The sequence below is a fragment of the Euphorbia lathyris genome, chromosome 10 (genome assembly GCF_963576675.1).
Source record: "Euphorbia lathyris chromosome 10, ddEupLath1.1, whole genome shotgun sequence".
In the NCBI taxonomy this organism is placed as follows: Eukaryota; Viridiplantae; Streptophyta; class Magnoliopsida; order Malpighiales; family Euphorbiaceae; genus Euphorbia; species Euphorbia lathyris.
The window spans coordinates 33,246,012-33,318,100 of NC_088919.1; the positions used below are offsets into that span (position 1 = coordinate 33,246,012).

At 33.8% G+C, this 72,089-nt stretch overlaps 6 protein-coding genes across 14 annotated transcripts; 2 read left to right on the forward strand and 4 right to left on the reverse strand.

Moving 5' to 3' along the window:
- Positions 1-3,175: 3,175 nt before the first annotated feature.
- Positions 3,176-5,555, forward strand: LOC136209302 (probable L-type lectin-domain containing receptor kinase S.5). Its single transcript, XM_066000734.1, has one exon. The coding sequence runs from the start codon at positions 3,355-3,357 to the stop codon at positions 5,305-5,307; it is 1,953 nt and encodes a 650-aa protein (XP_065856806.1). The 5' UTR covers positions 3,176-3,354; the 3' UTR covers positions 5,308-5,555.
- A 4,754-nt stretch (positions 5,556-10,309) lies between these two features.
- Positions 10,310-12,550, forward strand: LOC136209137 (probable L-type lectin-domain containing receptor kinase S.5). The gene has a single exon (XM_066000519.1). The coding sequence runs from the start codon at positions 10,458-10,460 to the stop codon at positions 12,420-12,422; it is 1,965 nt and encodes a 654-aa protein (XP_065856591.1). The 5' UTR covers positions 10,310-10,457; the 3' UTR covers positions 12,423-12,550.
- Positions 12,551-21,451: 8,901 nt separating this feature from the next.
- LOC136209376 (metal tolerance protein C2) lies at positions 21,452-25,932 on the reverse strand. Of its 6 annotated transcripts, none has more exons than XR_010677514.1 (10): positions 25,148-25,932; positions 24,951-25,059; positions 24,785-24,824; positions 23,839-23,915; positions 23,601-23,689; positions 23,334-23,403; positions 23,108-23,197; positions 22,896-23,005; positions 21,941-22,030; positions 21,452-21,728 (listed from the first exon to the last, which is right to left on the reverse strand). XR_010677514.1 is itself a non-coding variant. In XM_066000819.1 (10 exons), exons 1-10 carry the CDS (start codon positions 25,581-25,583, stop codon positions 21,627-21,629), a joined length of 1,203 nt encoding a protein of 400 aa, XP_065856891.1. In that variant the 5' UTR covers positions 25,584-25,930; the 3' UTR covers positions 21,452-21,626. The 6 variants fall into 6 exon arrangements, 4 of the variants coding, with proteins under 4 accessions (XP_065856891.1, XP_065856892.1, XP_065856893.1 ...); XR_010677513.1 differs by having other exon boundaries at positions 22,896-23,011; XM_066000819.1 differs by having other exon boundaries at positions 22,896-23,046; positions 23,164-23,202; positions 25,148-25,930.
- Positions 25,933-31,756: 5,824 nt separating this feature from the next.
- LOC136209309 (nudix hydrolase 23, chloroplastic) lies at positions 31,757-37,179 on the reverse strand. 2 transcript variants are annotated; one of them, XM_066000747.1, is made up of 7 exons: positions 36,786-37,171; positions 36,302-36,433; positions 34,022-34,098; positions 33,722-33,857; positions 33,491-33,631; positions 33,359-33,417; positions 31,757-32,175 (listed from the first exon to the last, which is right to left on the reverse strand). In XM_066000747.1, exons 1-7 carry the CDS (start codon positions 37,032-37,034, stop codon positions 32,115-32,117), a joined length of 855 nt encoding a protein of 284 aa, XP_065856819.1. In that variant the 5' UTR covers positions 37,035-37,171; the 3' UTR covers positions 31,757-32,114. The 2 variants fall into 2 exon arrangements, with proteins under 2 accessions (XP_065856819.1, XP_065856820.1); XM_066000748.1 differs by lacking the exon at positions 33,359-33,417 and having other exon boundaries at positions 36,786-37,179.
- Positions 37,180-43,623: 6,444 nt separating this feature from the next.
- Positions 43,624-48,541, reverse strand: LOC136209879 (uncharacterized). Of its 2 annotated transcripts, none has more exons than XM_066001494.1 (6): positions 48,265-48,541; positions 47,862-47,954; positions 45,300-45,432; positions 44,654-44,936; positions 44,227-44,281; positions 43,624-43,878 (listed from the first exon to the last, which is right to left on the reverse strand). In XM_066001494.1, exons 1-6 carry the CDS (start codon positions 48,388-48,390, stop codon positions 43,804-43,806), a joined length of 765 nt encoding a protein of 254 aa, XP_065857566.1. In that variant the 5' UTR covers positions 48,391-48,541; the 3' UTR covers positions 43,624-43,803. The 2 variants fall into 2 exon arrangements, with proteins under 2 accessions (XP_065857566.1, XP_065857565.1); XM_066001493.1 differs by having other exon boundaries at positions 44,654-44,939; positions 48,265-48,536.
- Positions 48,542-53,340: 4,799 nt separating this feature from the next.
- On the reverse strand, positions 53,341-60,031 carry LOC136208868 (uncharacterized). Of its 2 annotated transcripts, none has more exons than XM_066000128.1 (6): positions 59,810-60,031; positions 56,163-56,464; positions 55,523-55,724; positions 54,508-54,576; positions 54,272-54,404; positions 53,341-54,183 (listed from the first exon to the last, which is right to left on the reverse strand). In XM_066000128.1, the coding sequence occupies exons 2-6, from the start codon at positions 56,389-56,391 to the stop codon at positions 53,560-53,562; spliced, it is 1,257 nt and encodes a 418-aa protein (XP_065856200.1). In that variant the 5' UTR covers positions 56,392-56,464; positions 59,810-60,031; the 3' UTR covers positions 53,341-53,559. The 2 variants fall into 2 exon arrangements, with proteins under 2 accessions (XP_065856200.1, XP_065856199.1); XM_066000127.1 differs by having other exon boundaries at positions 56,163-56,536.
- Positions 60,032-72,089: the final 12,058 nt, after the last annotated feature.

Sequence of the window (72,089 nt, forward strand, 5' to 3'; positions counted from 1 at the left end):
TTATACTAAAGTTATACTAAAACTATTAAATTATGCTAAAATTATACTAAATTTATAAAATTATACTAAACTATACTAAAGTTATAAAATTATATTAAAGTTATACTAAAATTATACTAAACTATACTAAAGTTATAAAATTATACTAAACTTATAAAATTATACTAAAAATATTAAATTATACTAAAGTTATACTAAAACTATTAAATAAATTTATACTAAATTTATAAAATTATACTAAACTATACTAAATTTATAAAATTATACTAAACTATACTAAAGTTATAAAATTATACTAAAGTTATGCTAAAATTATACTAAAACTATTAAATTATACTAAATTTATAAAATTATACTACACTATACTAAAGTTATAAAGTTATACTAAAGTTATACTAAAACTATTAAATTATACTAAATTTATAAAATTATACTAAAGTTATAAAATTATACTAAAAAATACATGTACTCGTAAAGCGACCTCCTATGAGCTAGGTCGGCTGTCTAACCGGGGTCGGCTGCTCATCGACATCCTCACCCTCGCGATCACGTGCAGCTGCAGAATGTCGCAGTACATGGGCTACCACATCCAAGTAGTCATCCACAGAATCGCTATCAGGTTCTCTGTCATCAAAATCCGTCGCCCCCTCTGATCCATGAATATCGGGCTGATCCACAATCAGATCCCTCTGCACCTGCTCCGTCGCAGCCCCTCTTCGCCTATGACCAGATATATCAATACCACGCAATCTCGTATGTCGTGGTGTATCATCCTCGTCGTCCATATCTAGACGACGAGCAGATGACGGGATGGATTTCTCCCCTAGTAGGTCGCTCCGTCTACAAAAAATTACACTAAATTAATCTAAAATTGTAACCTATAAATTATAAATTACACTAAATTAATTTAAATGTAAATATAATTTAAAAAAAACACCCTCGGACGTATGAACATCACGTCCGAACCACTGGTCGGGCGTATGAACATCACGTCCGACCTATGGTTCGGGCGTTTGAACATCACGCCCGACCTATGGTGCGGGCATATGGCTATCACGCCCGCATCGCTGGTCGGGCGTGATGTTCTTACGCCGGAACCACAGGTCGGGCGTGATGTTCATACGTCCGACTGCGATTCCGGCGATTTTCAAAAAAGCTCCCACAGATCTCAAATCGAAGCGTAAATCAACAAAATAAAACCGTAAATCTTACCATTTTCGCTTTCCCTTCACGGCCTCTATCACCATCCATGATTTGGTTCAAAAATTGGTCCGGATTTGATCGAAGAGTGTATAGGGTTCTTTAGAGGTTTTGTCTTTTTTCAATTTTTGTGCAAAGGGTAGTTCGGTTAATTCCCGAGGCTAGAGGTAGGAAATTGTGGCTAGGTATAGTAATTCACTAAAAAAACTTCACATTCATTAAAAGAAAAATGGGTTAAGGTGTAAAATACCCCTAACGTTTTGGGTCTGGAGCAATTTTACCACTAACGTTTAAAATAGTGCAATTCTAACCCCTAACGTTGATAAATTGGATCAATTTGAGACACTATTATAAAACACAGATATTTTTTGTTCCTTATTCTGCACCAATTGCATAACAATCCGTTCTAAAAAAAGGATTTCATGTTTTTTATAATTTAATAATAGAATTGGAGATTAATATTTATAAATTCGGTGATTTTTTTGTCTAATTCATACAAAAAGACAATATATTTTTTTACTTTTTTATTTTTTTCACATCCCAACATAAGTTTGTGATTTGTTACTGATAAAATGACGCACGTGTGAAATGTAGATGACAAGATTCGTGACCGAAATGATAGTTTGATGAATTATTTTTCAAATTGACCCAATTTATCAACGTTAGGGTAAAATTGTTCTTGGTTTCCAACGTTAGGGATAAAATTGCTTCTGAACTAAAACGTTTGGGGTATTTTTACACCTTAACCCAAGAAAAATATAAGGAATTACAGTAAAATAAGGTCATATGTTGATAAAAAAAAAAAGAGATTGTCTAAGATGCTCAACCAAACAATTATTACCATAATTTTTGAGCCAATTAAGAACCTCTATAGTTTCCCAAAAGCCTCTTCATCTTTATCCAAATAATTACTAATACAACGATGTGGTTGATTCGAAGAAGATGAAAGATGACAAATGGGATGTCAGGACTCCTACTTTTTCGATCTCTCTAGATTTCCATTAAAACTCGTAAATCGTCATGGTTGATCCAGACACAAATGAATTGTTGCTTGATGTCATCTCAAATGTGATACCAAGGCAAGAGGGGAAAGAGTCTCACATGGCGTGTGCCATTAGCCACACGATGTATGAGCCAAGAGGTGCGTGAAGAAATGTGAGAAAATAACTCAGAGTGTGTGGGATGGTGGATGAGCTCCTAGAACTCGAAATGTAATTCATAGGGTGTGTGGCTATTACTCACACGATGTGTGACCAGTTGGAGAGGGTCTTGAAAGTGTATCGACGAACCTTGGATGGCCGGAGGAATTAGCCACACGGTGTATCACTAAAGGCACACGCCGTGTGACGTGACTTACGTAGCAAGGAGACAATTGTATATAAATATTGGTATATATTTATATATAAATATAGAATATGTTTAATTGGATGTGGTTCGGTTTTTCTACCGTGTTTTTTTTATCTAAACCAAATCGAATATTGAAATATATCTAAAACTATATAAAACTCATGCAAAACTTTACCAAAGTGTAAAAAGAACTGAATTGCATGAATTTGATTTGGTAAAACAGTTTTAATCGAATAATATATAACCCTAATTGAGAGGCTAACAACACATTTTATAAATTCAAAAGTGAATCAATATTTTAGAACAAATGCCATATGCTAGGCTCTAATGTATTAAGAAAAAAAAAATAGGTATTATTGATGGTCAACGAATTAAGCGCGGATTGACAATAATAATTAGATGAATAATGTTGAAAATGTGAACAAAACTGCACCCACCAAGAAATGTCTTCTCCTTTTTCACTTCTAGATAACATGTATAGTTGTTGAAAAGTTTATCATAAAAAAAACATACACTATTAAGGAATTTCTTCCAATAAGTTGTTTATAAAGTTTCAGATTACTATAAAATTGATTATTTTCCCACTTGATTGATTCGGTCTAATTAAGTTGATATAGTAATCGTTAATGTAATAATATTTCTTGTTGATAGATATTGTCAATAAGAAAAGTTCAACTGGGCAACATGCCAAGAAACTACTCCCTTCCATTTTCATCAATTTGATCTTATTTTATTTGAAATTTGTGCCAATAAAAATCTCTTACACCTTGTCATTATTTTTCATATCCTAATAATTTCAGAGGGAATATGTCCATTTCTTCAGCAATCCAAAAATTACTGATCCTGACAGGTTTTCTAAGCATTAGTTTCCCACAAGGAGATTGCTTCTACTTCAACTTCTCAAGCTTCAATGAATCAAATAGAGGTCAAATCCTTTTAAGCTCTGCAGCTTCAACCATAGCATTTGATGCTATCCAAGTCACCTTAGATGTTATGGGACTTCCAATCAATGATTTATCAGGAAGAACTTTGTACAACAAGCCATTCAAACTTTGGGGAAAAGCCCAAAAAGTTGCATCTTTTAATACTACATTTGTGCTCAACATTCAAAACATGTCAAACCCAGGTGGTGAGGGCTTGGCCTTTATCTTAACAGCTGATCCTAATGTTCCACCTAATAGCCATGGTCAATGGCTTGGTATTGTTGATCCTAATTTAAATGGTTCCTCCCAATCCCGGACCGTAGCAATCGAATTCGACACTAGGAAAAGTTTTCCTCAAGATCTTGATGATGACCATGTTGGATTGGATGTAAATAGTGTGTATTCACTTGCTCAGTTTTCGTTAGCTGATCGCGGAGTTAATCTCAATGCGGGCCAAAACAATACTATTCGTGTTCAGTACGACGGTGAAAGAAAAAGGGTGAATGTTTTTGTTAAAGATATGGACGATCCGGTTTTGTCCGAGGACATTGATCTCTCTGTCTATCTTCCACAGGAGGTTTTTGTTGGATTTTCGGCCTCAACTGGCAACGAAACTCAATTAAATTGTGTAAGATCTTGGGAATTTAGTGGTATGGATGTTGATTATGATGATGGTGGTAAGCAGATTTGGGTATGGATTGTTGTTCCTGTGCTAGGAGTGAGCTTGCTCGTTCTGGTCGCGTGTTTTATATGTTTGAAACGGAGAAGAGACATGGAATTATTGGAGGATGCTTATCCGAGCATTGAAGAAGCAATCCGAGGTTCATCAACTGCTCCAAAGAAATTCAAATTGAAGGAACTAAACAAGGCAACCAACTATTTCAGCCCCAAAAACATGCTTGGAAAAGGCGGTTTTGGTACCGTATACAAAGGAGTCATGAAAGGAAACAAAGAGATAGCAGTCAAGAAATTCTCAGAGAAATCAACACAAGGAAAGACTGAATTCATTGCAGAAGTCACCACAATCGGCAACCTCCGCCACAGGAATCTTGTCAAACTAATCGGCTGGTGCTACGAAAGTCACGAATTTCTACTAGTCTACGAATACATGCCCAATGCAAGCTTAGACAGGTTCATATTTATCAATTCAGAAAGTAACGAGGAATCAACAATGGGATGGAAAACAAGGCGTAACGTAGTAATCGGGGCAGCACAGGCCCTGGATTACCTCCACAACGGGTGCGAAGACACAGTGCTTCACCGCGACATCAAATCAAGCAACATAATGTTAGATTCAGAATTTATCCCGAAGCTTGGGGATTTCGGACTTGCACGAACAATGAAAGAAAGCGATCAAACGCACCATTCGACGAAAGAGATAGCAGGAACGCCTGGTTACATGGCACCAGAGAGCATTCTGACAGGAAGATTTACAGTGGAGACGGATGTTTATGCTTTCGGAGTGCTTATTCTGGAAGTTGGGTGTGGAAGAAAACCTAACAAAGTGGATGAGTATAGTTATAGCATAGTAAATTGGGTATGGGATTTTCATAGGAAGGGAAGCATTTTGGATGTAGCAGATAAAAGATTGTGTGGAGAATATGATGATTTAGATATGGAATGTTTTCTAGTTCTGGGATTGGGATGTTGTCATCCTAATCCAAATGATAGACCTTCCATGAAAATGGTGTTGCAGGTATTAAAAGGGGAAGCACCGCCGCCGATTCTACCTAATCAACGGCCTGCTTTTATGTGGCCACCGTTGCCTCCATCTCTTGCACAATTGGATATCTCTGTTGCCCAAATACCTCCGTTTTCAGATATTGCTGGAAGATAAAGAGGATCTTAGCTTTCACCCTTAACTTCGTCTTGTACTGTTTTCCTATTCTTAAGTTTGTAAAAATAATTTCAACAATCTTTTAATTTTGTGTATAAACCTCCAACCAAATTAACTTGGTTTTATTATTGGATAGTTTTATGCAGACCTAGGCATGGGTCGGGTTAGACAGGGCCTGTCGGGTTTTTAATAAAGCCTGACGAGCCCAAGCCCAGCCTGTAAAAAAATTTAGTCGGGATCGGGCTCGGGCCTAAGATATGAATCCCAAGCCCGCCCGTCAAGTCCATCTATATATTAAAAAAATATACAATTAAATTTAAAATAAACAATTAGCTTATATTTCAATTAAAACAATCATAATATATATACATTAATTATAGGAATGGAACCAGTACATTAAATTTTTTTTTTTTTTTAATGAACCAGTAAGTTAATTTTGTTTTTGAATGAACTAGTACATTAATCATAATATACATACATTAATTGTTGCCTACATATTGAGTTTATTTTTTAATGTTTTTGGAGCTTCAGCGAAACCATTTCTTTCTCTCCTGGTTAGAAGCGGCTACTTCAGAGAGTTTATTTTTTAATGTTAGGAAAGAATGTTGGTCATGTAAAATAATATATACGGTTTAAGTAAAATAATTGCATAGGTATAGTTATTACTTATTATCATATTATAAAAGGAAACGTATAAATTTATAAAAATATATTATAACTTATATTTATATAAATAAATAAATATATATATATATATATATATTATATAGTATATCGGGCCGGGTCGGGTCGATATAAAATTCGTAAAGTCCAAACTCGTTCAATTTTTAACGGGCTTATACGGGTTTGGGCCGAACCGAGCCTGACAACATTTTCATGTGTCCAAACCCGACTAAATGGGCCTGAGCTTGGACGGGCCTGATGGGCTCGCTGACCCATACCCAGTCTAGTTTTATGTAGGCTAAATTACAAGTCAAGAAAAACATCACATAAAACATGTCACAAAAAATTCCAAATTTCTCAAACCTATACAACTTTTAGCATACAACTGTACAACACTTTTAGAGAGGGGTTATTATTAAAAAAAAAAAAGGGTTAATTTTTATTAAAATATTCAAAAATTATTATAACAATTAGAAAAACAAAATTAACTCCTATTTTGAAAAAAAATAAAAATAAATCAAGGAACGTATATTTCCCTTTATGAATAACCTTCAATTTCAAATTCATTTTTTAAACTGCATTAAATCATTAACTCGAATTTATTTTTTTTATCACAGTTGATACTCAAATTCATAGAAAAATTAAATTTCCATGTTAAAAACAATTGATTTGAGTGATCACGTATAATTAAACTGTAAGCATATAATGTGCTCCTGATAAAGAAACTTGTCTATATGAACCTCATACACCATTGTGAATTATAGCTCAAAAATTCTGGTAGTTTTAATGGCATTAAGACCAAAACTAATTCTATGATGTTTAGATTTGTGACACACTTCACATACTACATCATCAACTTTACAATTCAGATCAGGCATGTGCAACAATTTACGCGAAGAGACATGACCTAATCTAATGTGCCAAAGCATATCAGGAGATATCATACCAGAAAATGCAACAGATGAGTTGTGAACTGTAGAACAAACTGAAAGTGAAGATGTGGCCATCTCTACCTTAGAGGCCAAGTCCTGTAATACGCATTGTGTAAGAGAAAATTGAATGATCACCTCATTATTTATAAACAGTCTCCCAACAGACGTTAAGTTGTATTTGAAAGTTGGAACAAATAAAACATTCTTCAACAACAATTTTTGAGTAACCAGCACTGATCCAACATGAGTAACAACTTGTTTGGATCCATTAGGCATGAACACCATCCTAGGATGATCAATTTTACACAGTGAAGTGAAAAATGACATTTCATGACACATGTGTGTATTGGCTCCAGAATCAATGATCCACATATTATCAATAGTCAACAATTTATTTGTAGAAGTAAGAGCAAGAAAATGATCATTACCACTACATTTATTGGCAAATGCAGTGAAATCTCCTTCTATCTTCCCTTTGGTGAAGTACCTTTGCATTTCCTTCTGTATAAATTGACTTATTCCTCTTTCAAACATATCCTTATATTCTCCTCCTTCAACATCATAAGGAGACTGTGACATTAAGCCTGCTACAGTTCCTTCCTGAAACAAGTGAGTATGTTAACCTTGTTGCTTCTTTTCATTGTCTTTAAACCAATATGGATAGCGAAGAATTTTGAAGCATTCTTCCTTAATGTGACCTCCACGCTGACAATAAACACATAACTTCTCCTTAGATAAAATTGTCTTCTTTTTCTTGTCATCAAATCGAGCTCCAGATGAGCTAGAGACTGCATTAGCAACTGTTTGGGACATTTCAAATGAAGAATCAAGTTAATCCTTCTATTTTTCAACTCCAAGTATCATTACGAATATTTAGGATAAGGATCACTCAATAGCACTTGATTTCGTACATGTCCATACTCGTCATTTACCCAGCCAATAAGAGCATTAACTGATCTTCATCATAATTTTTTTGAATCGTATGACGAGTTTAACCACAATCACATGTAGATAAAGGACGTATTGTAGTCATTTCGTTCCAAACCTTTCTCTATTTAGTAAAATAAGAGGGAATGGACATATTATCTTGAGTAATTGAGTGAACTTACAATTTCAGATGGAAAAATAGAACTCCATTATTTCCACCAAATCGATTTTCGATTTCCTACCAAAGAGAGTATGTTGATGTCGCATATTGAAATCCTTCTGCATATTCCTTTGAGATTCTGTTGATAATCCATGAAAATATCATACTATCGACCTATTCCCAACGAGGATACTCCTTAGCAGTCATTTCTAGCTCCAGATCTGGTTGCAGTATGTAATCGAGCTTCCATTTCGCTCGTAGAGCTTGAATCATCACATGGCTCCATGAGATGTAATTCCTTCTGTTGAGCAGCATTGTTACTAACACCAGACCTGGATTATCATGATTTCAAACAGATTCGAAAGCATCTGTGTTGTAATATGTAGATTCACCACTTTGAGATGAATTTTGACATTTCTGATTCAGATGTAGATTGATCGGAATCAGATGTGGAATTTGAATGAGACTCCATAGCTTCGGATTTCTCTTGCTCAACATTGTTTCCAGTTTTGCAAAGCTTGTTTGTATGAGATTTTCAACATGAACTTATGGGATTGTTTCTAACCTCGGCTTTGATATCATAAAATCACTGGAGCAATTGTTTACAGAAAGAGAATTGGTGGAAGCTGATATTTCTCATTAAATGGAAAAGAAAACAAGACTGGCTATATGCAGTCACTAGCCGTTACAATAGAAAAGAAGAAAGAGAAACAACGTTGAGCTGAGCTGACAGTGATATAACAAATAAAAACAGAAAATAGAAAATAGGAATAACAAACTATTATTTCTAATAACTTTGACTGAGCAAACGTTAGATCTATGTTTTATTAGAATTCCTAGTAGAGATTAAAATTATCATAAGGCTTAGATCTAATAAGCTTAAATCTAACAATGATTGACCAAATGAATCAATAAGAGTTCATATAAACACAACTGTGTATATATCTAGAAAATAAGGACAAAAGGATGGAGAATATAACAATTACAAATATTAATTTTGATAATTTATTAAACTGTTTATATAATAAATTAAAGTATATATATATTAACTTATTTTTTTAAAAAAAATTGCAATTACAAATCAATTTAATTAACCAGAATAATTGTATGTGAATTGGTCCAACTAGTTACATAACCAGAGGAGATAAGATTTTGAAAACACTCCTAAGAATTACGAAGGTGAGTTCTTTCTAACTTCTAAGTAATGTCTATGTGTACGGACTAGATGCATGGTTAGTTTCCTTCATATCTAAAGCAATCTTTGACACTTCATAAGAAAAAAAAAAAAAAATTATTTTTTTATGAGGAAAAAATATTTATTTCAAAATTGTTTTCGAACATACTGTTAGAGAGTGAAAAAATGATGAGGAATTTTTGTGGGTAGTAATTATTGGGTTAATGTATTGCTATCAATTTTTTGATTAGTGATTTTGGATTATGTTTACTAAGAGGATGTTTGATTGCTTCTTTTCATGCTCATGTTTGCCTTTTCATTTCAATAGGGAGAGTTTAAAAGCTCGTGTTTGTCTTTAACTTTTTATAAAAGTATGGAATCTCTACTTTTTAGAAAAGTAAAAGCAAACAACAAACCATAACAATAAACAAAAAACAGTAGTTAAAACAAATGAGCCCTAAATCAAGATGTACTATTTTCCTACAAATAAAATAATTATCATTCTTCTTAAAAAAATATATATATATAATATAATAATACTTATTTCAATCTATAAAATCAATAGTTGAGATTTAATTATTTATTGAATAAATAATTTATTTATAGAATTTATCAATCAACTCATAACTATTAATTTTATAATTAATGATTTAAATTACAAAACTCAACTTAGGAAAATCTAAATCCATATTTGTTTATCCTTCCCAAATTATTTTTCTCCACTTGTTTGGACAAGTATATATTACATGTTTTTCCCTTTGAATTTTATGAATTAGAAAAATTAAGGTTGAATAATTGGTTTTAGTAGAAAATCAACTCTTGCCAATGTATATTCCTATATTGTGTTGATCACTCAATTTCCATTATAACCTTGAAGTTTCCTTATTAACAATATTGCCTGTTCATTGACTAGAAATTTAATAATATTAAACAAACTCAATTGGAAAAAGAAATATGTTTGTCATGTCATTTATGTATATACTTGTTAGTGACAGTGATCTTTATTAATTTAAAAAGCCGGCAAAATAAAGTATTTTATCCTATGATTATGATTATATTTTATACAGTAAAATCTAATGACATAACCATGGATGATAGTCAACCAGGATAAAATTATCAACAAAGAAAAATTCTAAATGTTGTAAGAACGAAAATGCCACGAAACTTTCTCCCTGGAATTCTTCAAGTAAGCTTTGAACTTTGAGACTTCACCTCTTCCTCCTTCTCCTTTATATAAGGATGATCTAACTTGGCAGATTTCTGAAATTTATCATCGTTTTCCTGTTAGCAAGATATGTTTGTTTCTATTGCAATCAGAATAATATTCCTTATCCTTTCACTGTCACTCCTTTTAGGAGGTCGTCAAGTTCACTGCGTTTACTTCAATTTTTCAAACATCACAGAGTCATATTTTAGGGATCATATTCTCCCCGATCATGATTCCAATTTTGCATTAGGTGCTATCCAAGTAACATATGATGTTACTGGAGCTCCGATAACAAATCTAGTCGGACGGGCTTTGTTCAAGCGTCGATTCAAACTCTGGAAAGACGCCGGCCTCGTCATTGCTTCCTTTAACACATCCTTTGTGCTCAACATCAAAAACACCACAACTCACGGAGGCGAAGGCCTCGCCTTTATATTAACACAGTACACCACCGTTCCTACTTCTAGTCATGGTCAATGGCTGGGGATTGTAAATCAGCAGACAAATGGTTCCTCCAAAGCTCCAATAATCGCAATCGAATTTGATACCAGGAAAAGCTATGAACACGATCTTGACGATAACCATGTTGGTTTGGATATAAACACAGTCTACTCCCGCCGACAAGTCTCCTTAACCTCTTTCGGTGTCGATCTCTCATCCGGTAAAGACGTACAAGTAGCGATTCAATACGATGGCAAAAGCAAAAATTTGAGTCTTTACGTGGGGGAAATGAGGGATCTTGTGTTTACTGAGAATATTGATCTTTCTACCTATCTTCCGGAGAAGGTTTTCGTTGGATTTTCGGCTTCAACCAGCAATGAAACTCAGCTAAACTGTGTGAAAACATGGGAATTCGAGGGCTCGGATATAGATAATGAGAATCTCAAATGGATTCGGGTTTTCGTTCCGGTGATCGGAGTGTTTCTGTTGGTTAGTATTGGGTTTGCAATATACTGGAAAAGGAAAATAGATAGGGAGAAAATGGAGGATGCTTATCCGAGCATTGAAGAAGCAATCCAAGGGTCATCAACGGCTCCGAGGAAGTTCAAATGGAAAGAACTAAACAAGGCAACAGGCAGTTTCAGCCCGAAGAACAAGCTCGGAAAAGGTGGTTTTGGGACAGTTTACAAAGGAGTGATGAGAAACAAAGAGGTTGCTGTTAAGAAATTCTCGGAGAAATCAACACAAGGAAAAACAGAATTCATTGCAGAAGTGACCACAATTGGCAACCTCCACCACCGAAATCTCGTCAAACTAATCGGTTGGTGCTACGAAAAGCGCCAATTCCTACTCGTGTACGAATACCTGCCCAACCGAAGCTTAGACAGGTTCATATTCGTGGACCAAAAATCATCCGAAAGTAGTGAATTATCAACACTTAATTGGGTAACAAGGCAAAATGTAGTACTCGGGGCAGCACATGCCTTGGACTATCTACACAACGGCTGCCAGGACACTGTGCTTCACCGCGACATCAAATCCAGCAACATAATGTTAGATTCGGATTTCAGCGCCAAGCTAGGCGATTTCGGCCTAGCACGAACCATGAAACTAAGCGATCAAACACACCATTCCACGAAAGAGATTGCAGGAACACCCGGATATATGGCTCCGGAGAGCATTCTGACTGGAAGATTTACGGTGGAAACCGATGTTTATGCTTTCGGAGTACTAATCCTTGAAGTTGCCTGTGGAAGGAGGCCCGGAGGTCAGAATCATGAGAATGATTATAATTGTAACATAGTGAATTGGGTATGGGAATTTCACAGGAAAGGAAGTATAGTGAATGCTGCAGATTGTAGATTAAATGGAGAATTTGAAGAATTTGATATGGAATGTGTTCTTGTACTAGGACTTGCTTGTTGTCACCCGAATCCGAATAAGAGGCCGTCTATGAAAAATGTATTGCAGGTTTTGAAAGGAGAAGCGCCGCCGCCGGAAGTACCAACTGAAAGGCCTGCTTTTATGTGGCCGCCGTTGCCTCCTTCTTTTAAGGAACTAGATATCTCTCTCGGACAAATTACTCCATTTTCACAACTCAGTGGGAGATAATTACTCCTGCACCTGTAATTACAATAAGCTCATAATCTGTCTGCAGGGACTTTGTTCATAGCTGCTTGTATATTTATTTATTTATTTTCCGAATATATAATATAGTCATGTATAGTTACCTATTTCTATTTTTGCTTGGCTCGATACATTATTTGCTCCCAACCAAAAAGTTTGATTGGCCCTAAACTTTTAAAGTGTTCCGATAGCCCCCTCAACTTTCATAAAACATTCAGTTAGCCTTCTGAACTTGCACAAAATGTAATCAATTGATCACTCAGTTTTAAAAACTTGTCTTCTCTAATATTAGAACCGTATACTCTGATCTTGGTTGTTTTACTTTTTTTTTAAGACTCGTGCAATACATCTACCTCATTTAACTTGTTTTTTTAAAACTGAGCGATCAATTGATTACATTTTGCGCAAATTCAGAGGGCTAACTGAATGTTTTATGCAAGTTGAGGGGGCTATTGGAACACTTTAAAAGTTTAGGAAGCCAATCAAACTTCTTCGACAAGTTCATGAAGTAAATGATTTATTTCTTTTTAACAGGAGAAACTGATACTATTTTGGACTGATTGTCAAAAAAATTTACCATTTGGTTGCTAAAACATGTTTTACATGCATGCCGAGTTGCTTCTATCCCGTAAATGATTGTTACTACATATCATATATTATTTTTGGGATAACGGTGAAATTTGACTCTAACTGATTTAATATTAGTGTACGAAATGTTTCAAATTTGACTATAACATAATTAATTTTAGTAGTTTGGTATTGAAATTTTGAAAATGACGTTTGAATTGTTATTTAACTACCACATCAAATATTTTAAACAAGTTTTTCAGTTTCATACATTTTTAGTTGAATATATGTAACTATATTAATAACACGGTAAACATTTTAGACATTGATAAAAAAAAAATGATTAAATTATATGTGATAGACTTAATTTTTTTAAATGTTGCAGATTTAATTATTAACATCTTAACATGTTTTTTTATAATTGTATTAGTAACGCTTTAAGGATGTGTTTGTTTTCTACTTTTTCTCTTTATGTTCCTGTTTCATATTGAAAATGAGAGTTTAGTTTAGAGTGTTTTGGTTGAAAGCTATTAGGTATGAAAAAATGTTTTTTTCCAACAGTATGTATTTCCTACTTTTTAAATCTCTTGTTCATATTACTTTTTTTCTCTCATTAATGCACCTACAAAATAATAATATAATTCTTCCCCCTTTATCTCCTCTGAACGTTTTATGAATCCTCTGAACGTTTTTGAAACCCCCTATCTTTTATCTAATGGCATCTCTTGGTTCTTCTATAAACGTTTCTTCTCCTCTTGTTTTTTTTTCTGATTTCATTATTTCGTTCTTCTATTTATATCAATTGCAAGAATTGTTCTTCTTCTCTTGTGTTTTGTAGTTGAAAGATTAGTTCTTGTATCCAAGGTTTGTCTTTTTCTTTTCCCTCCTATTTGAATTTGATTGCATATTGATTTTTTCTAATAAGTTGAATTTGATTGAATTTTGATTTCTTTTTATCAATTGAAAAATTAGTTATTCTATCCAATTGAATTTTGTTAAGCTCTATTTTTTTTTTATTTCTTCTGTCTTATGGTTCTTTTTAATACACATGATTCTTGTTTGCATATTATAGTTCTTATTTAATAACTATGCAATCAAATTATGGTCTCTAAATTCTTAGATTACCTCCATTCTAAAATTGAAGTGAGTTTATTTGTTTCTTCTTATTTCTGTTGTTTAGAAATTGGGTGGGCCTGCCTCTGTTTTGAAATTCAACATTACTGATTTATTTACCATTATCTGTTTGTAAAAAAAAAAAACCCAACATTCTTCCCTTTTTCAAATGCTTAGTCATGTATGAATTAAAATTGATGAGCACATGAACCAGTTACTAGTTTATTTATGTACCAGATTACTGGTACATATCTGGTACGTAAATAAACCAGTATTACTAATTTATGTACCAGTAAAATTGGTATATAAACCAGTAGTTTTTATATATCATACTCGTATATAAACACTACGGGTTTAGATACCAGTATACGAGTTTTAATGTCACTGTTGCAACTTTTGTTGTTATTCTTTTTTTGCAATTTGTTTAACTAAATGTAATTGTTGTTTTTCTAGCATCGTATGCTAATGTTCATGAAGTTGATTTTATGCACTGTTCGAAACGAAGGCCACCTGGACCGCCTAGCCGCTCGAAATCGAGAATCCGCCCCGATTTTCTATGATTAGTCTCTCTATGCGTTTTATTGATTCCTAGGCAATTTTTCAGCCGTTTGGGCTCCGCCTAGGCCGCCTCGACACCGCCTAGGTACCGTCTAAACGACAATGAACAAAAGCATTTTTAGTTGTGAATTTATTTTTTTTGCTTTATTATAATTCACTTTTAAGTTGTTTCAATGATATTGTTGTCGAAATGTTGATGTTTGCACAATTTTAAAAATATATGTTACAAATATACGTGTTTTTCTATATATTATTATTTTTAGATAGTATATTACATATTTTAATTGAATTTATACAATAATTTATTGATTAATAAATAAAAAATACAAAAATACAAATCCGATTGATCCCCGATTAATCTCCGACGAGTCCATGATTAATCCTCGAGGGCCCTGTCCGCCCGACTAGCGCCTGTCGTTTTTTATAACCTTGATTATATATATATATATATATATATATATATATATATATATATATATATATATAAAATAAAGTTTTCATAAATAAAAAATTATTATATTTAACTTTTTGTTATGTAAATTTCAAATTCTTGTATATACTTTGATACAAATCTGATTAATCCCCGATTAATTCCGACTAGTCTCCGATTAATCCTCGAGGGCCCTGTCCGTCCGACTAGCGCCTAGCATTTTTTAGAACCTTGATTTGATGAACAAACAATTTTATCATTTGTCTCTGTCAGAACAATGTGGGATCAACTTATTTTGTGGTTTTTTCTTACTCATGGCAGCACCATCTTCGAATATAGGTATGCTCCTTTTTATTTTTCTTTAATTGTAATCTAATTGAATTGTTTTTTTCTTTCTAACATATACTTGACTACTTTAACTGAATTTGTATCTCTTTCCAATTAATCTATGGATCCTTGCATATATATCTGTTTTTTAATTCATATGTGATAACACGAGTAAAAAAAAATGTTCCAAAAAAATGGAATGATGTAGAATTTAATGTGTTTCTTGAAATATGTGTATGAGGTACTACTCTTGGTAAAAAAACAATAAAAAATGGAGGGGGATGGGGTCTGAAAGGATGCCCATGGGTAGAAAATGAAATGAAAATTGTGGGTCACATGTTTATTAAAGATCAAAAGAGGCATAAATGGGATTCAATGAAAATCCATTGGAAACTATGGAAAGATCTAAAGGAAAAGAGACTGGATTGGGATGGGATCCTATTAAAGGCACAATAGATGCTTCTCATAAGTGGTGGAATGCTAAGATAAATAAGTTGAGTCTAGTAATATTTATTTCAATTATAAAATTTATTATAATTAATTAATTTATGAATAATTGTATTTCCACTTGTAATGTCTAGGAAAATTCAGGTTATGCTCCATTCCGTAAGAAATGAATTGGATAAGATGTTGATAAAAAGAAATATGAAATCTTATTTATGGACACTGTGGCTACAAGTGAAAATGCATATGTGCCATCTTGTGGAATTTTGCCTGGAGGATCCAATTTATGATAATGTGATTAATTTGATGCAATAATGACTTAGAATAAGCTTTTGAAGATCAGTTAAAAGGATGATGAATCCATATTCTATATTAGAAGGTTCGCACATTCAGCTTGGTGATATCAACTTTGAGAATACTTATAGAATTGATACTCAGCAAAACATAGGTAAACAAAAAAGAAAAGTGATATTTGTAGATAGTGCAACAAAGAAAAATAAAGGTTATAAAGAGAAAAAGAAGTCTAGTACTACAGAAGTTACTCATGTTGTTAATTCATTAAATGATAACATTGAAGCAAGTGCTAAAAATAAAATTGTTGCATGGGGTAAAATGTTAGGAGAACGGTCTCCTGATTAACCCCTATTGCCGAGGACGGCGATACCTCGAGTGGGGGAAAGGGGATTGGACCCGTATGGACCCCTCTGTATGGTTATATGCAATATACTTATTGAAGATTCGGACTAACATCATAATGAATAATAGAAGAATAAGATAAAGACTTTGATTAGTCAATGAAGATCCGTAATAATAGGAAGAAATTTTTCGTATTTCAACACTTCGAGAAATTTTCTTTTGAAATTATTAAAGAGGAATGATCTTTCTGGCGGAGCTGGAAAAGTCCTTTATAAGTCAAAGGTTGTAAAATAGGAATGATGGTAGAAATCAAATCAATTTTTCATTTATATCCAGCAGAGGTCAGAGCAAGCTGAGATCAGTTTGTGAATCAAGTAAGCGGTCGACTTGTGCAAAACCTCGATTGCCGTTCGTAGGAAGTCAGCTCGATCAATGAGGACGTTGATCGTCCAAGTGGGGGAGTATGTCATGAGGAAGAGTTTGGCCATAGGCAAATTCAACCCAAGGCATTGGCAAGGTCATCTCAAGCGTCGGGACAAGGCATCAGCGAGAGTTATGACAGGTGGCAATAAGGATCATGCCCGATGGACGGTTAGTGGTGAATGAGACATATCAATGTCCACTGGTTGTGGGCGTCAATTCGGTGTAAGATACACTATAGGGGGGACAAGGTCAACTGGCGTCGGGTCTCCGCCAACCCCTGTGTCGGGACTGGTTTAAGCGATCCACCCTAGTCCACTAGGGACTAGGAGAGTCGAGCATTCGGACTTTGGGAAGGGAGGCGGATGTCTCCGTATGATGGATTCCCTACGAACACTTTGGGTTACCGAGTTGGTCCATAGTGCGGGTCCTTTATAAAGCGAGGTTTAACAATAGGGAGTCCCTCCAGGATGGATTATGGAATACGAACGAATTGACGGGATGCTTGATGTTCTAAGGGGATAGATCCATTCGGTAGGAGTTGGCTGGACGAGATCCCCGAAAATCTCGGTGCCACATGGGGCTTTGACCTGACCCTATGACACGTGACAGTGCGGCCACTCCTCAACTCCATCCCAAATTTTTTAGGTATTTTATGATTATTGTATATATATATTAAATTATGTGTGTTTTAATTTGATCCTAGAAACAGTTGTTGTGTTTAATGAATTATATTCGATATACTAGTTAAACACATTAAACGGTTTTGATAAAATAATTAAACGCGATAATTTATACTTTCTTAAAGTTTATTTAAACATGTAATTAAATTTATATTCGATATATTTTAATTAGATAAATTATTTAAGAATATGAAATTGTTTAAATGCTAATTAAGTTAACTAAATTGCATAAAATTGTTTTATGTAATTAATAATTAATAAAATTCTAAATTTATTTAATTAAGTCTTGCCATGGTTGGTGTTATAGACATTATTAGACCCTTGTGTCATTGTTATAGTGGATTACTAAACCTAGCCACCATTTCCCACCCCTAGTCCCGTGAAAAGACGAAATTGCCCTTTCAACAAATTCACTCATCTTCTCAAATTTTCAAATCCTCTCAAAAACACAAAAAACACAAAACTCTCCAAAATCGAATCCGGACTAATTTGGTAAATAAAAAACATGGGAAATGACTAATGATACATAATTTTGTTCAAAAATATGTTTTATTTACGATTGTTATAAGTAAAATCGAATGATTTTTTAAAAATCAAATTTTCAGTGTCGGGGCATGTGAAGAATATGCCTCTACCACAGGTGGGGCGTATGAACATCACGCCCCACCATAGGTGGAGGCATATGAACAATATGCCTCCACCTATGGTGGGGCGTGATGTTCATACGCTCCACCTGTGGTGGAGGCAGATGAACAATATGCCTCCACCTATGGTGGGGCGTGATGTTCATACGCCCCACCTATGGTGGAGGCATATTCTTCACATGCCTATATGAGAATTTTTTTTTCTAATTTTACATTTTAATTATTATTATTCTAAACAATTATAAATACTATAATTATTCTAACAAATTGTAAATATTATTTTGAGATTAATATTTATAAATTCGGTGAATTTTTTAAATTTTTTACTCTAATTCATACAAAAGACAGTATATTTTTAATATTTTTTCTTATTTCTTTCACATCCCAACATATGTTTGTGATTTGTTACTAATAAAATAACGCATGTGTGAAGTGTAGATGACAAGATTCATGACCGAGAAAATAGTTTGATGAATTATTTTTCAAATTGGCCCAATTTATCAACGTTAGGGGTAAAATTGCTCTTGGCTTCCAACATTAGGGATACTTTTTTTTTCTAATTTTACATTTTAATTATTATTATTCTAAACAATTATAAATACTAAAATTATTCTAACAAATTGTAAATATTATTTGGAGATTAATATTTACAAATTCGGTGAATTTTTTAAATTTTTTACTTTAATTCGTACAAAAGACAGTATATTTTTAATATTTTTTTATTTTTTCACATCCCAACATATGTTTGTGATTTGTTACTGATAAAATAACGCATGTGTGAAGTGTAGATGACAAGATTCATGACTGAGAAAATAGTTTGATGAATTATTTCTCAAATTGACCCAATTTATCAATATTAGGGGTAAAATTGCTCTTGGCTTCCAACATTAGGGATAAAATTGTACCATTTTAGACGTTAGGGGTAAAATTGCTCCTGACCCAAAACGTTAAGGGTATTTTTGCACCTTAACCCTAAAAACAATAAGTTCTAAACAATTCTAAATATTAAAAAATTACAACAAGTCAATTCGTCCGGTTCCATGGAATAATAATAATTAAAATATAAAATTGGAAAAATAAATTCACACGTGAGCATGTGAACAGTCTTTCTTAAATCTATCACACATCGATTCATTGAGGAATGGAACCGGACGAATTGGCTTGTTGTAATTTGTTAATATTTAGAATTCTTTAGAACTTATTGTTTTTAACACATGTTTGATACTTAATGTATATTATTTAATTATAATGTTAATAATTATAATTCAAATTATTATAATGTTAATAATTATAATATTTATAATTTTTTAGAATAATTATAATTTTTTAGAATAATAATAATTAAAATCTAAAATTGAAAAAAAAAAATACCACATGGTGGGGCATGTGAACATCACGCCTCACCACGTGGTGGGGCATGTGAACATCACGCCTCACCACGTGGTGAGGCGTGATAGCCACATGCCTCACCACGTGCTGAGGCGTGATGTTCACATGCCCCACCACGTGGTGAGGCATGTGGCTGTCACGCCTCACCACATGGTGAGGCATGTGATAGCCACACGCCCGTGTTTCGTAGAGAAAAAAAAAATTTCCAAAGACCAAAACTAATAAGGGTAGTTTGGTCATTTCATGGGGCTAGGGGTGGGAAATTGGGGCTGGGTTTAACAACACCCTTGTTATATTGTCTTTTTATATTTCTGAAAAATAGGACGAGCACGTACTACCTATCTACACTCTATTGTATTTCTCTCCTTATCTAATCCTTTCAAACTAGTTGAAGTTATTCTAGTAATATAAAAATTCAAATTGTTGTAAATCTAAAGCGCCAAGGAAGTAAGACGGGCCGGAAAATAAGATATGTAATAGTTAATAGTATATTTTTTATCCTTTCAGACTAGTTGAAGCTATTCTATTAATATAAAAATTCAAATGGTTGTAAATCTAAAGCGCCAAGGAAGTAAGACAGGCCGGAAAATAAGATATGTAATAGTTAGTATATTTTTTATCCCATAGTGTTAGGTGTTCATTCCGTTTCTGGCTCAACGAAATGAATATAGTTAATATGTCCATAATTGTCAATGCTAATTGTTTCGCGTATTATGCATACTTTAATAATTAACAAATCAAGACTAGAATAGATTATGAAACTTTAATATAAATTTGAAATCTCTCAATTTACAAAAGTTAAATCAAATCAGTTTCTTCAAAAAAAAAAAAAAAAGTCATAATCAGTTGCAATCAGTTGTCTCTCTATTATTATAGTTCAACCTGATTTGTCTAGGTGTTTTGGATTGTTGAACCATTCAAGCTCAGGCCCTGGATAGCACTTGAATTATTTTGAAAATTGTTTTCATGAATAATAGATTAACGACTTAAACTAATCTAAAATAATTGGATAAACCACTCATGTTATTTGAAACTGGTAGACAAAACAGTTAGGATTAATACTAAAACGTATTAACACGGTTAGTAATCCAACAACCTAGGAGTCATATACGAGATATGATCAATTACATGAATCTACCTATTAGATGTAATCTATCTATTAGAAGAAGCTAGGTGAAACTTTATTTGTGACTAGTCAAAAGTTAAGTCATCTCCAACCATACTCCATAATCTATTTTTAGAGTAAAAAGTACTCTCCAATAGTACTCTAAAACATTACTCTATTTTTAGAGTAAGACTTTTAATACTCTATATATGAAGTATCAAAATATAATAGAGTAAGGTTTAATGATTGTTTAAAAATAAAACTATCATTTAATATAATAAAAGTTATGTAAAATTAATATAATAATAATAAAATATTATTTGTTAATAGAAATATTATTTTTAAAGTTATAAATAAAGTAGATGGTTGGAGAAATGTTATTGTAGTAACTCTATAATTGAAGATGGACCAGGGAAATATAAAGTTGTTGAAAACCACTTACTAATTTTCTTTTTTTACCCATGGAAATTAATTATTTTATTTTGAATTAAAAATTAATAAAATATATATAGTAATTAAAAAATAATTGAGTTTGTTCACGAAATTTTGGACAGAACATAAAAAAAACTCAAGTTCGGTCGATTAATGTCTCAAACTGATCCGGAACTCAAGCAAAGTCATAGCGAAAATTAACACCTCTACTCTCACCCTCAGGTCTCAAAGAGATCAAATAACAAGAAAAACAAAAGACAAGAACAAAAATGAAACTTAGCAATAAGATGAACATAAATTAAATTTGAAATTTGTTGAACCGGGAATATAAATTAAAAATTCCCCTCTAGCCCTGTCTAACTATAAAATTAAAATGATAAGAGTAAATGTAATAAAAATAAAAATTAACATCAAAATTACAAAATGGTAGCATAGGCCTAGCTAGTTGTAATCAGTCTGCACAATAAGATCATGAACGCCCAAATCATGGTACAGACCGTGCACATACCGTAATATGGGTCTATCATCCATACCTTTCTTCACCTACATGTGTCATAAAGTCATCTAACAGTTATTTTTAAGTTTGAGATCATTTAATTTCGCAAAGTAATAAAGAATAAAGTTCATAGACTTTTACTTCCAATTTTGATGTTTAAGGGCAATACGTAAATAAGTAAGACCAATGTTGAGCGGAAATGCGTGTAATTTAGCCAATATGAAATGCAAGACAAGAAATTTCAAAATCCTATAATTACCTCAAGTTGAAGTGAACCAATGACATGACCAGGCACCAATTCCCAAAAACGTGCTTGAGAAACTTCATGGACATCTTCACGACCAGAAACCTAAGCAAACAATTTTCAAAAGAACGAATTAAACAACTTCATTCACTACACACACTGAGAAATGCTTCTGAAATTCAAAAAGCAACATATTCAAGTTGTTGGAGAATTCCCAGGAACATTGCAAATAGTCTCAGGTATTATCATACACTAATTATATCTTCCATTGCCACATCTTAGGTAATTAGTTAACTATATACAATAGCAAAGCACAGTTGCACACAAATCGGTAAAATGACTAGAAGCTTCAAAAGACACCAATATTTTGACGGATAAATAGATAGCCTTTTCAAACAAGAAATAATTTACAAGAATCACTCCATCATATGTGATTAGATTAGCAAGGAAATCCCTTAAAGTTGAACCACGCGAAAATATAACAAGAACTGGAGACAGACCCACTTAAGGAGAAGAACTATAGTGCCAATTGAAGAAGTGAGCAGCCAGCAACAAGTTTAAATTACCAAAGTATATAAGTAAATATAGTGGCTTTTCAGTGATCTCCAATGCACCCAAATATTATGGTTTTCTACAATTTCTACTTTTTAATCCATGATAAATTTAACAAAAATAAAAAAATCTGGAATAAGAAATTACTTGCACATTCAAATGATAAAAATTAAGGGAATTTACTCAAAAGCAGCAAAAACCCATATAGGAAGTTGCAGAACTAACGGGTTGACTGGAGTTTGGCCAAAATAGACATTACCAAAAGTTTGAAGGGGCAAATGACTTTTTTTTTCAATATTCAGAACACCCTTGAGTTTCTTAATGTCGAGTAGACTTAAATTTCTTCGTGTAAAAATAGTTATACGCAAAATGCACCCATAGAACATGAAACTTAGCACAAGCCTTTCAGGGACCTCACCTGTCTCAGGCATTTGCTCAAAGCTGAAGGTGGAATGCTTGGGGGCGCCATTTGTAGCAAGATGCCAGCTGTAGCTTTGAAAAGTGGCATCACAATCATAAAGCATGCAACTGAGACTAGACCCAAACACAAGACTTCAGCATTGGCAACCCTACAATTAAATGAGACAAACAATAGAACCAGGGAGGTAAATATAGAAGATAAAACGACACCTGAGGGGAGAAGTTATGTGCAATTGTAGTTGAAGATGAAAAGTGAAGCAACATACCCAAGGGACATGAACCAGGATGCCAATATCAAACCTGCACTGAGAAACAACAAGAGTACACCAGCTTAAGGTGGATATATCAAAAGGCAAGCAATTTGGAAAAGGAAAAGCACGCCTAAGAGAAACCGGTGAATTCATTTTCTCTGGCTGTATTGAGTGAGAGAGGGGACCTGCGAATGGAATCAGCAACAACATGCAAGAAAACAGAGTGGTAATTCATGTCTTCTGCTTTTCTGTAGACTGCAAAAAGATACCCATATGAGAAGAAGGGAAGGAAAACTATCAACAAATTCTCACAATCAGAACAAACCCACACAACCATCTAAGAAAGCTCAAAAATATGAAGCATCAGGCGACGGACCTAAAGCATCTGCCAATACTAGCATGCATATTATTTTAACTTTATAAATCTCTAAAAATATCAAAAGAAAACTTACCAAGATTAATCCGAGCATAGTTTCTGAAGAACCAAACACCAATAAGATTTACGAGTAGATCTGTCACTGCTGAAACAATTAAATAATGCCTGCAAGATGATATGACCAACCAAATATATAAAAGAACCATACAAGTTCAGAATATTATGTATCTAGCATGTAATCTCTCATATGCATCTATTAAGTATATATACTTGGAATGGCAATTATGGTCTCAAAGTACATATAAACAGCTTACTTGTGCTCAGATTCTTCTTGGATGAAGGCATGAAGTGCTTCCACAGCTAAGGAAAATGACATGAACAAAAGAAACAGCTGTCTACATGCAGCAAAATAAAAAAGAATCCAGATGTTAGAACGAAAAAAGGCACTATCTAATGTCCTGATATTTTTAAATAAACTAACAGCTGAATGGGAATCAACACATACACAGGCAAAAGCAGTTCTCAATTAAACATGTGCCTTCGTCGCCAGAAGAACAATTAATCAATAAGGAAATCCAAATCAGAATAGAATTTTTTAGTGCAATTGCCCGGAGAATTGAGATATATATATGAAGAGTCATTGCACCAGTAAGAAACTCATTCACAATTAGATCAATAATTTTTTGTAGAAATGGATGCGCATAAAGAGATTACCCAAATGGTGGGCAAAATATAATCATCAAGCAGACAGAAGAATCCCAAGTAAGACCTTTATTCTTTTTCCATACCAATTCTATAATATCAATTTTATTTATGCTGTAGTTCACCAATCTAAGCCAGCATCTAATAATAGTGAATACAAATTTATTTACCTATGGAATTGCAATTTGACATCTAGTAAATAGCAAGATAAATTGTAAGGGCAACATGAATACCTTGATTACGTAGTATAACTAAAAAATAATCTATGTTTCCATAATTCAGTGTAAACTCCAACCTGAGCTAGTCAACCTTGATCCATTCCAGAAACACTCAAGTCAAAGGGATGTGGTTTGTCTCACTAACTTAACAAAACGTCTAGCATGTGAACCTCTCTCAGAAAATTACAGAACTACAGTTTAGAAGTTGTAGTTATTGTACAGATAAAAACAATAAAAGCTAACAGCAAAAGTTCTCCAGATAATTATCATTAGTTCATAATTAACAAGTACAATGAGAGAAGCATGAAAAGTAGACAGGGGAAGCATAATTAATACTTACAGCATTAGTGAAGGCCGCCAAAACTTCAAGCCTTTCATATCTGGTTACAAGAATGTAACAAATTAATGATCACTTAAAATTATGAATTAATTATCGAGATATAATTATGTGCTGATAAAAAACAATATGTGGAGGGCTTCAGCCTGAAAACGAATTCAATACTCACCCATAAGTATACACCCGATCTGGCTTTTTTCGAGAAATAGCCATGGCAAATAACGAAAACGTTAAGAGACCACATCCAAATGTCAAATGAAATGCATCCGATACCAAACCTGAAAAAGAGCCCAAAAAATGTACTGGTGAAAATCAGAGTTCTAAAACACACAATGATACTATCAAACAATGAAATCAACTTCTTACCCGCACGACCCGTAAGTAGTCCAATTCCCAATTCCGCAGTAGAATACGCAACATTGAGCGAAATCATCATCAGAAGCCTCTTCATTTGTTTATTGCCGGACCTTGCAGCATTGAATATCGAAACCAATGAACTCAAAACTGCTAAATTCTTATGCCCTTTCGTGGAGTCTTTGATCTCGTAAAAGCTGTCTTCGAAATCGAATTTATAAATCTCCGGCGGCATATCTATGTTGGAAACGGTGCGCAAAAGCATAGGTCGAGTTGTCTCGTCCGGCACAATAGAAATCGGAGTGTGTGGCTCTCCTGATTGCTGGAATGAAGACTGACGCGAATAAGCGTACCGACGATCTGACGCACCAAATCCGAAATCCCCCGTCCATGGTTGATGTCGATCGGAACCTTGCATATGATTCTTAAATGAGTTGCTATTCTCCATCAGTGGAAAATATTGAATGGAACTCAAGACTTTGATGTCAGAATCAAAACGCTTAATTTGGAAAAGGATTTGAAAGAAAGCCCATGAATTTCAATGTTCAGAAATAGGAAATTTAGATAATAACAGCAATGAAAACTTGTATAATAATATAAAAAAGAAAAAAAAAAAAAAAAGTAAGCTGCAAATTGATGGAGAAGAGATTCAGCGTATCAGGGATTGAAATTGAATATCAAAATTAAGGAAATTGAAAGAAACTGCAAAGTCAAGTAAACAAAGACGACTGGTTCATTGCTGCGTTTAATTCAATGCTTTTGTGCGAAATAGAGAGATATTCTTTTCTTTTTTTCTTTGTAAGCAAAAGGATATTTGTTGCTAGTAATTTATTGGCAAGCTATATAATACAACCCTTGCATTTAGTAAATTTGACAATTTTGGCCTGTTATACTTTAATTTAAAACAATTTAGCCACATACTTTAACTGATTTCAATTTAACAATTCGCTAAGGATTTATTTTTATTTCTTTTAGAAAAAAAAAAGGTCATATCTTCCTTGGATGAAAAAAAAATATATATATATAACCAAAAAAATAAAGAATAAAATCTCATATAATTACAAGATCCACGGAGGGATTGAAACGACTATAAAGAACAAAAAAAAAACACATAAAAGGTATAAAAACACAAAACAACAATAAAACATATATACGTCTCGTAAATCTAAATCTGTAAAAAAACATCTGCAATCCAAATTTCGGTATTTAGGTCATTCTGAATATTCGTATCTGAGTTCTTTCTTTTGTTACAACCGTATAGATTTATTGATCCACGGACAAAATAAACCGCTCCCACTCTTGCTAAATCCGGAAAAAAAATGTATAAACGGTGGAATAATAGAGAGCAGATACAATTCATACGGATAAAGAGATCCGACAAAAATATATGACACAGACTAAAAAGAAAATAATAACAGCAAAAACCACATGAACCTAACCCGGTGGGAGAAGGAAGAAGAAGGAAGACAAACTTCCTTCGTCCTTCTTAAAGTAAATCCACAAAATAAGAAAGTTTTCTGAAATTGATAGATGATGAGACTTTGACAAAAGAAGGAAAGAGAAGAAGAGTAGAAGAGGCGGCGGTATTTTTTCCTTTGAAGTGTCAGAAGGTTTCTTTTTCCCTCACTAAGCTGATAACCCTTCAGATGACGGTTCAAAACTGTCATCGCGAAGAATATAAAACTGTCACGGGGCAAGAGCGCAAAAGTAGAATTTTGGTAAGTACCAGCCAGGCAAAAGGCTAAGCCTGAAGTGGTGGTTTAGCCAAAGGGAGTTACGCTTCCATCGGTAAAAGTACGGGAGAAGGTGTTTTTGTCGCCATCGCCCCGATAAGACGTTAATCCGATTCGGCTAGCGTTTCGGAGAAATAAGTGGCTCACAAGGAATGGAAAGAAACATTTTCTATTTGATCTCGAAGTCGTCATATAGCATTTCTTCTAATCCTGGATGGGGGGATCACTTGTACCGTTCTAAGAAACGAAGTTTCTGTTCGAAGCTCATTCATGAGAGGCAAGTAGGAGCTTTAACCCGTAATTGCTCGCTATCGTTTGATTCCCCTTCAGAGGACGGTTGCATTTCTATCGTTTGAATTAACCTCACATGAATCAGCCTATTGTTACGCTGTGATCTTACACGTATTTCGGTGATGGGTTATTTATTATTCTCGTCACCTATATGACCCTTGAATGACAGTCTACTAAACAAAAATATCAAAAAAAAATTATGGAAAATTAGCGTCTTGGTTACAGTGATGATAGTTTGGATATTGATTTATGTCGATGTAGCGTGTTTCAGATGACATAGGTCTTAATGAATTATGTCAATACATTTTTTTTTCAGATCACAGATTTTATGTATTATTTTTTATATAACATTTTTTTAAGTCAATGTGACTTGCTTTCTTCTTTACTTGGTATTTCAATGAAATTTCTAGGTAATATTCAGATTGACTTAGAAGCCAATTCATATTTTTACCATAATAATGAAACAGACATAATAAATGAATATCAATTTTTATATATCAAAGATTTGAAATTAAATTACAGAAACTAGTCAAGAACAAATAAAAGCAACAACACAAGTTTATTTCAATTTCTAAAACTAGTCAGGAACAAATAAAAGCAACATAAACGATGTGAATTACATAATGAAGGTTAATCTTCATTCCCAAAAAAAAAATCCTCAAATGTCTATCTACAAAATCAATCATTAATTAGGCAAATAATCCATAATTCCAAAGCAAATAAACCTGACATAGTAGTACACATCATTGTTTCAGCTTCCACATATCCTTTCACTTTTCCACCTCTAACCCATTGTAAATAAAACGTTGTTTCTACTTTGAGGTTTGCCATAATCTTAAAAACATTCAGACAAAAGAGCATACCAGCAAATGACTACACTTGAAGTTTTGCAAAGACGGATTTGGTTGGACTTGTGCCAACTCGCTCATGAGTCACTAAGGTGGCTTATCAGCTTTGAAAGTATCTCAGTTAACCTACTTCTGCATATTTTTTCTTACTGCATTTCTTTTTATCAATGGTTGATTCATGTAGGTCCTCTAGATGGACACCTATTAAGATGAGCATTGAGTATTAAAGACCCCAACATTCAAAATCCACATCTACTACCCTCTCGAGTTCCCATTCAGCCCTCCAATAGTAATATCACAAAGCTCATTAAGCATTCAGCAGTAATATTGCATAAAATACCATGTACATATATACACTGATTAACTTATTCATATTCTCAGTTTATCTTTAGGACTAGGATTTACCATCCTAATGTTAGTCCCTAAGGGTTGGTCTCTTTTCCTCGGTTTGTTTCATGCCCTGCTTATCCCACTGTCGCGGTTAGTTCTTATCTATTTATTTGGTCCATCTAAATTCCATATTTCCGTCTAATTTATCTATACATTTGTTAGCTGCTACGACATATATATGACCTGATGATAAAGCCCTACATTGAGGGTCCATATCCAGGACATAAACCAATTGATGAGCAATACAATAGCAATAGGGCAGAATATGATGCAACTGCACAGAGATGGAGGGAAGAGCATACAATGGGGGCATGATGTGCAAGATGGAGAGTACTAAGTAGTTCCACAACTCAAAGATTAAGTTCCCCTTAGTTTTTAAGTGTGTGTTGCCTAACTTTTGTTTCTAACATGTGAATATAGTTTTTTTAGATTTTGTGTAATGCACAACTCAATCCTATTTTGAAATACAAATCTATATACTTCATGATTTGAAGTAAACATTTAATACAAGCCTAATCAGAGCATGTTAATTAGTTCATACATATTCAAGTCATAATAGAACATCAAAGTTACCTTAATGGTAGATATGCTACCTTACAAACAAATAAACAAACTTAATCGGTTCATACCTATTTATTTGTTTTTACTTAATAGAAGAACATAAAAAGTAAGGTAAATATATTCAAGTGAATGAAACATATATAAAAGGTGTCAACTGAAATATTACATGGGCAGCAGATATAAAAAGAAGTGAATGAAACAGATAGAAAATGAAGTGAATGAAACATTACATGGGCAATACATATAAAAGTTGTCAAATATCAATTTGAGAACTAAAAGCATAAAAATGATAACTCATGGATTGTAACAGAATTTAAAATGTTATAAGCTTGACCAATTGTAACATGAATTTAAAATGCGAAATTAGTGTATACTTAATGAGTCAATAAACATCTAAAGTATGCGAGTATCCCTATAACTTTATTGACCATTTACTATATGTTTCATACACATACTGAATTCACATCTAAAGTATAAAAACATGGCTAATGAGTTCATACATATTCAACCAATTAGTGAACATCAACCAATTAGTAACATGAAGCATCTTCTTCGTTTACTACATGCTTCATACACATTTATATTTATACACATAATCACAACCCTTTACAAATATCCCTGCAAATATTATTTTCAAATACAAAGAGACTTGGATCAGTTTATAATCCTTTTACTACATGTTTTATACACATAGTGAATTCACATCTAAAGTATAAGAGCATACATAGAACTTCACTGGCCCTTTACTACATGCTTCATACACGTATTCAATAAACATAAATTGTAAGAGCATGGTCAATCAGTTCATACCTATTCAACATAGAACACCAATCAATTAGTAACAAGAAGCATCTTCTTCGTTTACTACATGCTTCATACACATATATATTCATACAAATACTCACAACCCCTTATAAATATCCCTGCAAATACGTATGTCTATTTGTACTCAATTAACCCTAGCCCCATAATTGAATTTTTCGGCCAGCATAAAGCAACCCCCTTGCTAGCTTTCGTCGAAATCGTTCTTGCTTCGGCTAGCACTGGTTTCACCCTATAGTGTTGGTGACGACATGTGGATTTCTTTAGCCATCTCTAGAACAGACTAAACCTGTAAGTTTCTAATCTTTGTTAGAAAGTGTTTTAAAGATTTGATTCGTGGTAACCTAACACGGTCAAACGGATTCTAGAAAATTTAAACGGTGGCATTCTGCTGCGCTTCGTTTATTTTCCATGATGAATCCCCAACACCAGCAACCACCGACCTTTCTATGAAAACGACATTCGTCTTTCCATGAATGACTTTGAGCTCTAATAGTTCGATTTTATATTGTCGCTTTAGATTTAGTTTAATTCATACCTTACATCTCATATTTCATGACTAATTCTATTAAAAGCTTATAGAAATAAGGCTTATACATCATTTTCTTTCTGAACTTGTCCAAAAAACTTTATTAGCTCCCTGAACTTTCAAAGTGTCTCGATAGCCCCCTCAACTTGCATAAAATGTTCAGTTAGCCCCCTGAACTTAAGTTAAATTCGGAAGATGTATTCTATGCATCTTAGAATGTTATTACATAATTCAAAAATAGATTAAAAATGAAGTTATTACTTGCTCAACTATAAAATTTGTCTTCTCCAATATTAGAACCGCATACTCTGATCTTGGTCGTTTAACTTTTTTTAAGACGCGTGCAATAATTCTTCCACATTTAACTTACTTTTTTGAAAACAGAGTAACAATTGATTACATTTTATGCAAGTTCAATGGGCTAACTGAATATTTTATGCAAGTTGAAAGGGCTATCGGGACACTTTAAAAGTTCAGGGGCCAATCAAGTTTGTTGAACAAGTTCAGGGGCAAATGATCTAAGTGACAATGATGGATATAGCTAGTCCTTACTCCTCAAACCTTTCCAACATCTATTGACTTAAGCATCAGAGCGGGTTCACCGGACTCTGGTGCCTCTCTGACCTCTTATTCTGTTTACAGGTCAAACCACGGAAGATACAACAGGAACTTCGGACACTCAGTAGCAAGTTCGAATACTCGGTTACCAAATATGAATAATTAAAGAATACATATATTTTTTCTCTAAAGAATTGTTAAAGATTAACCAATAAAAAAAACAGTTAACCAATTAATAATTAATGGATTCTAGCAGACTTTTTACTAATACACTCGTTAGAGCATCCACAATGGTTGGTAACAACCATTGTGACTTAGGTGGGGTAAGTAACAAGGTGGAGTAACATGCCATTAGAGAGGATTTATTTTTCAAAACTTTTTGAGGTTAAAGAAATATATTAATTAACAATAGATATCAAAACTGTAATTTGTCAGGACCAAAATCGTAACTTTACAGGACAACAATCATAATTAACCATCTCAATAAAGTAGAAAATTGAAGCAGGGGATAGCGCCTAACGCGCCATATCTGGCGCGTGTACTCCACGCGCCAGATCTGGCGCACCAGAGCTGTCCGTGGACTTCAATTTTCTACATTTTGGATTTTAGGGAGACAGCCATTCTTTGTTACTTAATTCTGTAACAAACATTTTTCTGTAATAACTACCCTAATGGTTAGTAACAACCCCACATAGGATTGTAACAACCAAAAACTCTCCACTAGAGTTGGTCTTAGTTAACTAATCATGAACGCCCCTAAATCACAAGATGCTAAATCCTGAAGGGAGGTCTAACATTCAATTCTTGTGAAGGGCAATTAATTACTCATACTAGTTGCTTATTAGTACACTAAATTAGGGAGTTGGAAACCAGCAGCAAAAACACAAGATCACCAAAACATGGAACAAATTTATAGGTTAAAAGGTTTTCTCTAGTTGAGAGAATAAAAAAAAAAAAAAAAAAAAAAAAAAAGGAAAGGGAATTAGGGTCCTAGCTGTACATTTTGGATGGAACAACCTAGAACTAACACGTTGTTGGCCAATTACAAATGAAACAGCTTAACATGAACTCACATTATTCCAGAATACATTTTGATTTTCTCCTATTCTCAACAACATCAAAATGGAGCTTCATCACCCTCATCATTCACTTCACGATGGAATGTTCCAAAAATAAGCAAATCAATCCCACCTGTAAAACAGGTCATGCCTCTCGCGCTAAATTGCAACATAAGAAGAGACTATCATTCAGGGCTGCAAATGGTAATCAAGAGTATATGCACGGATATCAGAAGGGCTTGTGCCAGGCCTGCCAATCAAACAAGACAAAATTTTAAGATTTCAACATAATGATCAATCAGTTTGCCACGATTAGATGTATTCAAATGAAAATCTTATTACAACATACAAGATAAGTGTAACAGGACTGAGAATCCGCAGAATGAATTCAAACAAAGTTGACATAAGTTATGGCAAAATCTACCTACATTTAAATTTGAAAGCAAACCATACATCTATGTGCCAAGACATTGACCTTAAATCATAGGCTATAGAACACCTATTGGAAAAACATAATACAAACAGTAAAAAAAGGGTAGCCCGGTGCACCACGCGTTCCTGCTAAGCGAGGGTCCGGGGAGGGGTCCCACCACAAGGGTGTACTGGGGCAAGCCTTCCCCTGCCAATTTTTGGCAAGAGGCCGCTCCTAAGACTCGAACCCATGACCTCTCGGTCACACGACAACAACGTTTACCATTGCGCCAAGGCTCGCCCTCTACATAATACAAACAGTAAACAAGAAAAATTGCAGTACTAGTGCCAACTTTAATTCTAGGAGGAAAAAATGTGAGCTGATTGTGCGCAAACTAAATTCTTAAGAAAGAAGCAAGAAAATGCAGTTGTTTTCTCCAATATTCTTTGTTTCTTTCATAATGGGATAAGACTCAAATTTGCCCCAAAGGTTATTCAGATGATCAATTTTGATCAATTTTACCTTTATCGTACAAATCATCCCAATGTTTCTCCCCTTGTAGAACCTCAAATCTGTCAGTAGACAGATAATTTCAGACATGTTTTTGACAGAACTCCTTCCAGAAGTGTAAAATTGAACTCAGGAATATACTATGGGAGCAACAACGTGCCATTTTGTACGACAAGAGAAAAAAATTGATCTTCCTCAATAACGGTAGGGGAAAAATTGGCCCTTATCCCGCTTAATAATCATAGGAAGATCAAAGAATTGGCACCCATCAAATGCGTGTCCTCAAACATCCACCTCTCGCCTCCACACTAGATCATGCACAGACGCCAAGAAAGAAAAAAGATAACTTTGTCAAACCAAACATCAACTGATGGAGTTCACAATAAAGCAGGATGGTGCAACACATATAGCCAATGCTACATGGTTACAAGAAGACATGGTATCACTGACTTCAATACTTCACATGTTTCCAAATTAAGTTTTCCTTTTCACTATATTCATGTTAGAATACCTTTTGTTAATAGTACCATAATGAAATTTCAGTTTTCCAGCCTTAACATCTTCAGCATACTGCAACCATAGGAATAAGAAATGAGTCACAACATAAGAATGTATCTAACATTATGCTTAAACAGGGACTCACCAAATTTAATGTAACCAACATCGAAGAAAATGCCAGAGAATCAAAAGGTATATCATCAAGTGGAAAAAGCCGGCACTCCAATGACTCTGGACCTGGTGAAAACTGGGGCTTCTTCAACTTTGCCAAGAAGATTACGTATGTCTGTTCCAAACAAGCAAATTAAATAAAAATAAAAATAAAAAAAAACTCACATATTCAGCAAAAAATACATGAAAGGAATTTCTTCCTTACTTGGCCAATAAGAGGGATATCCAATTGAGTAAAAGGTGACACCACCTCTACCTCTGCGCATGCTTCCTCCCAGGTTTCCCTGATTGCCCCTTCAGCAGCTGACTCACCAAGTTCCAAGTAACCAGCAGGAAGAGTCCTACCAGAGCCATCCACTTATCTAGGTTATTATAGCCAGAAACCATAAAGTAATAATACCACAAGAGCCTGAAGCATAGGTGTGAGAGTTTTTTTTTGTTTTACAAAAGAACAGAATATGCACTGGTTCTGTTTCAATTAAAAGTCTAATTTGAAAATACATACCAAAGGCCATATGATGGTTCAATATTTCGCTTGCAGAGTAGGACTTTGTTATCATGCTCAATGAGGCATCCCACAACCTATGTGCATCAGTTTGATACAATAACTCAAAATTCCTTGACAAGCAATCATCAGCAAAATGAGACAACAGCATACTGCAGTATCTGAAAATTGTAAAACTCATTGTATGACAGATAAGATTTAGGCATAGGGTATAAGTGCAAGTGAAAACAAAATTACCAAATGTGGCATAGAATGCAATTCCTGTAGTAATGCTCAGCATGCCTCTCCCACACAATCTATTTCTGGCGAACATTTTCTAAGTTTGAACAATGACAATCTAACTCTCTCTTTCTGCCTCTCTCTCTCTCCCACACACACATAGTAGTTGCAGTTCATGAAATTTTAACATCACATCTGGTGTCAGGCCTTAAAACTAAGTTAAAGTAAATGCATTTTCTGTGTCATCCAATTGAGATACCTGCATCTTTAAAACACCACAATGGAATACATAATATCACAACAAAAGCCCCTTTTGCATTCAAAATTATAGCAGTTGAAATTAGTTTTCATATGTGAAGATTAGCGTTCATCATAGATCCAACTGTTTGAAGAGAATATTCAGAGTCAAGTATAATTATTTCAGTTATTTAGAAATATGCAGCTACACATTCAAAAATTATCAAGTTCATGTCTCCTTTCAATCCTAATCATTTTTTCCTGCAATCTCTAACACTATATGATTGAAGGCAAGCTCATTAACATATTTCAATATATATAAGGATTTGAAAATTCCTGATAAGGCCTGAAGATACTTTGATGCTTTTCTCAGTGTTTTGAAAACCGGACCGGACCAGCCGGTTGAACCGGTCGAACCGTGAACCAGTCAAGTGTCCGGTCCGGTTTTAGCTATACAGGTTCAACTATATTAAACCACATCAAACCGGGGTTGAACCGCGAACCGGTGTTGAACCAGTGAACCGGATTGACCCTGGTTTTTTGCCATTTTTTGAAAAACATATTGAATTAAGGAAAAAATTTAAAAATTAGGTAGAGAACAACCTCTTTAATAATTGGTATTAATTAATTTAATTTTAATCTTAATATTGTGTTAAACTATGGGTTTGATTTTAGATGTGTGAATTTTTAATTAATGTGTTAAATTAAGGATTGGTTACCGATGTGTGAATTTTTATATTATCTCTATGAATTTTTAATTTTTAATTAATATGTTAACTTAAGAATTGTTTATTATATGTATGAAATTTTTAATTTTATGTTCAATGAAACATCATTTTATTTTTTATATATATATTTATTTATTTTTTTTATCCGGTTGAACCATTCCGGTTGAACCGGTTGAACCTATTGAACCTTAAACCAGTTGTCTCACCGGTTCAACGTCCGGTCCGGTTTTCAAAACATTGGCTTTTCTCCATAAGCTTGTTGGATTAAGTTAAATACGAGGATGTAATTCCAAAATTGTAGCAGGTAACTTCAAAAGGGCCAGGTATGAAGGATGAGCTTAAGATGAGAAGGCTAGCAGGACACCTTAGAGATCCCAGGAAATGATGGCCTCAAGCTTCGACCAATGTTCTCTTAAACAAACTAAAGAGACCTCCATTAAATACTATCAACAGATCCTTTCTACTCAATCATGTACTAGGACGTGTAACTTCTTTAATGTTTTTCTGCTAATCAAAGGAGAAAAGGATAATGGAAATTAAAATAATCCACAATATCCAGACCCATCATAACTTATGTAACAATGATTTCTGACTGAGCAATGTTTATATTGATAGGAAGTCCTATTCTGGTTGAGCAATGATCATATAAATAGGAATCTTGTCTTTATCATAATATAATATAAATTTATAAACTTCTTGTTGCAGGTATCTTCTTAATACTCCAGATGCATTCTTAGAGCAATCACTTTGAATGTCATCAAACTAAACCGAAGTGGCACTATAGGAGAAAGAGGTAACAACTTACACTTCCTATATCCTCTAATCCCTTCTTCCTTTGCGTCGTCTGACATCTATACTCATACTCAGTGAATCTGATATTTAAGTAGAATGCTTAAGATTAAGGTCAAATTATCATTTATATTGCATTAAATTAAGTGGATCTACTCTAGTAATTAATTTAAGTTGCATTCTAAATAAACCAGGCCTTATAGTGACAAGGAAGTTAAAAATAAACTCATACTGGAAAAAATCTTCCTCAATTATCTCTAGATGCAATCAATGACATAGCGGAAAGCTTCATTAATGATCAAGATACCATTTTAGGGTTTTGGTAGGCAATCTTCCCACAATGGGAGCAAATAGCTCTCTTCTTTTCGTCTCCATCAGGTATTTCGTGCTTCATTGGACCACCACACCACTGACAAAAATTGATCTTGCGAGCATTTCCCTACATACAATGAAATAAAACTCTAGTTGCAAATAATAAAGAAGGCAAAGAACAGGGAAAACAATATAATCATTAAACAAGATAGGAATACATAAAAGGCCATAAAGAGGTAGATATATAGCGAAAGATAATTGAACATGGATAACCATTATAAGCCCCAATTCAATTTCCTCCAAAAATTGACAATTGAAATTATCATTGAGTTGCCATAGAGCTCTGATCATAACAAATAAGGAAAACTTGTCCCTGGTAACGTCGACGAAGTCCGAAAATTTGAAAGAAGAAAGAAATGGATGGAATTGAATGAAAACCCAGAAAAAATGTAAAGAGCCTGAAGAGAGAAGAAACTCACGGCTGACTGAAGTCCAACTGATGAAGAAGAAGCACCATCCATCTTAGAGTTAGAGCGAATAGAGTGAGTAGAAATTGGTCTAGAAGGAGTAGATTTGGAAGTGGAAAAAGGAGAGAGTAGCAGAGGAGGTGCTGCTGAGGGTCGCTTGGAAGTGGAAGATACTAATATAAATCCGTTAGTGGGATGCGATTTCCATCGATAAGCGACGAAGCCAGATGATGAACTCAGAATCTGTATTGCTTTTAGCATTGAAATATTGTTGAATTGAATGAGAGGGTGAGATTTTAATTGAAAATCGGTTAGATGATGATGGTTGCTTTCCAAATAACACAAAGGATCCTGCCGAGTTGACTCGGCACTTCCTTCAGAGTTGGCACGGTTGTTAAATTGTCATTTCTCTTGTGAACGACGTGTCGTCTGTTCTCTTTCTTTCTTTCAAGTAACGGAAGGTGGGAGAGAAGAGAGCCAAATAAAACCATTTGTGATTTGAAGCTACAATAATCTCTGTATATATTTTTAAACAAAGAGTTGAGAGATTAACACAAGGTGAAAGTTAGAGGAGATAACGGAAAGGGAACGAAATGATGGAAATGAGGTTAAAATTTAATCTTGTTTGGGAATTCGAATAAATGTAAGATGAGAGTTACAAAATTATTTTATATTAAAAAAATTATATTGTCCCCATTAACCTCTCATTTTGGAGGTTAAAGGCTAAGATTCTATTTGGCAAATAGTTGTTATCAGTTAAATGTATAGATCATATTTAGTAAATAACTGTTAACTGATTTTACTAGTTGATTGTGTAAACTTGTTTGATAAAACTTATGATTTTACTAGTTGATTGTGTAAACTTGTTTGATAAAACTTAACCGATTGTTAACAGTTGTTTGTGTAAAATGATAAATAATGATATGGTAAAACCTTTATTTGGAGTTAAAGAGTAGTAATTAAGGGTAAAAATGTTATTCAAAAGAGATAGAGCAATAACCTAATTAAAGTAGCCCAAATATCTTTTTTTTTTTGGTTAAACTATCCGGTACTCCGAACCACATTGGCCGACTAATCCGAATTCGGGGCGGGTCCAAGGATTACGGTATTTAAACCCCTCCCAATCGCCGTTGTGGGGGATCGATCCTGAGACCGCCCTACCAAGCGCAGCCCCATACTACCACTGCGCCAACCAACGATTGGTAAAGTAGCCCAAATATCTAATTTTAACTAAAAAAAATCTTTTCCAAACAGTCATAAAATTAATGAGAGTATTAATAACTCCCAACAAAAAGCTTCAAAACAATGTTATACATTCTTCCAAACAAGGGCTTGGGGAGTAAGGCATTTACAATGCTCAAATGGGATGCCTAGGAAACTTTAGGGTTTATCTTCATGTCATAATTTTTTTTGGCCTCCGTCTAACAACTTGTGTATCTTTGAATGCATGAGAACATAGAATTCTCTATTGTAGCGGGCCATGGTTGGAAAGAAGATTTTTGTACATCGAATAACCACCTCTAATTTATATGTGATTTTTATAGGGAAATTGCTGTTTTCGCTGCCAGAACTAATGGTCTGAAAAGAAAAAAGTTTGGACATCTCATGAAAAAATGAATAGGGGGATGAATCGGATCTTTGTGAAATAACAGTAATGGAAAGAAAAAGTAGTAGAAGAACAATGAGTGGTGAAATGAGTAACTAACCTTGACAAAAGAATAAATTTCTTCCTTGTTCAAAATGCAGAATAAAAGGTTGCTTTCACGTTTTTATATTAAATTTTTCGAGCTTTGCCAAATGTGAAGAGGTTTTTATGCCTTTTTCATAGTTGTATTTTTTCTCCGATTATTTGCGGCGATTAGTCGTCAAGCACCGCTGAACAGAAAGGACAACTAATTTCCAGCCCATTAACTTATCCAAATTGGTCATTTTACCCCTCCAACTAATCGAATGTCCTATTTATCCCCTTAATTTCGTAAAAATGGTATTTCTCACCCTCTTAACTTGTCTAAATTGGTCATTTTACCCCCCAACTCATCGAATGTCCTATTTACCCATTTAACTTCATAAAAGTGGTATTTTTCACCTCTTATGATCCTATTTACACTCTTAACTCCATAAAAGTAGTATTTTTTTACCCCTTTATAGTGCAAAATTAATATGACTTATTCAAATGTGTTTGAAAATATAATGCTTCGTCTCAGTCCTATCAGAAAAGACTGGAAATGGGATAAATTGAGCCCGCCGTCAAATAGGAGTCTAGCTCTTTTGTTTAAGCTCTAATGGAGGTGGTAGGCAAGGTTTTGCCCGATGAGTTAAGGGTATGGGAGGTAAGCGATCTTAGCCCACTCCACTCACCCACACTCTTTTTACGCAGACTTTCCTCCCAATTTTTCTTTGGTTTGGTCATAGGTTTCATTGCTATTCTCTTTCTTGAGAAGTCAACTTTCTAGAACACTTACTGTAACCTCCTTAGACTTGGAACTCCTGTGACGCTTAAAAAGATTCCCATTAGCGAATCCCCTTACTTTTATGAAACTGTTAACATTTTCTTTCTTTGTTTTTCTCGATGCTTTGAATAGCTATCCGGATAGCAGAAGTGCAATCATTTGCGAAAGCTCTTTCTTCGCGCTCTTTTGAATCTAAGTTCTATTCTATTCGTCCTCGGGCACTCTTCCAAAAACGATATGATGTCTATATGCTTAACACATGTTTTGAAAGCCAGGAAAAGGTGTTCCGGCTGAAAATGGATCTGAATGCTAACCTTCACTCCAATAGAATAGGTCTAGGTAGAAGCCCATCGGCTATGATGAAGTGCTTTTCTTAACGAGGAGTGAATTAAAAAGAAGGAGATTTCCTGATATTTCTACTCTGTTATGAGATATCCTATGGTTGGTACGGGTCTCATTTGAGAGGAATGAGGCCTAAGCCACGTCTGTTGTGGTCTAAGTCAGTACAGTTGAAAAACAACTTATTAAAATAAAACAACCCCGCTTCCAAGAAAGGTAAGTTCAATCAAGCGGGCATTTAGAAAAACTTGAAGATCTTGATAGAGAGAAGAAGACAAGAGGAATCGGCAGTTTTTTCGTTTCCAAAATTATAATTATTAATTGCAAATATTGATTTGAATTTCCTAAATTGTTATAAACACATTACATGACCCTCTAACATGATATTATCGAACTTTTCGATAATTATTGTTAACATACTAATCTAAAAATGATATAAAACGTTTAAAAACAGTACCATATCTTTTTATATTTTTAAGAGTTATTATTAATATATATGCATAACAAAATTACATGTAACCCGAAAACACGACACGAAATCGACACTAACCCGAACAGGTTAACACGACTTTGACACGAAAGTTTTTGGGTTGGGTTTGGGTTTACTCTTTTGTGACACGAACCCGAAATGACACGACACGAACACGACTCGAACACGATAATTGCCAGGTCTACTATCATGATCTGAGGTAAAATCTTACTTTCACATTAATAAAGCCTATAAATGGGTAAATCGTTTATCTCTCTCGTTATTTATTTCCACTTTCTTACTTTTACTTGTTACTAATTTTGGTATTAGAGTGTATTCTGCAGGCTCATCGAAACGCAAAATAACAAACAAGATGTCAAGTTAGCCATACAGAACTCGTATCAGGCTAAATGTATGATATTTTAGTAAAATAGTACAATAATTAAGACACTTTAATAATTTGTTAGTTCATGTACAAAAACCTTACCTAGCATATGGTAAAATTTAATCCACAGTGGAGCAATTTTGAACCCACGCAATGGTGAAACCAGCCTCCAACTGTTTGAAGTATAAAAAATAAACTAAGTCCATATGGGTTGAGCTAAAAAAAAACAATTTTCCCCTTATCAAACCAAAATGACGATGTTTTGGCTGGATTGAGCCGGACGAAAATTATAGAACTTTCTACTTATGATAATTAAATATAAAATTACAACTAAATCAGATTATTAAATTTAATTCTAAATATGTCATTATTTTTGATATATTTATATTTTTACACTTTAATTTAAAAATTATAAACTCCAATTCATAAATCTCAACGCCTAAACAATATATTCTAGATCCATAATTTATAAACTCCAATTCTTAAAGTAGATTAAAAGTAATGATTTTATTAGTCTGATATAATGAAAAATTAGAATTTGACATAGCTGTAAAATTAGAATTTGAGATAGTTGTAGATAATTTTTCAAATATGAATTTATATATAAATTTCCTAAAAGCATATTGAGCCTTTCATTTGTTGGGGACGCTGATGATTAGGGATGGCAACGGGTAGGGTATCCGCGGGTAGTGCCAATTCCAAACTCTTACCCATTTATTTTTTAATTACCCGTACCCGTCTCATTACTCTAACGGGTATATTTTTGCATCCCATACCCTTCCCATTTAATTTGCGGGTACCCACGGGTACCCTTACCCGTTAAGAATCAATAAATAAAATAAAAAATATTACAAATTTAACAAAGTAGAAATTTAATAAATCATTTATCTAAAAATTGAACAAATTGAACCTTAATCAATAAGAATAAGTAGCTTAATGGTATCACTCAATGATTGAAAAACAAAAGGTTGGGGTTTAAAATCTTAAATATTATATCTAAAAAACAATAATTTTTTTAATATATAAAAGAATTATGACGGGTAACGGGTACCGGGTACCCTGGGGGTATTCCCATACCCGTCCCGTTACTCTAACGGATAATTATTTTGATCTCATACCCTTTTATACAGGGTACGGGTAGTCCCATTAGGGTCCGGTAGTGCCGGGTACCCACGGATACACTACCCGTTACCATCCCTACTGACGATCATCATAATAGAGGGGTAGGCAAGGGCAAAATCATATCATATATGGGTTGTTTCCCAACAGAGTGGTTTCTACATTTTAACGTAACAATCTTTTTTTTATAGATTATGTCATCTGTACCAAAATTGCACAATGTTGAAAACATTTAGGACTAAAAATTTACTACTTTTTACGTTAACATTATACCTATATTTCCAAAATGTTAAGAGCATATTCGGACAAGAGAGTAACTAATACCATACAGGGGCGGAGCCAGAGGGGGCGGGGAGGGTCAGCCGACCCGCCGGAAACCCCCTGGTAGGAGGGTTTCAACCCTGGCTCCGCCAGTAGCCGCCATGGCTAGAGCCCCTCCAGCCATGGCGGCTGAAGAAGAAGATCTTGTATCTTCTTCTTCGTTTGCCTAAATTAGAAGATGGAAAGGGCAGGGGTAATTTTGCCCTTTCCATCTTTTAATTTTTTAACCTAACCAGTACAAAACGACGTCGTTTTGTGCTGGTTAGGTTAAAAAAAATTAAAATATGGAAAGGGCGAAATTGCGACTGCCCTTTCCACCTTTTTTTTTTGTTTGTTTTTAAAGAAATTATAGGGGATACAAAATCAATCTTTCCTATTTAATTTATTATCTTCTTTGCTTTATCTCTCCTTTATCTCGGAAAAGGCAAATAAAATTTTGGTAAATTTCTTAAATTGGTCCAAAGTTTTTTTAAAATTTCAATTGTTCAATCATTTTCAATTTTCCCACAGTTTCTAATTTCAAACATCCAAGTAAGTTTTTTATTTTTTATTTTAATTCTAGGTTTAGTTTTATGATTTCTAAATTAGGGATTGCTAAATTGGGTTTTTTTTTTTTTGTGAGATTTCTAATTTAGAGGATTGTTAATATATTATTTGTTTAAAGATTCGTTAATAATTATAACTAATTTTAGGAGGGTTTAATTTAGGATTTCTAATTTAGGGTATAATTTAGATATTTATATTTACTTTAATTTCAATTATGATTTATTTACTATGTTGGGGATTATTAATATGTTGTTTGCTTAGAGATTTTTTAGTGATTATAATTAAGGGATAAGGTACCAAAATAGGCATATGATTTTTGGGAAGTATCAATTTAGGCTTAACATTTAAAAAAAGGTATCAATGACGTGTCTCATTTCGTTATCGAGACTTAAATTGGTACATTTTTTAAACATTAAGCCTATATTTATACTATTTTGTACGTGGAACCTAAATTGATACTTCCCCAAAAAAATCATAAGCCTTTTTTGGTACCTTATCCCTATAATTACTTTAAGATTTCTTGGGAGTTATAAAAATAACATGGGCCGGTCTAACCCGACTCATAGCATCTAGCCCAACCCGTAACATTTTTTTTTTGTCCACGGTCTAGCCCCTCCGACCTATAGGTTGTTCCTCAAAGTAGGAAAGGAGAGGTAAATTGCACTCCTGATCGCTCAAGTTTGTAGTCAATTTTAAAAAGGTCAATAAACTTCACTTTATTTCAATAGTCATTAAATTTTCATTTTTATTTTAATAAAGTCATTTCACTCGATTAGTGACATGATAACCATATTAAATAAAACGTATTTTTATATATATCGTGATAGTCACATGACAACCGCAGATATGCTATGAGATTAAAAAAAAATACATTTTTTTACTATCACGTGACACTTAAATAAAAAAATATAATTTTAATTTTTTTTACTGTCAAGTTGTTGTCATACCATACACAAGAGTCCATCATTTCCAACGTAATCCTCACATCAATAGTCCAATAATTTTTTCTGTCCAAATGACTGGAATGATTTTATTAAAAAAATAATAATAACTTTATTCAAACAAATTATGTTCAATGATATATGATATTTTTAAAACCCATCCTAAACTTCAATGAGCATCAATGCAGTTTAAGCAAGCCCCTCCTCGGGCGAATTCCTCCTTGGAATGGAGTGAACAAACATAAATTAGCTGTAATTGTATGTTATTGCTATCATCTCATGCTCAGAAACTAGCTGTAATTTATAAATTAGAAATCGTCGTCAAATAATACAATCCAGTCCACAACAAAACAAAAATTGGGATGGTAATGGTGATTATTACATTGTACAACTAATCCACTGAAACTTGTGATTCTAGTATGAATACACTCACATTCTTAGTGAAACCACAAAATAATTACTAATCAGCCGTCAGCTTATCGCATAAAGATTGATACGCAGAACTGCAAAGCTTGAACTTTTCCTCCGCAATTGCCTGATTTAACATTACCATTAAATGCATTCAAACACAAGCTTTAAAATTTTAACCAACTTCTACTACAGATCAATTTGGCAATGAATTACAGACAATTCTGACACGACAAATGATTTCCAGAGACTACCCACTTGATACGGCACCTTTGACACGATTATCATTTGTGTCATTTGTATCATATATAATCATGGGGAATATGAAAATCCATTTTGACACCCCTACATAGGAGGTTTATAGCTTTTCATTTTCCAACTACACTTGATTTTAAATCAGCTTTACTACAAATACATCTTGCTTCAGCTTAGAAAAGTAAAAAAACAACAGCCAGATAAAGGATTGAAAGTATACCTTTGAAGAGCCCTGGTGACGATCTGGATGCCATTTCAGAGCACATGTTCGATATCTGTAAGTAAAATAACACTTGTTAAATGCGAATTTTTCAACCTAAACAATAGCCCAATTCACCAAAATAGTTTAAAGGAACCTTTAAGAGGACGATCAATTTGAGCCAAATCTTCTAATTTTGTCAATTTGTGCATTATCATGACATTTATATCGATTTAGCAATGCACTTATAAATTGAAAGATCATAAATTCTTTTTATTATATTCAAACAAAGATATCTCACTGGAATGAGTTCACTTATGCTATTGCTTTGACCCCAACCCAAGTGTTGAAACAAAAATAGTTGAATCAAAAGGGTTAGTTATTTACACAGGTATTCATTAATAACTGAGATATAAGCCATCAAGAAATAAATCTATCGAAAACTCACGCATTTTTAACATCTTCAAGTTTAAGCGGACCAGAAGCACTCAGCCCAAGAGCAAGCCTATCTGAAGCCGATTCTGATTCAAAATCATCGAATTCCGGTGAAGAATCATAGTCATAGTCAACCTTGAACCTAAAGTTCCTTGCGGAGTAATTAGAGTAGCTAGATGAACTCCTCCTTTGAGGATTCTCTTCGTTTACAAAAGACCAGTAAAATGAACGATTCCCACCAAATGAAGATCGGAGAATCTCCTCAACATCAAAATCATCTTCACAGAACTGGAAACCTTCTGAATAGAAGATGAAAACCATATAAATTTCTAATGTAACTTCAAAAGGAGAAAAAGACAAGCCAAGACTAAAGCATGATACAATACGTTTTAAACCTGATAAAAAAAATAAAGCATGCAATCATCCTATTAAATGCATTCACAAGAGATTCTGCATACAGCTCAGTATGATGCAGTGGACTTATAAACGGTGCATTGCAAAACAAAACACAAACTACCACCATATTTTGCCCCAAACATCAATTTATTATGGTGTTACTGAGCCATAAGCACTGTTCAAACATTTTGGTGTTACACAACCATAGAAGACAGAAATGTTGTATTAAGTGTTGAGGGACATTGATTATTGACCATCCTTACTTTTGCCAGCACTCCAGGTTCCCTGCTGATTACCGCTCCTGTTCCTTCTGGATCCTTTGGAGTACTGCTTTCTGAACCATGAGGTGCCTCGGCTTGAAGATGGGTCCTCTTCATCAAAATTACTTCCCATTTTCTGCAAAGTTGGGAAAATAATGAATGCATAACAAAAAGAACTCTAATGAACAGAATTATTAAAAGATGAAAACATAAAAACATAAAAACACAAGTTTCGAGAGTACAAAAAATTCCGACTCTATAACTCATGGTAACTCCACAGGCAGAGAAGCACCAATCTGAGGTAAACTTAACAAGCCTCACAAAAATCTGCGTATGGCTAACGACGTGAGGAAAAGCACAAGTTCCTGAAGTGTCAAAATTTCCTGTATGCTTGTTGCAGAGATAGTAGTCAAAGATGTAAAACATAAGCCCTCTATAATGTCGTCTAATTGTATAAAGTGTGCCCAAATAGAACTTGACCTACTGCCAGACCTTCAAATAGGATCATTGGCAGATTTCCTGCTTTTATATTCCAATTCAAAGTCTGATCAAGAGAGGAGCTGCTTTGAAACTGGATGCTATGATTTCCTTGATTGCTGTAACTTGTCAGCAGTTCAAGTTTAGAAATACAAAAATTGAATGTCTTGCAAACTGAAAGTCTTAAGAGTGTGTATAATACATTTCAAGCCATTTTTTGTAATTTAAACAATTATGGGACGTGCTTATAGATACCCGATTTCCTAAGATTCCTATTGGTCTAAAGGTTTATAAACTATTGCTTTCTTGCTTTATACATCCTTAACTCAGATCTAAATGGCTATTAAAAATTAAAAACATACTATAGAAGCAATCGGTGCATTAACCTCCAGTCAAGTCGCAAAACATGATAGTTCATGCTCTTTGCTCTTCCGTATCTGATTTCTTCAAGCTTCAACAAAAACTGATCCCTTTCCTTGTGATTTAGCCAAATTTAACTTAGTGACTAAAAAAAGAGAAGATTTAACATTTCGGCATCTTCTTCATTCAGCATATCTTCAAAGGCCAAGTAAGTATTCTTTTCTCTCTTCTTTGCTTTTACACGGTTGATTTTATAGATTCTACTCTACAAGTACAATAAGTTTAAACTCTATTCACTTCCTCTTTTGCTTTCAAAATGGTTAGTATGTAAATTATAAACGTTTAAGTTCAAAATAGAGTTTTTTGTGGTGGGCCATAAAGCACGGGGGATGAAGATCAAAGCCCTTTATGAAAATACATTAAAAAGTTTGAGAAGACAGGAGATGCATAGTAAATCTCAAACAGATTTGCAGTTTTTGTTGTCAAGAAAAGCATATAACTTGTTCTAGGGTGAAAACTCTTTTCTCATCAAGAGCTTTTGATAGGTTCTAGCAATCTATCCAGATCATATCCACCAGCTTAGCACATTCTAGAATTTCAACATCTAGTTTCTACTTTATATGTGAAAAGCTCTAGGAAAAAGAGAACCGTAAACTTTTTCTCTTGAAACCATCTGAATTTTTTTTAGCAATTAAAGACAATGAAGGACTTGAAGATATACTACTAAAGTGGTAACCAATGAGACTTCAAATCTTTTCATCTTAAAAGAAATCTTCAATCCAAGCTTTTGGAAGCCCTAATTCCTACCCCATATATTTCTTTAGAAGTCTAATGAGTTAACTTGGGTGCATCAAAAGGAAAGGACCCTTTTTTGATTGAAGCTTGAAGAAAATTTGGACTTTGGAAATGTGTCGACCCTTAATGAACCGATTAAGAGACCAATCAATGTGTCGCTTAAATTTCAAAATGTCTCATACAAAGTCTAAGAATTTCAATTCCGAAATGTTTTGAGAACTTTAGGAACTCTTCAAAAATCGAAGTGTGTGTGTTTCATAGATGATTTCCTTATTGTATATCATACCCCACCTACCACCTCATTATCTTTACAAAATTCTCATTAAAATTGCAAAAGGCAGCTAACACCAAACCAAAGACCCTGTTCGACATGTAAAAAACTTCTAAGTCATAACAATAGGTATATATGGTATGGAAAATGAATGAGAAATAAGCCAAAGACATGGTGGAATGGAAACATATAGTCTACACTTTGACTTCCTTTCCATTATTTGTTTTCAGATAAGAACCATATATTAGACACCCAATCCAATTAATTTCCACTCAATACAAAGTCCAAGGCCAAAATATTACCTTTGTACAAAATACAAATATTGGTAATTTAAACATGAGGCATTCTTAAGAAACATAGCCATGCAACTCAACCCTCAAAAGTCGCCAACATGCATTGTAGATTTCTACATAATTGAAATTGTGAACTGAAAATTGCAAGTAGAGTAGACAGAACATATCTTTGTAGTGAAAGGATCATTCACCATAGTTATATATGCCCTGGTGCAAATATGCATCAACTAATTAAAGGAGAAAAAATCCAATGACCATGAAGAAAGCAAACAATTCCATCTAAGTGTTGTGGAGAAGATCAAAATAGCAAGAGCTAATAAGTAAAGAAATAAAATATCAAAAGTATATGAGAAGAATATCATTTCAAACCTGGAAGAGATAGTCTGTATAAGCATAAACATTTCGTAACAATGATTCCTTCCCCTGTTGTTTCCTTGACCTCCGAGAACCACCACTATATCTCTACAACCAAATAATTTCAATCAGCAACAAGAAGAAAAACATTAGTATATTAAGCACACAAAATTAATGCAATAAAGGTCAGAAACAAATATGTCAACTAGAACAAATTAACATTCAATTTCCTATCATAAATTAAAAGTTCTAATTCCAAAATCGATCAGCATTATTCAGTATTTCCGAAACATACTTCTCACATCCCATTAGAAGAGAAGAGGGGGCAAGAGAAAGAGAAGGGTCCAATACCCAAAAAGATGAAAAGAGCTATAACAGAATATTTGACAAAAAGAAGATTTGAGAAATAGAGACTAACACAATTCCAAAAATTGCGCCTTTTGCGTTCAAGGACCGGAGTAGAATGAAAAAGTGCAGCACGCAGCTGAAAACAATTGCTTTGAATTTGGGGACTAAAAATGGCAGCTTTGGCGCCGCTATTCATTGTGTCTGATTCTACAATACAATTCAGAATTGCCTTCACAAAAAAAATCGCGTCTTGAAGAAGGGCCGAAAAACGAAACTAGTTTGCCCGAAGAATCGAATCGAATCGACTCGACTCGATAACTCTCTTCTGGTTAAATTAAGGGTAAATTTCCTGCGCGGCGCCGAAATTTAGCAATACCTCCCAATTTTTTTCCCTTTTTAAACTTGATTTTGTGATCTTAAATTATTTACAATTTATATTCATATAAATTAAATATAAAAATACCTTCAATACAAAATTTCTAAATTTTTTCTGAAAATATTATTAAAAACATGGTGTGCACACTCTTACTATAATCGAAATTCTTATATTTTAATTTATTATCAAATTTCTAATTAAAGTAAAACCTCTATATAGGAATACTCTATATAAGAATAACCTCTATTTTGTTATAAAAAAATTCGGTCCCAACTTCGGCCAGTTATAAATAGGAATAACCTCCCAAACGTTATTTGCTATACACTTTTCAAGTCCCACCTTTAGAAATTATGCCTCTATATAGTAATAATTATATATATATATATATTAAGAATTCAAAATAAATTGTTAAATATTAAAAAAAACTATTGGAATTATTTATGAGTTGGAAATACAAACTACAACTTGAAATTATAAATATTTAATATGTTCATTGATGTTTACATTTTCCCCATAAAACTCTTCCAATTATCTACATATATTAAAAACCTAAACTCTAAATTAAAATTCTAAATATTTAATTTGTTCCATTAATGTCTATTGTTATACATTATATATAAATCATGCATGCCTATGATAATCTTAACCAATTTCAAGTGGTATTATGTATTGAGAAATTTTATTATACCAAACTCTATTTAGTAATAACTTCTCAATTGTTATACAAATAGTCCGGTCTCAAGTGTATTCCTATATAGAGGTTTTACTGTAGTATGCGCAGAATATAAAAATAATAATAATAACATGATAAATCTTCAATATTTTATAGGAAATTTACAAACTTAAGTAAAAATATTGACACCAGTAATTTTTAATAATTTAAATTTTAAACAAATTTTATTAAAAAAAATACTATTTTATATTATTGGTGGTTTTAATCTAGTTAATGACGGATCAAATTTACTGATTATATTGTCTAAATTTAAGTTTTAATTTAGTTACTCATTGACCAGTTGATTTTTCCCCTATTATATTATATTACATTTATATTAGTTTTTTTTATAACTTGTATAAATTTAAGTATTTTGGGATAAGTTCATCTTAAAGTTTATATGGAAATGTAATGTAAACAATTAAGGTCCCGTTTGGTACGCCGTAATGAGCGTCGTAATGGAACGCCCATTACGATGGAGGCTCCTTACTATGTTTGGATGGGTCATATTATTTTTATCGTAATGGAATCACAAATACATCACTCAACTTTTAATAGAGATAAGATACAAATGTAATCTTATATTTATTGGAGGAGAACGAACAATTCAATCTTAAGCTTAATTTTACTAGACTGTACAATTTTAAGTCTATTTAACAGAAGATGGGGTTTTTCATTAATAAGAGATGTGAAATTTCAAATTTTATTGGGTGGTCAAAATGCTAGAAATTGGAGTTTGATCAAATATGAATTGCACGTGAAACAAATTCATCTTCATCTTCTTCTTTATAAAATTCATCTTCTATTAATAACGCTTGAAATTGCACCTGATACGATTGAATCTAGGTGATAGTGCTCTAACAACGGTTGGAATCCTTTATACTCTTGAGGTAAGACGGAAAAGGATCAAGCTGGGGTCCTTGACTAGTGACGTCACTCTAATGCTTAAGTTAGCAGAGTTTAGGAAGGTGAACACTAAGAAATTGAGTAATAATTGCAATAAATATGTGTATATATCTTTGACTCTGACATCACGTTCTATTTATAGGATGTCAGTGGCAACTCCGGTAGTCGGTTTAAATGTGCGCCCTAGCTCTTTTTGAGGTCAAATGTCGACTCATGAATGACAAATATAATTTAGGCAGTTTGTAATATGTCCAAACTATAATCCTAAATTCTAAGCATGAATCAATTAATGGTCCTCTCTAAAGTGGATTTAGGAAGAATCTTAGTGGTCTTTGTGTCCTAATGGTTATTTACTCTAATAGAGTCTTATCCCAAAACTCTCATTGCTTCATACAAACTTCTTTGCTTGAGATAAAGACACGTGCTCTTTTGATATATTCATATGATATCAAATGTCTTCCTCCAGTTTCAAAAGATCTTTAGGGCTTCGATGATTATTGAATAAAAATGTAATTTTATAGTTATTGGAGGATAATGAACAATACAATATTAAACCTAACATAGTTAGCAGAAGATGAGTTTTTTCATTAGTAAAAAATGTGAAATATCAAATTTTATCGGGTGTACAAAATGTTGGAGGTTGGAGTGCGATCAAATATGAAATTACACATGGAAAAAATTTCATCTTATATTAATAACACTTGAAATTGCGCATGATACAATTGAATCTAAGTGATAGTGCTCTAACAATGGGTGGAATCCTTTATACTACTGAGGTAAGACAGAAAATGATCAAAGTGGGGCCGGTGACTAGCGACCTCAATTTGATGCTTAAGTTAGCAGAGTTTAGAAAGGTGATCACTAAATAATTGATTAAGAATTGCAATAGACGTGTGCATGTATTTTTTATTGTGACGTCGTGTTCTGTTTATAGAGTGTTAGGGGCAGTTCTGGTAGTCCGTTTAAATATGTGCCTTGGCTCCTTTTGAGGACAGATGTCAACTCAAGAATGGTAGATGCAATTTAGGCAGTTTGTAACATTGCCATACTATGATCTTAAATTCTAAAAGTGAATCAAGGATCCTGCTCAGGAGTGAATTCAGAAATAATTTTGGTGGTCCACGAGTCCTGGTGTTTATTCACTATAATAGGGTATGGTCCTAAAGCTCTCGTTGCTTCATGCAAGCTTCTTTGCTTCATATAAAGACATGCACTTTTGATATATTCGTATGATATCATATGTCCCTTTTCCCTCCAATGTCAAAAGCTCTTTAGGGCTTCGATTATTATTAATAAATTCTTTAGGGCTTTGATTATTGTTGATTCGGCCTTTTGAAGCTCTTTAAAAGGGTTCGGTACATTGTCCACGCTGAACTTTAAGAGCTCCTAGTCATATGATGTGGTGCTCCTTGTGTCGTGCTTGATTCTCCCATTTTCTTAGTAGGTGAAGTATCTTGTCATGCTCCTCTAGAATGACATCACCCCAATGATGCGTACAGTTACATTTTATAGGTGTAATTCTCATCGTGTTATATCCACAAGAATAGCGTTACGAGTCAACGGACACACTACTTAGGCTTTGTTCTTTATCACTGAAAAAAACTGAACTGAACTGAACTGAATGCTACTGAACTGAACTGAACTGAACTGAATACTGAACTGAACTGAATTTAACTGAATGCTACTGAACTTAACTGAATGATACCGAACTTAACCGAATTTAATCGAACGTAACAATAATGATGATATTAGACTTTAAAATAATTTAATGATAATATTGGACATTAATAAGCTTATAATAATAATAATATTTCTACCAAAAAAAAATATCAATAATAAATAAACATATTATTAAAGATTAAACTAAATTAAATATCAAATAAAATCTAGGCTTAATAATATTTCAGATATGTTTAATGTAGATCGTAAAGACGCCATGTTAGCAGTGCGGAATGATATCGCGCAACAGATTTGGCAATCATGTCTAGCCGAGAATGAAGTGGGAGCGGGGGATGAATTGAGAGTGGAGAATGAACTTGACGATGATGATGAAGTTAACGAAGATGATTAAAAACAATTAAAATGTAGTTGAGCCAGTTAATTTTTTAGAGCATTGTAATGTAAACGTATTAATATAATATTTATTTACTTTTCGCAAAATTTGCAAATAAGTTGCACCAAATAATTATAATTATAATAAATAATGATAATATATATAATGACAAAGCATAAATTATATATAAATATAATTGTAATGAAAATAGATAAATTAATATATAATAAATTATAATAATTATAATAAATTGCTGAAATTATAAATAAATAATGATAATAATAATAAATTATATATAAATAATTATAATATATAATAATTATAATAAATAATGATAAATTATTGAATACTGAAACTGAATACTGAACTGAACTGAACTGATTACTACTGAACTGAACTGATTGTTACTGAAATTAAGTAATAAAGAACAGGGTCTTAGAAGTAAATAGGCTGGAAAAGAAATTGTGAGTTTCAAGAAGCGTCGTCACCCTGAATCTCTACTGAAGACAACATTTCACCATCCCTCCATCTAAATCTATAAAAAGGGGACCAAGACAACACATTTTCCTCTTCGTGTCTCTTTTCACTTCTTCTCGATTCTCATTTTTTCCGTCTTCCAGAAATCTATAAGTTTATTTCTTCTCGATAAAGAGATCGATTTTTTATTACGTAGATCTACTTATTTGGACAGAATAGGAATTAAAATGGTACATTTAATTTGACATTTGCCAATATATGAATGGAATGTGTTTGTTGTTAATGTATCATGAACTGAATTAATATGCCGTTCGCGAGCAAAGCTCGATAACAAACTCGTGAACAACTCATGAAACAGCTCATGAACAAAATGTTGAATTCAAATTCGAACTCGACAAATTTCTAACAAATCAAGCCTATCATCATCGATTCAGCTGTAAGCTGATGGTTCAAGGTAAACTTTTTTTTCAATTTAATCGTGTGTTTTTTCTTATGATTTTTCTTTCAATTCAATTAGCTAATAGAAAGAGATAAGAGATTCAACCGAAACTGAATTGAAATCAAATTAGAGATATTTTATCAGAAAATTATGATTATTTTTTATAAAAAAAAAAAAAAAAAAAAAAAAAAAAAAGATAAATGATAAATTGAGAAGCCTGTGTTGTGGGGACAAAAGATTGATCTATACTATAGACTAAAAAATATGGTAACTAACCTTTTAAGGATTCTTAGAAAAAAATATTTTAAACAAATGCAGATCAACAAAAATGTATTTGTATAAAATGCATCAAAATGCCATTACCAATTCTCTAAAGAGTCTTGTTCAAAACCATGACTCAAATCATTCCCAAATTTCCCCTTCTTCTAACTCCTCCTGCGTAAAAGTTATTTCCCCAGAATTACAAAAATCCTTACCTCCTACTTCCTCTTCCTTGGACAACTCACCTTCCAAATGAAGAAAGTCCCCCGGATTTACTTGTCCAATGAGATCCGAGTACGCGTCTATGAAACCTTGATCAAAATCAAACTCCATATCCTCAAAAATGCTTGTTCCTATGCTCTTAGAGTTGTTACCTAAATTATCATCAGCTTCCAACTTCGCCAACAAACAGCCATCAGTCGAACCATCCAATGTTTTACCAGATGTTTCACAATGTACGATTTCTTGCAGCGGACGCAAAGTCTCCTTCTGCTTGAGATCATAAACCTGTTGATCTGAAGAGCCATTATTATCTTCAATTTCCTCCTCCCTGAATGCAACTCCTTCCAGGATTGCATTGTCCTTAACTGGACTTTTTGTTTCGGGTCTATGTGAGACGGGGCGCAAGACTTTGACTACTTCAAAATTTTGACCATGTGAAGGGAGAAAAACGTGAATTACAGGGTACTCCAATATAACTACACTGGCTAACTGTTGCCTCAATGGAGCCTTTATGTCAAGTTCACAGAATGGTGACTTTGGCCCCTGCAACAATAGAATCCTCACAAAATAAGTATTCAAATCATATAAATTGATGGAATCTCAGGATTAGTATTACTATATGATACCATACCTTTGGACATTCACGGATAAAAAGCTTTAGAGATTCTAGATGCTCATCACAAAATTCCTTTAATTGATGATTCCATGGTCCAGGTTTTAGGTGCTTTTCAATTACAGAGCAGAGATTAGTATCTTCATGCACACTGCAGCAACAATTAAAACTTCAGTTCTGCTATTGCCAGATGACCTAGCTATAAATAACCTCGAAATTGAAGTACATACTATCAAGACATAAGAACAGCTTACCCATGATCATGCAAGACGACATCTGTCATGTGAAATCGCCACTCAATTGTCCAATATATAGATTTCTTGCTAAAACAAATATGGGCAAAGATATGAGTATATATTGGAATACTAATATAATTCAACCAAACTTTACAGGTGAGAGTATACAAGCACAAAGGTATGATCAACTAAAATTAAATGGAAATAACGAAGAATCTCCAAATGAAAATTCAAGTTCTGGTAGGACATAGCTGTGAAAGGCGCAAGCTCAGGAGCGTGCCTGAGTAACACAAGGTGCATAAAAACAAAATAGCATATAAAATTATAAATAACAACACTTAACATTTCTAAAATGACAGAAATAGTCAAATAACAACAAGTTTAATCATAAAATGCATGAGATAAATTCTAATTAACTACCAAGACAGAATTATAATTCATAATAAAATTTAAATCTAAACTAAAGATCAAAGTTAACTTCAACTAAACACTAAGTTATTAACTAATAGAATAATAACTACTTCTCCTCAAGCAAGACTAGTAAAGTCTTTTAGTTTTTATAGTCCCTATGCATCATCAAAGTCGTCGTCATCATCTTTTTCTTTCTTTTTCTAATTTAATTTGAGCCCTAAATCCTAAAGATTTCCTACGGCGGTGATTAGAAGCTGGAAAAAACCCTCAAAAACCCTCAAAACCCCTACAACAGCGCCTAGGTGTGCCCCTGGCTGACATCGCCCGCCTCACACCTGTGGAGGTGCTAACCTCTGTGCCTTGCGTCAGGGCGCCTTTGACAACTATGTGGTAGGATAAGTTGTTAATGCTAGAGAAAGCTACAATGAAAATCCTGAAGCAGCACACCACTAAGTTAAAATAAGATGTCAACCAAAAGAAAACACATGTCAAACACGAGAAACAAGAAAATCTACTGAAATTTTAATATACAATGGAGTCCTCCAAAACCAGATTTTACATATTGAAGCTAAATTTATATGCCACTATTTAGAAGGACAACATTTAAATAATGGATACAAACCGTTGGTTGTATTGTGTTTGATTCATCTGTCGCTTTGACATTCCAGGTGGAAGAAGAAGAAGCTTCGTTTTCCGCTTTCCAGCAGCATTCCTAAGTACATGAAGGTCTTTTGGTAACCTATATTGAGGATACGCACGCAATTTCCCTCTCATTCTTTGAGCAGATTCAGCAACCCTCTTTATTTCTTCAAGTAAATTATAATCTGTTCCCCAACATATTGCAAATCCAATCAAAATCTAAACAGAAACTTCACAAAGCGCAATAGATACCAGAACTGCACAGAAGCAGCATTTGAAAAATTACTAGAGGAAAAATATGCTTTCTAGGTTTAGAATTTTTTTCCCCTGAAAATTCTATCAAAACAAACTAAACAGGAAACTTTCAGTAAAATTCCCCAAACCAAACATTATCAACCCCAATTCTTTCAAAAAATCTATTGGACTAGCATCCAACAATAACGGAATGAGAAAAGGAACTCTACTGTATTAGTAAGGATTTATTTTTACAATTACAATACAATTTTACTGATCATTGACACCCACAAAAAAAAAAAAAAAAACATAAATTGCAGTAAGAAAATGAAAGAAAAAACTAAGCATAACGAAAGGAAAGTTGGGAAGAGTGGTAAAAAAGAAAGTACCAGATACGAGGAGATTATCATTGAAGTGAGAAAGGGGGACAAACTGGGTCTTATTCCGGTTGCCGGAACAGCCAGTTCGGTGCTTGTGCGCTTTGACACAGGGGAGACTGCAGGAACGAAGAGAGCAACCAGGGCATTTGTATTTTGACGGGTGGTTCTTGCACTCTTCGCACACCCCAGGTTTTGGTGAAGATTGATCCTTAAGCTGCTCACTATCTTGCGCTTCCATTAGAGAGGAAGAGTGACGGAACAGAAAGTGTGGGTAGTGGAAGCTTCAGTTTTCTTTCTGCTGCTTTAATGGGCTGTGTTTCCAAATTCAGACTCAAGTGGGCTTTAATATCAATTACTTCCAATTTCTATTCAATCATTACGGCCTTTAAACAAAAAATAGCAGAAAATAATTATAAAAAACAGCAAAATTAGCCGATTTAGAAAAAAAAAAATGAAAGTATGTAAATAACTTATTATTTTCTGAATTTATGGATATTATACTAGTAAAAATTCAATAAAATAAAAGACAAATGCAGAAAAATATTCAACATCAATTCAATGACTTCAAATTATCTTCATTTTGAATTTCTGACATACCATTTCATCTCAGAAACTCAGCATTAGATCAAGTCTCAACTCTCAAAAAAGCAATAATTAATAATCAGAAAACAACCAATAAAGAAATAATAACTAGAAACCCTAATAACAAATAACAAATATATTAGGAACTATGGGATTGACAAATTGGGTTTAATCCTGAATTTATATGATGAGGAATAAGAAATTATAAAACAAGAAAAAGAACTATTATCCGTACAGTCTTGAGTAGAAACATCACACACACACAAAAAAAAAAAAAAAAAAAAAAAAAAAAAAAAATCCAGATGTCCTGTTTATTGAATTAGGAAAACTATAAGGCCTACAAAGCATTTTGATGCCCACTTTTTACATAATTTACATAAGGAAACTTGTATATACTTTAGGTAATCAGTTAGTGCAGTAAGAAACTGATAGCTGAATCAACACTACACAGACACACACAATCACTCAAATTGGGAATCCATTGATATGTAAAGATAAAAGATAAAATGGATTGAACATAAATCACTCGATGGCAGAGCCTACAACACACTTATATTCGCATAACTAACTTTCAGTAACTAATTACTCTTTTGTCCTGTAGTATCCTTGTGTAAACTTTCCACACACTGGGCCTTTCCTGAATAGGATTTAAGATATTGGCCCTAACAGCCCGTTCTCCATCAGAAACAGATAAGCATTTTTAGATCATCAATCAGAACAAAAACAGATATCAATTCATGCAATAATTTATATCACATCATTTTATCATGTTCATTAGCAACAAATCATCATCGCATATCTAATGCTTAAAAAAGTTATAGAATACATATCTTACAGAGAACATTAGCAGCATGTTCAACCCTTAAAAACTCTTCTTATTATGAACAAAGACTTATGTGCATAGACACAGAAACGGGCACCCGAAGCGTTATTCCTAAAACATAACCTTCATAAAATAGACTTCAAACGGAAAATGGACACCCAACACAGAAACGCTACTACCGCAATTCTTCAGTTAATTGGTAAAATTCATTTATAATTATCAACCAGTTTCTTCATTTGGCAGTTTAAGTCTTGTTTTTTCCTTTGGTGTTATGATGAAATTCAGTGAGAAGAGAACAGAGATACTGTGATTCAGAGACAGCATTTTACAAAGAAAACACAAGAATAAAACTATATGAAATTCAGATAATGTAGTGACAAAGAATTAAAAAGAATTGGATAGGCTATCAAATAGTACTTAAAATCCTAATTCAAGAATCACATTAAGAATAATAGCACATAGATCCTATATTTAGAAGTTATTGCTCACTAAACTCCCTTCCCATTTGACTATCAACTTGAGCATACAATATGATAGCACCCATTGGAATCCCACGTTCCCTAACAACAATCCAGCATTATTAAAAGATGTTCATTTGAATTAGTTCAGATTTTCTGTTAATAGAACAGAACCATTCGACTTAGTTCAATTAACAGTAGAACAAGTTATGTAATGAACACTAGTTAATGGCTATTATACATTTCATCAAACAACGGAGGAGTTTCAATTATAAGAAATTCCAAGGATAAAAGCATCATCCAAACTTCTTTGTCATCTCTAGAATCACATCAATCTTTAACAGTAGTTGTCTCAAATTTAAGCATGAAATTTCTTTTCCACTTTTTGGTGTGTAATCCACCTATTTAACGAGTCGAGGTAACATCAATCTTTTGAAAGCAAAGCATGATGTTTCTTTACCACTTTTTGGTGCATAATCCACTTATTATTTGCCACATGAAATGCAATCTGCATTAATTTCCCAAGTGAAAGCGGTATTGATAGAGAAACAAACAACATTATTAAAGGAGGGAGGGGTTGATTGGTCTTCCTTACTTCCTTCTGAAGAAATAATACTGTTCCATGTAAGTAGCATATGATGTGTCAACTTTAGTCCCCCTAACTAGTCCTCTTATTAATTCAATATGTTCATCTCTGTTAGTTCAGTAAGAATGCCAGAAAAGGGATTGACACGGATAAATTTCCCACAACCGCAGAATGGTGTCCTATAAAAGTTAGGTAATGAACACTACCCTAGTTAATGGCTATTGTTCATTTCATTAAATAAAGTGGAATGATGAAATTTTATACAGAGGAGTTTCAGTTATCCAAATTCCTGTTAAGAATAAATGCAATTACGAAAACGAAAAACAAACAAGCACACAAGAATTGTTTACCCAGTTCGCCACTCGATAAGAATGACTACGTCTGCGAGGCACTACCAAGCCAGGATATTTCACTATAAAGAATGAGATTCGGATTACAGAGAAAGAGGTTACATTTATACTCCCAAAACCCTAACCGTCTGAAACCCTAATCGCCCAAAAAATAAATGCAATTGGATCGCTGCAGTTGGGCCCATCGCTTCAGTTGGGCCTATATATATTTGTCTCCGTAAGCCCAACAATTCCAACTTACATATGAGTCAGTCATATATCAACAGACTAACATCAGCAGCATGTCACCCAATATTTCTGTATCTTAACATCATAAACCTTAATGTCAAGGATCACATAGAATTCCAATATGCATCAATTCTAATGACATAGAAGAAATGTTAATAGACCATAACTAGCATAATATGTATATATATAAGAACTTTCATATTCAGAGTACATTATGTCAGAACTAGCATTTATAGACATTCATATCAGTATTTAAGCTAAATACTCATATCGTATATCTTTAACTCAGATAGAATATCAATAAGTATCTATCAGAATTCATCTTAACTTGACCCTTAAATTACAAGATTTATAAAGCAGTTACCATCATAATAGCCAAATTTGTAGAACCCTCTACACACCGATACCATAACAAAGATTAGAAGTAGCAAAAGTAGGCCGCTAAAATTTTCAATAGAACCATCAAGCATTCAAATTGAAGCAAACCCAGTAAACAATAGAAAAAAAAAATCCTTAGACCACAAAGCAAAATCAAAAAAAGAACCACACAGATGAATAAATTACTTAAGTAAATAAAAGGAACATGAAAAGTTGTATTCTTTTTAAAAGTGAAACAAAGAAAAAATTACCTGCAATTGAGAAAGATGAATGAAGAGATAAGAAAGAAGCTTTTACGTCCTTAACGGTGGTGGTGAGCAATGAGATTGTGTTTTCCGTGTTGGCTCTGGATTTCGACGGCGAGAATAAGGAGATATGCTGCGGAGAATTGGAGAAGCTAGAAAGGAAGGATGAGGGCCATGACATGAGGTAGAGCAGAGCGTAATAGAGACCGCTGAGCCTGAGCATATGCATATCACTAGGTTAACTTTTTTAAAACTTCTTTTTTTTTTAAGAAGTTTTTTAAACTTAATTATAGTATAATATATATTTATTATATATTTACATATCAGTTTTTTATCACATAGATCTTAATGATTATGTAGTATTTATTCATTTACCGTTACATCATAACTTATTAGAATCCTAAGGTAGGGATTCAAACCATTGTAAGATTTGAATTTAATAAACTTATATCTAATGGTAAATGATCAAATTCATTGGTCGTTAAAATGAATGTGAATGTGGCTTATTCAAACTCGGTATTGATCATTAATTATTGTATTCATTATTTACACCTTAAAACTAACATTTATATTTTCATATATTCATCTTAAATGTTCAGATAAAAATAAAACACATATAATTTCATACTTTTAATCCTTTTTTCAAAGACACTTTTAACATTTTAAAAGATTGTAAAAAAAATATCAGTAGATTTTTATATTAGAAAATAAAGAATTTTCAATATAATATTAAAATTGGAGGAGCTTAGTTTTTTCGTTATTGATTGAAAAATTATACCGACTAATAGTAGGTAGTGATTTTATTTTATCTATTAGTTTAAATTTTCTTATTTCGTCCGTTTAGAAAAAATTAATTTGACAAAAATTACTTCTTTCACGTCATCAATTTTAACGGTAAAATTAAAAATATCGGCTAACATTAGAAGTGTCATAAAAAAAAATTCATAAAGTCATAAAAAAATTGTTAACATTGAAAACCATATATATTCAAAGTATTAAAATGCAGAACCACTTATTATTATTATTATTATTGTTATTATTATTATTATTAACCCTTCAAACAAACAATTAGAAAGGAGGGTAGAGTTTTTAAGGAGAAAATGATATATGTAAGGCGTTTGGTTCACAAGGGGTAAGGAAAAAGGAATCAAGAAAGGGAAACTAAAGGAAAGGAAAGGAATAACCATTAATTCCCCTATGTGTTTGGATATGTTTAGGAAAGAGAACGGGGTAAAGGGAATCCAATTGCCTAGAGGGTATGGGGTAATGGCTTAACCTAAAGTGGGGTAATGGCTTAACCTAAAGTGGGTAAAGGGAATGGATTTTTTTTGTAAACAAACAAAAACAAAGGGAATGAACCCCTCTCATTCCCATTCCTAAAGACCCCAAACCAAACGCCCCATAAGTATCATGCCAAAAGTAAAACCATATATATATTTACCAATAAAAACTAAAAAACCACTGAGTCTCTATTTGTTTTTTTTTTTTTTATGAAACTATTTTTTAGTTTTTAAGTCTAAATAGAAAATAAAGAATATTTGGTAAAATTTCGAAATAATTACTTTTTAGTAAAAAAATCAATTAAGATGTTGTTTGATAAAACTAAAAATTAAGTGCTGAAAAAATAAGTACTGAATTTTAAGTGTTGAATATTATAAGTGCTGAAAATATTAAGTGATATAATTATTATAAAAATATTAGTTGATAATTTTTAACTTAAAATATTAAGTTAAATATTTTGACTTACCAAAATAAGTGTTTTTTAACTTAATTTATTAATTTAAATGGTAGAAAAATAATTGTTATCAAACGCACTTAAATTAAATAAGTGCTTAATATTATAATTTAAGTCATTAAGTGGCTTATCAAACAAGGTTTTACATCTATTATCTATCAGCAATAGCAAACATGAACATGTAAACCAAATGGACCCTTATTCTGGATAAATTAAAATATTTAATTTAAAATTTAAGTTGAATTTTATTGATTAATATTTTAAAAAATGCTTATTTTTATTTTTATAAAACACTTGCATCATTTAATACTTTCACCATTTATAATATTCAACACTCAAAGTGAACTATTTATATCTTAATACTTATAGCATGTTTGGTTCAGCCGTTAGTTGATAGATGTTGTTTGTTATTGTAGTTAGATATGTTGTAGGTAGTTATTTGTTGTTAAATGATTAATTATTAGTCTTTGGTAAAATTGTGATGAATTGTAATTTAATTAATAAATAAATTATAAAAATAAAAAAGACAAATTTGAAATATAACATGTGGTTTCGTTAATTTATAAATTGCTATCTATGGTTTTTTGTTGCAAAAAGATGATTGAGGTCATCGTCGTTAACAAAACTATGAATTTTTAGGTTGAGACTCTCGGTTTTGATTGTTAATAAACAAATAGAAAATTTCAATAATGATATTATAAACGGCTTTAATTTTTCAACTTTTTAATTGTGAGTCATTTAGGTATATTTTTATTAAGAGGGAGAAAGTACACATTTAGAGAGAGACTCTAAAAATTAGGATTTTAGAAAATCGAAAACACACTTTCATGGTAAATGTAGTACTAAACAAATTTAATTCTTGAAATTTTATAATTTGAGGTTATCAACGGTCAAAACTGACATTATCACTTTAAAAGTTCTTACTTTTGCTAACAAGTTATGTTTAGAATTTGTCAAAAAAAAATATAAGCCAAACTAATAAAAATAATCTAAATAACTAAATAATAATTTTATTAAATGGAACAAAACTTGTTCTTTTGGTAATAATAATGTTATAGAAATAGGAATAATATTAGAGAAGAAATTGTTGAAACACTTTTCCACATGATTTTGATTTAACAAAATTATTTAAGTTAATCCCATGATTAAGACAATTAAATTTAAGTGCTTTGATTTAATTGTACTAATGTGTTTGTTCAATGTTGAGTATATTTATAAATGAGAACAGAAATAAAAAGTAAGACAGAACGAAGTCAGCATGAGCCACAGAAGCTGAGTAAAACACAACTCAGCATCATAGAAGAAAAGTCTTCTTCAGAACAAACGCTTGAAGACGAAGCTGACCGAAGAAGCTGAGTAGAACGTAACTCAACCTCGTCAAAGATAAAGATCGAAGGCAACGTCAATTAAGTCAAGCTCAGTGTTCGACAGGACAGCATCAATGATCCGTTAACTAGAAGACAAAGCCCGACAAAGGTTTGCACCAATTCAAAAGCCTCGGATTTGCGCCAAGAGACCTTTTCGAGACGCATAGATCAACTGGCGTTTTGTAAGAAGACAAACCTGGCACTAGAAGACGAAACCTGGCGCAAGAAGACGAAACTGGCAAGCACGGCCCGACGCACAGTCAACGTCGCTCGACGGCCGTTCGATGACCGCCCGACCGTGTCAGGCGATGTCCGACGACGTCAGGCGGACGCCCAACGGTAGTTGGGCGATCGCCCAACGGTCGTTGGGCGATCGCCCAACGCGAGTTGGGCGTCGCCCAACTGATGTTGGGCGTCCGCCCAACCTGTTTTGGGTGTCGTCCAACTCCCGTCGGGCGACGCCCAAAACTTCTTGGGATCTGTGCTTATAAAAGGCACGGATCCCCATGCATTTGAAGGAGGGAGGGGAGGAATTTTTTGGAGCTTTCTCACTCTAGACATTTTTAGAGAGAGAAAGTTAATTTTTTGGGAGAAAACATTTTTTTTCCTAAAAGTTAAATATTTTACCAAAAACACCGAAAAATCATAATTCGTGGCATCAACCGACTTCAGCCGTCAATACCGATCTTGAGGTATTATCCGAGGACTAGACTCGTTTTATTTTATTTATTTTCTTCATTTATTTATTTTTAGGATGTAGTTTCATTTATTTATTTAGTTATTTATTTATCTCATTTATTTATTTTTCCGTATTTATTTAAAATTCTGTCACGCATTAAATAAACGTTTGGTTTTGTTTTGAAATAAAAAACCTCGTCTTAAGTCCCAATACGAACCGTGATCCCGTTTGAGGGTAGTTCGGGATTAAAACGTTGTATACATATAAATTTTAGAAAAATCCTTTTTAATTAACGTTTTAAAATAAAACATCGTTTAGGGAGGTTCCGTTGTAGACTATGACCCGATTTGGGATAGTTCGGAGGCCCAAAATGATAGAATAGAGTAGATTTAAAGCCTTCTAATGAATCTGGAAAGTATAAGGACTGCTGTTGATATTCTGCCATTTCTGTCACTAACAGCAGATTAGCGACGGATTTTCCGTCGGTAATCTGCTGGATCCGAAAATCCCCTTTTAACCCCCTTTTCTCAACTTTTTGATATTTATACTTGTATACATATGTATTTAATTACGTAATATATTTATAAAAATTATTTTTGAGTCCTATAACTATTAATTACGTATTATGTAGCTATATATTTCATATTTGGAACTTAATTCATTTTGATTTGGTTTTGTAAAGTATTATATTTGTATATATATATAGTTTTTGGCTCATTCAAGTTATATTAGTCATTATTTAGGATGGAAGTTATTTTCTATATACTTATTACTTAAAACTAATTTGAACCAAATGTTATTCTTCACATTTATGAACTTTGTTCATTGTTTTACATGTTTTGAATTAGAATAAGAATGCATTATATTTAGTATTTTTCATTTTCTTTATTATACCATATAGTATCTTTTACTCGTTTTCATCTATAGATATATCCTTATTTTTAGATAAAAATGTATATATATATGTATTTTCACTCTATTTTTTGTATATATGTGTATATTTCAAATGTGTTTGGTTGGATGAATTTGGCCTTGATTTGTTAATTGTTGTGATTATGAAGGTTAAAGAGAGTGAAAATGGGGAAAATAAGCCACAAAAGGTCAATTCAATTGTGTAAATTAAAGGCATTTGAAGACTTTCAAAATGTAAATAAGAGTTTTTGATTTCTTTTTGGTTCCAAGTGGTTTTCTAAAATGTCACGTTTTGAAACCTTAATTCGTTCCAACGATGGATTAAGCGAACCTTGTAATTAAAACCGTTTTCATTGTAAATAATAGAGTTTTAAATCGTTTTCCTAACTAAACAGTTTTGTACAAAATTAATGGACTTGTATGCTTAATCACGTTTTCTCGTTAAAACTTCTCATTTCAACGTTTTCAAACGCTCGAGTCGTTCCAACGGCGATTCAAGTGAACATTATGTAAACTAACGGGGTTTTGAAACGTACCTAAATCGTTCCAACGACGATTAAGGTACGAACCATATAAATAAATTCGTTTTCGGGAGTGAGATTAGCGTAGATGTAATGTATAATATGAAGCATAACTCACACTATAAATAAATCAATTCTTTCTTCTATCCCCCTCTCTCTCCTATACGCTTTAAATTCATGCAAAATGGGTGATTCTTTAATAAAATGGCTTTCAATAACATGCTCAAAACGGTTTTCAAAGCGAGAAAGAAAAGGTTTCAAATGAATTTTAAACTTAAAGAAATATACGATTAGTCCGTTATCGCCTAACACGCTAAGTAGGAGGCCGGTGGTTCATAACCGGGCGATGTCGGGGTGCCTAATAGCCTTTCTCCGGAAAGGAGCTAGCCTTCTCGGCTCGTACCTAAGTTTCCCGAACCCTCACCGGTCTCCCGCAAGGGATCAGTGTTCATTTTCCCATTCGTGGGTGGCGACTCTTCCATACTCCAGGCTCTGGTCCTACCGAGCAGCTTGATTCCGCGATTGGTTGCTTTCGGCGCCAATCACAGCATCTGTCGTCAACGGTGTCCATCCCCCAGTCCGCCCGGGCGAGGCCGCGGCACCTACACCAATGAATGATGCAAGAAGACCATTTGAATTCAACGGATATGTCCGAATTCAAATGATTGAAGCATCAGATTCTACTATAAAAGGACAAGTTCATCACTTGGATCCTTTGCCGATTTAAAAAAAGAAAAAGCAAGTACAGACAGAAAAGAAAATCATCACAAGAGTGAAAATCCAAAAGAGAAGCTGTCTGATTAGAAAAAGCAATTTCTTACACCCAAATCCAATCTCTGTGTAAAAGTCTATAGTGAATTTGTATTCATCTAAAGTGTTCTTCATCTAGAAAGAACAAATTTGTATCAATTGTAAAGATTGAGAGAGTGGTGCTGAGTACTCGGTTTTAGTACTCAGCGGTAGAGAAAATATGAGTGTTCGGTTATAGCGCTCAGTAGGATTGAGTAGACGAATAGAGGACGGTACTCTTGCATACTCAATTGCTTTGTAAACGGTTTGTGCTCTACCTTTAAAGAGCTCAGTAGTGGATTGAAAAAGCCCGGAAGGATTCTGGGGACTGGACGTAGGCGGTGAGGCCGAACCAGGATAAGACTGTTGAGTAATCTCTAACCTTTTCTCTCAATATATATATGCATGTGTTGCTTGCTTAAATTACTCAGGATATAAATTGTATAAGCTGACACTGAGTAATCAGAGTGCCGAGTTGGAAGGTGATCTTAAGTGTTAATTCCCAACTCACAAGTAAAATGGTTCTAGTCAGCCTCTGACTAAAGCTGTCTTACATCTCGCTAAGCCTTGCTGACCAAAACTGAGTATGGTTATTTAAAGAATTAAATTAAGTCAGCATAATTAAGCGAAAAAGTTACATTATTTCCTAACCCCCCCCCCCCCTTGGAACCAATTACATGGGACCAACAAGTGGTATCAGAGCGTAGTAGCTCACTACTCAAAGATAAAACTATCTTGAGTTGATCCCTATAAATGGCTAAGAACAGCACTCATTTCCTTCCAGGAAATCAAACAACACAGATACTCCCTGAGGGATTATCTATTAGTCGGCCTCCCTTGTTCTTCGGGTCAAACTATACATTTTGGAAGAACAGGATGAAAAACTTTATACAAGCAACAAACATGAGTGCATGGCTTGTAATAGTCCAAGGCCCGTTTGTTCCTTATAAAATGGTAAACAATGAGAAAGTTGTTAAAAGTGAAACTGAGTGGTCAGAAGATGACCTTAAGAAATTACAGAATAATGCTTCGGCTATCAATATGCTTCACTGTGCTTTAGATGCTGCAGAGTACACCAAAATTTCAGGTTGTGAGTCAGCACATGAGATATGGAAGAAGCTGGAGGTGACCTATGAAGGCACAAGCAAGGTCAAGGAATCCAAAGTGAACCAACACATGAGACTATACGAGCTGTTCGAGATGAATGAAAATGAAGACATCTCTGAGATGAACTCAAGGTTCACTAATATCATAAATGAGCTTAAAAGACTCGGCAAGAACTTCACAGAAGAAGAGCAGGTGAAGAAAATCTTGAGGAGTCTCCCCAAGAGCTGGTAAGCTAAAAAGACAGTTGTGGAAGAAGCTCAGGACCTGACCACATACAAATATGATGAGCTCATAGGATCTCTACTGACCCACGAGATCTCCATGAAGAATTTTGAAGCTAAGGAAAAGTCAGAGGACAAGAAGCAAAAATCTCTTGTCATGAAAGCTGACTCATCAGATGATGAGGAGATGGCCATGTTCATAAGAAAGATGAAGAAGCTGTTCAGAAAGAATGACAAGAACAGTAAAAGGCCATTCAAAAGAAGCGATAAATACAAAGCTGAGTCCAGCGACAGCAGGTATAAGAAGGACAGCTCGAAGCCTGTCACCTGCTTTGAATGCCATCAAACTAGGCACATTAAATCAAGTTGTCCCACTCTGAAGAAAGAAAAGAAAGGTAGCAGAAAAGCAATAGTGGAAACATGGAGCGATAGTGATGAGTCAACCTCATCAGAAGCTGATGCCACTGAGTCAGCAAACATATGTTTCATGGCTGACGAATCTGCTGACCAATGCCGATCTGAGCAAGCTGACCTGTCAGATGGATATGACCAAGAGGAACACTCCAATGAGGTAACATCACTTCTTCTACTCAGAAATGAAATGGTTAATGCCCTAAGTGATCTCTATACACTGACCAAAAAGTGTAATAAGAAAATAAGAGCACTCAGCAGGCGATGTGATGAGATTGAAGAGGTCAAACTGAGTGACCTCCATTATCTGCTTCAAGACAACACCAGGCAAGATGAAAATCTAAAAATCATGAATCGGTTTGTCTCGGAAGTCCAATCAGACTCTAAGAAGCTGAGAAAGGACATCACATCTATACAGAACCAGCTGAGTACATCGGCTAAGAAAAGGTTCTATCCAAATGCTGAGTATGAAGGTACTGGTCATCATAGACAATACACTCAATAGAACAGTCAGTGTGATCGTTGTGGAAAAAGAGGGCACACTATAAATGTGTGTTGGTATGCTCAGCACCATCGTACTGACCAAAAGAGGAAATACCCTCAAAGGGTAATCTTTTGTGACTATTGTGGTAAAGATGACCATACCATGAATGTATGCCGTCACAAATTAAAATATGATGCATCACCTGTTTATGCTAACCAACGAGGACCCAAAAAGAATTGGGTACCTAAAGATGAATAGTTTAAATTGCAGGTGAGCCTGAGGTGCGCGGAGAAGTCAAAGTTATGGTACATTGACAGCGCATGCTCGAGGCATATGACTGGTGATGAAACTCAATTCATCACACTTGTGCATAAACGAGGTGGAAATGTAAGCTTTGGAGACAATAAAAAGGGTAAGATAGTAGGATCAGGTACTATCGGAGGAAACCTTACTATTGAGTCAGTCTCCTTAGTTAGGGGTCTCAAATATAACCTATTGAGCGTGGCTCAGCTGTGTGACAGTGGTAGAAAGATTGTATTTGATGCCACTAAGTGTCGGATACTCGAGGGAAAAACAAATGAATTGATTTTAATTGCCCCTCGTGTTGACAATGTTTTCATGTTGAGTTTAGAAAAGAAGTTTTCGAAAAACATATGCTTAGTGTCAAAGGAAGATAATTCCTGGCTATGGCATAGGAGACTTGGTCATGTAAGCATGGACCTCCTTGCCAAATTAGCAAGAAAGCAATTAGTTGAGGGTTTGCCCAAACTTAGATTTGAGAAAGATCAATTATGCAATGCTTTTCAGCAAGGTAAACAAACCAAAAAGTCTTTTCAAAGTAAAAATATTGTCTCAACCAAGCGTCCATTGGAATTACTACACTTGGATCTTTTCGGACCTATCCAACCACTCAGCTTGGGCGGTAAGAGATTTTCCTTGGTCATTGTAGATGATTTCTCTCGGTATACTTTGGTCATCTTGCTGAGTAGCAAGGATGAAGCTTTTGAGATGTTCTCAACACTGATCAGAAAACTTGAAAATGACAAAGATTTAAAATTGGCTCACATCTAAAGTGATAATGGCGGAGAATTCAAAAACCAACAGTTTGATCAATTCTATGAAGTCAGCGGCATTGACCATAGTTTTTCTGCTCCTAGAACTCCTCAACAAAATGGGGTAGTTGAGAGGAAGAATAGAACATTTGTTGAAATAGCTAGGACAATACTGAGTGAGAATAGGCTTCCAAAGTATTTCTGGGGTGAAGCTGTCAACGCAGTATGCTATATACTCAATAGGGCTTTAGTTAGACTCATACTTAAGAAAACCCCCTACGAACTTTGGAAAGGACGAAAACCCAACATTGGATATTTTCGTGCCTTTGGTTGTAAATGTTTTATACTCAATACGAAAGACAACCTTGCCAAGTTTGACTCTAAAGCTGACGAAGCGATATTTCTAGGGTACTCAATTAACAGTAAAGCATATAGGGTGTTCAATAAACAAACTCAGGTCGTAGAAGAGTCTGTATATGTTGAGTTCGATGAAACTGGCCCTGCAGGAAAGTCAAGTCAGTTTGCCGAAGATGACCCATGCTCAGATTCCACTGACCAAAATGGAGTCGCTGAGTCATTACCACACGGGCTGACCAAAGGTAAAAACGAACCTGAAATTACCTTTGCTGACCAATCTAAAATTGCAGAGATTGTTGAAACACCTGCTCCTGAAAACTCAACATTACCCAAAGAGATCAAAATCCCAAGAGGACACTCGGAGAAGTCCATTCTTGATGCCGCTGAGAACAACCTGATGACAAGAAATCAACTCAGGAGATATCTCAGCAATGTTGCGTTCGTCTCAATTCATGAACCAAAGAACTTCACCGAAGCTGAGCACGACGAATTCTGGATCAATACGATGCAAGAAGAGCTTGATCAATTTAAGAGAAATGATGTATGGGATTTAGTGCCAAAACCTAGGAATCAAAAGACCATAGGAACTAAATGGGTCTTTCGAAATAAACTAGATGAACAAGGTAATGTAGTCAGGAACAAAGCCAGACTCGTAGCTCAAGGCTACAGTCAGCAAGAAGGCATTGACTATGGTGAGACCTTTGCACCCGTAGCTAGGTTAGAGGCTATAAGAATATTATGTGCATATGCTAGCTTCATGAACTTTATACTATTCCAAATGGATGTCAAGAGTGCGTTCTTAATGGATTTATAAACGAAGAGGTATATGTTAGTCAACCTCCTGGGTTTGAAGATCCAAAATTTCCAAACCACGTTTATAAACTCAAGAAGGCCATGTACGGCCTGAAACAAGCACCACGTGCTTGGTACGAAAGGTTGACCAGTTTCCTACTGACCAGGAACTATGTCAGAGGTAAAGCTGACACAACCTTATTCATTAAGAAAAAGGGTAAAGATACCCTGCTGGCACAAATTTATGTAGATGATATTATCTTTGGTGCTACTAATGAATCTATGTGCAAGGAATTTAGTAAACAGATGCAAACTGAGTTCGAAATGTCAATGATGGGCGAACTCAGCTTCTTCCTTGGACTTCAAATTAAGCAAGGGAAAAATGGCATCTTCATTAGTCAGTCTAAGTATGCCAAAGAAATATTAAAGAAATTCGATATGGAAGAATGTAAACCCATATCTACCCCAATGGGTACTGACACTGTGCTTTGTGCTGATGAGAAAGGTAAGTCAGTAGACAGCAAGTTATATCGAGGTATGATTGGCTCTCTACTTTATCTAACTGCTAGTAGGCCTGACATTCAGTACTCAGTATGTTATTGCGCAAGATATCAAGCTGACCCTAGAGAATCTCACTATATAGCTGTGAAAAGAATCTTTAGATATTTGCAGAGCTCAGTTAATGCAGGTTTATGGTATCCAAATACAAATGACTTCACACTCATTGGATACACTGACGCTGACTATAAACGAGATAAGCTAGAGCGTAAGAGTACTTCAGGAGGATGTTATTGAAACACCTTTCCACATGATTTTGATTTGACAAAATTATTTAAGTTAATCCATGATTAAGGAACAATTAAATTTAAGTGCTTTGATTTAATTGTACTAATATGTTTGTTCAATATTGAGTATAAATATAAATACAAATGGAAATAAAAAGTAAGACATGATGAAGTCAGCATGAGCTGAGTGGAGTGTAACTCAGTGTGATAGAAGATCTTTATAATAGAAGCCTAAAGATCAAACAAATCAACGAAGCTGAGTGGAACACAACTCAGTATCAAAAGTAGAAAAGTCTTCTTGAGAACTATGTCTTGCAGAACGAAGCTGACCATGGAAGCTGAGTAAAAGAGAACTCAGTATCTGTATTAGCAACAATCGAAGACAACGGCTATCAAAGACAAGCTGAGTGATCTTCAGGATAGCGCGAATGATCCGTTCACTAAAAGACAAGATCCGACAACTGTCTGCACCAATAATAGAAACCTTGGAATTACGCAAAAGCCAATTTCAAGATGCATGGGTCAACTGTTCTTTTGCTAAAAGACAAACTGGCACAAAAAGATGAAACCTGCGAGAAGAAGACAAACCTGACGCCTGCGGAATTCAGACGACAGGATTGGCCTACAAATCTGAAGCTGACCAGAGCCTTATCTCAAAAAGGAGCCGTTTGATTTCAATGGACACATTCAGAATTCAAATGAACAAATCTTCAGAATACAACTATAAAAGGACAAGTATACTTCTTGGATCCTTTGCCGATTGTGAAAACAAAAAGAGAATAAGAGCATACATACAAAAGCACATCAATACAAGAAAGAGATCTTACACCAAATTTCTATTCCTGTGTAAATGCTAGAGTGATTTTCTTTGTAATCATCTAAAGTGTTCTTTGTCTGAAAGAGAACAATCTTGTATCAATCATAGTATTGAAAGAGTGTGCTGAGTACTCGGTTTGGTACTCAGTGGTAGAGAAAATCTAAGTGCTGGGTTGTAGCGCTTAGTGGAGTTGAGTAGACGAATAGAGGACGGTACTCTTGCATATTCAACTGCCTTGTAAACGGTTTGTGCTCTAC

Excerpts from the sequence above, each read along its gene's own strand:
- LOC136209879 (XM_066001493.1), bottom strand. The coding sequence starts at position 48,390 with ATGAATAGCGGCGCCAAAGCTGCCATTTTTAGTCCCCAAATTCAAAGC. Across the intron at positions 45,433-47,861 it reads ATACAGACTATCTCTTCCAG|AAAATGGGAAGTAATTTTGA; the intron begins GTTTGAAATGAT and ends CCAACTTTGCAG. Across the intron at positions 43,879-44,226 it reads GTCACCAGGGCTCTTCAAAG|GCAATTGCGGAGGAAAAGTT; the intron begins GTATACTTTCAA and ends ATGTTAAATCAG.
- LOC136209309 (XM_066000747.1), bottom strand. The coding sequence starts at position 37,034 with ATGCTAAAAGCAATACAGATTCTGAGTTCATCATCTGGCTTCGTCGCT. Across the intron at positions 36,434-36,785 it reads CAGTTGGACTTCAGTCAGCC|GGAAATGCTCGCAAGATCAA; the intron begins GTGAGTTTCTTC and ends CATTGTATGTAG. Across the intron at positions 32,176-33,358 it reads TATGGTACTATTAACAAAAG|GCCTGGCACAAGCCCTTCTG; the intron begins GTATTCTAACAT and ends TTTGATTGGCAG.
- LOC136209137 (XM_066000519.1), top strand. The coding sequence starts at position 10,458 with ATGTTTGTTTCTATTGCAATCAGAATAATATTCCTTATCCTTTCACTG.
- LOC136209302 (XM_066000734.1), top strand. The coding sequence starts at position 3,355 with ATGTCCATTTCTTCAGCAATCCAAAAATTACTGATCCTGACAGGTTTT.
- LOC136208868 (XM_066000128.1), bottom strand. The coding sequence starts at position 56,391 with ATGGAAGCGCAAGATAGTGAGCAGCTTAAGGATCAATCTTCACCAAAA. Across the intron at positions 54,405-54,507 it reads GTCGTCTTGCATGATCATGG|TGTGCATGAAGATACTAATC; the intron begins GTAAGCTGTTCT and ends TTGTTGCTGCAG. Across the intron at positions 54,184-54,271 it reads TTATCCGTGAATGTCCAAAG|GGGCCAAAGTCACCATTCTG; the intron begins GTATGGTATCAT and ends CTATTGTTGCAG.
- LOC136209376 (XM_066000819.1), bottom strand. The coding sequence starts at position 25,583 with ATGGAGAATAGCAACTCATTTAAGAATCATATGCAAGGTTCCGATCGA. Across the intron at positions 23,690-23,838 it reads CAAGAAGAATCTGAGCACAA|GCATTATTTAATTGTTTCAG; the intron begins GTAAGCTGTTTA and ends ATCATCTTGCAG. Across the intron at positions 23,203-23,333 it reads GTTGCTGATTCCATTCGCAG|TGCAGGTTTGATATTGGCAT; the intron begins GTCCCCTCTCTC and ends GTTGTTTCTCAG.